General features: G+C 39.8%; 2 protein-coding genes across 9 annotated transcripts in view; both read left to right on the forward strand.

Annotated features, from left to right (window-relative positions):
- Positions 1–409, forward strand: part of LOC135245324 (sphingomyelin synthase-related protein 1-like) — a 15,965-nt gene extending 15,556 nt beyond the window's left edge. For all 8 annotated transcript variants that reach the window (XM_064318331.1, XM_064318328.1, XM_064318332.1 and 5 more), the window contains exon 6: positions 1–409. This exon is cut by the window's left edge and continues 1,026 nt beyond it. The gene's annotated coding sequence lies outside the window, so the exon portion shown is untranslated.
- A 20,606-nt stretch (positions 410–21,015) lies between these two features.
- Positions 21,016–37,213, forward strand: npy4r (neuropeptide Y receptor Y4). Its single transcript, XM_064318351.1, has 2 exons — positions 21,016–21,142; positions 30,579–37,213. Exon 2 carries the CDS (start codon positions 30,651–30,653, stop codon positions 31,740–31,742), a length of 1,092 nt encoding a protein of 363 aa, XP_064174421.1. The 5' UTR covers positions 21,016–21,142; positions 30,579–30,650; the 3' UTR covers positions 31,743–37,213.
- Positions 37,214–62,235: the final 25,022 nt, after the last annotated feature.

The raw sequence follows: 62,235 nt of genomic DNA on the forward strand, positions 1-62,235 counted from the left end.
AAATCTGTCATTTCGCACTGGCCTACTTCAGGGGTTGTGCTAATGTAGGAATGCTGATGTATAATAATTCAATTTAAAAAAAAGCTTTGAGCATATTTGATCTCTTGAATAACAAATATCCAAAACGTATATGGTATATGTGGACAAGCCTCCTTGGCTTACCTCAAACCAAAGATGCCTATTTGCATCATTTAAAATCACTGTTTCAATTTTCATAATTTATTATAATTTAACTTTGAAAATTGTATTTATTTTTTCCTGTTTTATCATTTTTATAATGATTTTTAAAATTTTGTTGTGACTAATTTAAATATGAATTGCTGACTGTTATGTTATATAATGGTTGGGTAATGCTATGACCTACTGTACTGGAACAGAAATAAAAGATTACCGCGGTGCCCTGCAAAAAGTGATTATTTATCAATTATTAATCTCATTCAGTCCGATAATGACAAAAAATCAGATGGAAAGAGAGAACATTTTAGCTATAGTTTCAAAAAAGATTTAAAAATAAAACATCTACCCAATTGCGCCCTGTAGGTTATGTGTATAGTGGACATACAGAGTATACAAGGGAATGCATGCTAAACCACACACATGTATCAGGACTGCCAGAGGCAGCCATACTGCCGAAGGCAAGCTACAGTAACTGGTTGGCAGGCTGACTATCATAAAGCATAATGCTGGGGTGCACTAAATTACAGGTGTTTGAAGACTCGTGTCATAAGTGGGTGTGGATTAAGTAGTGATAGATTATGGGCATTACAAGTGCCACTCAATTTTTTTTATTTTTTTTTATTAAAAGAGCTGACTTTCACCTACTGCTGTCTCCATTTAATGCTGGAACTTAAAATGGCTGGAACTCCCATGACCTACTGGGGCATTCTCTTGAACTGATATAAACTAAAGGAGCCGATTATTGCGATTGTGGCGGTAACGTTTTCCCAAACGCTGCTGCTCCGGTAGAATGCCAGTTCCAACCACATGAAAATAAGCTAAGGAGGAATACATTTTTATGCAATAGAAGTTGATGCATTAATGAACAAATGCATCTTCAATACACACTAATGAACAAATGCCTCTTCAATATATAATATGTGACTCTTCAGTTTATAAGGAAACATTTATAGTTTCCTACCTGTACAATTTGTTCTCTGTTGAACAGAAAACAAAAAGAATTGTATTGTTAAGACAGTTTTTGAGCTTAAATTATTTTGTAGCAGCAACCATTTCAGTTCATATTAAGAATGTATCCTGCATTAGTGAACAGCCAACAATTTTTTAGTTATTTTCAGAATTAAATTTTCATTTGAGACTTTTTTCCAAGTGAAATTTTCTTTTGAGTGTAATTCTGGTAGCAGAGCTCAGGATCCTTATTCTAGGCCACATAAAATAAACCTGCAGATTGCTTCTCCACCGGCCCTCAGTGCTGTAAATGTTGCAAAGGTAATAGCTTGAGGTGAATACAGTTTGAATACAGCTGAAATAATAATTTTTTTTTTCTAGTTTTCTAGAATATGGTTGCTTTGAAGTTATAATTATGAGCAGAATCATAGTCAGGTTCGAAGTGGATGACTGGAATTATGACCCACGTGACTGTATGACAACCAGAGCTCAATGTAAATTTCCAACCCTGTCCTAGTCGATAATTTAACTACAATTATGATTTTACCTAATTCCAGCAGCTGTTTTCTAATAGACTAAATATTGAGAGTTCTCATAAAAACCCTTTGGCACCTGGAAGTGAAGAAACACTGAGCCCCTGCCCCCGTCACTTAGCTAATGTTAGTTAAGCACTACCATTTGCGTACAGGATGGAACAAGGCCCAGGAGGCATGGCTAGCATTAGCGAGCCGGTTGGTTCAGCAGCGAAGAAGGGCAAACAAGACTCCCAGTAGCGGGAGGTCTCCACAGTTGGTGAGATTATCGTCTTTTCAGAAAACCAGAAGACGCAGGTTCTAGTGGTAATTACTGCACTTCATGAGTCACCAACTGGTGCGCAGTAAAATCTCCAGTGTTCATTCAACTCTTAACAGAGTGCATATGAGTTCAACTGGTGACTGTGTGTACTCTGGAACAGTTGATTTAACACAGAATTTATCTATGTTGGAAGCAGGTGATCTTGGTGGTTTTTGGTGATCTTTCTCTGGCTCTATTTCCCTTCTGTTGTACTGCAACTTACCTATGTGTCTATTCTATTTTCTGTGTGACACAAAAACTGTGTTACTTGTTCATATAATTATGGGACTTATCCACCATGGTCCACTTCAAGACTAGGAACTCTAGGTTGTGAGCTGGGTACGTTCTTCTTCATCTGTGACAAGCTTCTGCTTGCATGAGACTGGCTGAGTTTGAATCACTCCTGTCAGCACCCCTCTCATTTCTTCAATGGTAGCCTTTAGAGAGGACTGAGAGGAGCTGGTTTGCCGCTTACCTGCAGTGGCACCTGATGCTGCCTGATCTGGAGGCTAATGGGGAGGTGGACAGCATCTGTCGAGATGAAGTCAGTTATCACCCGGAACTATTTGAAATCAAAATCTCTCTGATTTTCGTGGGTCCTTGCACAGTATCTCAGCTGGATCTAAATCGTCATGAGCTCGAATTACAATCATGGCGATACAATCATATTTTCTGCTGCATCAGCCATTCCACTGCGATGTCTGAATTAGGCATAGGCTGGTTGCCAGTGTATACCATGGTCTTAAGATTTTATTGGACTAAAAACACTATAATTTCTCAAAAATAATAATAATGCAATAAATTGTAATGCATTACAATAGGGGTACATTAGCATTGGGTAATGCAGCAGTGATAATGTACCACTGGTGTGCATGTTAACTAAGGTATTTGGAAGGTATTCCTTAAGTAACATCATGTAATATTTTTATAAACAATTTAATATTATACATAACCTAGTTAACATTCACACCATTTGTAAATGATTACTCAACATTAATTGATAGTTTTTTAATCCTGCTTACTGCATTAAGTCATGCTACTTATACATCCTTATTGTAAAGTGACTCGTATTGGTAAAGACAGAACTATTTAGACAGTGACTATTTAATATTCCTACCCAAACTGCAATATACCCTAATAGCTAACAGGTGGTTACTGCTACTTATGTTTACCCCCAGCACTAATGCCAACAGCTATTTACTCAAATATTGCCGAGCTCTCATTTTGTGCACGAGGCCCCTCATAAAGACAAGATGTCTCAAACAAAGAAATGACCATAAGCAATTAATATCCCTGGGGGATGCTGTTAAATTTCTTCACAACCCTTTCTTCCTCCGAGTTTATATCTTGCCTTCAGGCACTTACATACCTTAAAATTCTCCAGGTAACACATTTGCCCCCCTTTGTACTCTGAATGCCAGCACATGTCGTAGTACTTACAGTGCTGAGCTGACCCTGCTCCTTCTGTATTACTATTAGCACCTGCCAGTGAAATCTTCAGGGTTTAACCAGAAGGTTTTCTTAGAACACCTCACAGGCTAGGTAACTTGGGCGTTGACCAGAGTTCAGTAATCACCTGAGATGCTTTACCCATTTAGACACGTGTAACATTCTGGCAAGATTACTAACACAACAATGCACCTGATGCTGTGAAAGTCTCCCAATATTACATTACATTACATTACATTACAGGTATTTAGCAGACGCTCTTATCCAGAGCGACTTACACAATTTTTACACAGCATTTCACATTGTATCCATTTATACAACTGGATATATACTGAAGCAATTCCGGTTAAGTACCTTGCTCAAGGGTACAACGGCGGTGTCCTTACCCGGGAACCGAACCTGCGACCTTTCGGTTACAAGCCCAGTTCCTTACCCACTGTGCTACCCTCCGTCCCATTATGTTTCTTTCACAATTTGTGTGTGTCGCCAGTGTCACCTATCTGCTTGACCTGTTAAATTTGAAGAATTGTCATTGACCATCTGATTAATTCATTGCATTGTTTGGTCAAACTAAAACATCTCGTTAGATTCCGCTATCAGGTGTAGAGGCCTGAAAGTGCCCTCCCCTGTGTATTCTTATTTATTAGGAGTAAAGAAGACACAATATAGGAAATCAGGAAGAGTATCAACATTAACATTAGCCATGTCCTGAATGTCATACTCCCCACCCCAAACTCCTGTCAATCTGGGATGCACTCAGTGGCAATGGCAGGAATAGTGCTAAGAGTTTATTTTTTATTGTAAAAACATAAATGGTAAGATTTACACTTTAGTGCTATGCAGTTTTGTGACCACCCCCCCCCCCCCTCCCCACCCCTTAGTGCTGCCATACTGCTTTTTCAGGGGTCCCCACAAACGCTCATCATTAGTCACCTCCCTCCTAGCCCTTATGGCATTGAAATATACTGAAATATATTTAAATAAAATGTATCATCAAAAAAAAAAAAGAACATAATTCAGTGCTTCTTCACAGTCTATGGAAAAATATACCAATTATATATTATATGTATCATCATTTTTGTATCTTGTGTATTATTATATTTATATTGTGTATTTATTACATAAAGTGCTGTACAATTTGTTTATCACTATATTGTGCATAGTTAACAGCAATGTTAACAGCAGTTTAAGTTGAGCTGGGTAGCCGGGAGCTATACTCATACGGCCGGAATCATTACTAGCTTGTTTGAACTCATAAACTGGCCTATATATCTGTCTGTCTGCTGATTTTCTAGGCCAACACCTTGGAGTCTCTCTGCAATAAACACACGTACATTCATTACAAACTGAGGCAAAAATCTAATATTTACTTTCACTAAATTCACCAAAAAGCCGGTTGTTACGCCTCAGTCCCAGACCCGGACGTGTGTGCGTTCATATAAACCCTGCTGGGCTCGCTAGCTCATCACACGTTTTCCTGCTACCACGCAGTCGAACAGTCGCTCGTCGAGATGGTAAGTGTGACAACTTTTCTTGTTTCTTCAATTCCATTTTATCAGCAAGAGAGGTCAGGCTGGGGGTTGTATTGCTGGAATATATTGAGCTGGATTCTTTACATTTGATTCAAATAATTTCAATTGCTGAGGAATGGTAATTACCAATACAAAAAAGGAATATAAATATATTGTCATTATAAAATATATAATAAATATATTAGGAATATATGAAAGTGCCTAAAATGTTGTGCAAAACAAAGAAAACTAGAATTATAAGAAACTCTATGGTTTGGCTAAAATATTGTATTACTATTTTTCTACCACTGCAGTATTATTCTACATTAACACTTAATTACCATTCATACCTGCAGAATAAAGTTATCAATGTCAAATCTGTAACACTACAGTACTTCAAGTATTGTAGTTAGCTAGCTAGATACCTAGCAAGATAACTAGATTTTAGGGCTTAGACTACAACTAGCTACTTATAAATAATAGGGACCACACTGAAAACAAGCCCCAACACCAAAACAGCTAAAACGGCGGTCTTCGTGCTCAGGAAAACAGTGGAATCTTAAATTTGGCTGTTTTTATTTACTGGTGTGCCACTTCTTACTCTCTTGCTTTGGACCCATTGCAAATGGTGTGAACAGAAGTGATAATACACTAAGATGCCTAGAATGCCATCTGTCTCTGGGGTTGGGGGGTCAGGGCTCTGCTCTCTACAGCGCCTGCTCAGCCCCCCCTCGCCCCCACTGGTCCGCAATTTCGCCTGGGGCGGCAGAAAGGCTTATGGGTAATGCTGTAGCCTACTTGGGACTGTTAATACTGCCATTTTGCAACACAACGTTTTCAATGACACCAGCTAGCTACTGTAATATGTAGCCACAATTAACATTAGCTTGTGCATGCTAAGCTGCCAGTCCATTTGGCACCTTCAGCAAGCAAACTAATATTAAGCAAAGACTCTAGAACAGAAGTAGTTTGTGCCTTTAGCAAGCAAACTGATAATAACTAGATAAAGTGTGCCAGAATTGTTTGCTTGCTGAAGGCTCAAGTGGTATATTTCAAATAATACTGTATAGTAATTCTTCCAGCAAATATAATATATACTTGAGTTGTTGAACTGAAAGTGTTTTTTTGTAGCTGTAGTAGTCCTAGAAGCAATAGAGGGTAACAGAAATATTCAAAACTGTAAACTGTATTAATATCTGACAGGCCAAAAACCACTAAGGAATGTTTTTTGTTTTTTTGTTTTTGACTGTCTGACTGTGAAATCTGTCTATGCTTCTGTTTAACTTGCTACCATAGCAACTGAGGGATCTGGACAGGATCTGGACAGTGCATACATGTTGACAACAAACATTAACTCCATGAAGTCAAAGTATCAGTTTACACCCTTTTACATTTCGTTGGAAATCTGAAACACTGTGTCATGGGACAAAACTGAAATATTTGCATGTACAGTGAGTGCCATATTTGTGACTTCTGAGCTCATAATTCTTATTAATGTTCCAAACAATTGATTTTGGTTAGCCTGGGGTTTGGCCTATTTCTCTCACTGTTTTCTTCTTATTTCTCAGCCCCATAGTGCCTTCCTTGACTTTCACTGGCACAATTCTGGTCCTCGTGTTGACACGTGCCATTAACAGACAATCAAAAGGCTGGAATTAAAACTAGATACTGAAAGCTCTCTTATACCTGTACTAAGGAAGCAAATGAACACACCTGACTAATCAGAAACACCTGTGACACCATTTGTTACAAACATTCTGACGGCCGGAAATGGGGGGACTATTTATGAAAATAGCTGTATTTTCTATATGGTGAAACCAAAATGTATTACAGTGCCCTTACATAGAAGATGATAATGCCGTGAACTGTGAATTGTCTGATTACATGTCTAAAATTACGGAGTACAGAGAAAAATCAATAATAATAATTTTAAAAAGCCTTCGTCCCAAACATTATGGTTCTCACTGTACATGCATATTGTATGTTTTTGTCTCTCAGCGTCCCCTGCTTTGCGGTGCAGTTGCTCTGCTGGCCTTTGCCACGGTCTGCAATGCTGGCTGCTACTTGAAGCCGTTGCTCCTCACGGACTTCATGCACCCTCCAAAAGGTGAGTCCGGGACCATCCGCTGGCCTTCCATTCTCGCGCCTTCTTTTACTAATACCATCTGGGCACCTGCCCTGCGTCAGTTGGAACAAGATCGGGGGGGGGGGGGTTTGTGGTTTGCTGACCTAATATGAAATGTTGCTTGTTTGCATGGGCATGTACAAACATTTTGTCTGCTCTTGAATCCATAAATCTAAGGGTGTGGCAATAAAAACCTGGTCAAACACCGAGATAGATTACCCTTAAATAAACACAATGCTTGCTTTCCAGGGAAGTTTTAATATTTGCGAGGTCTTTTCTTGAGAATATAACCGAAGATTATAGTGAGTAGATCCGCATTGCATTCTGGGGCTAGAGCCAGACGTGCGTTAAAAAGCAGGGGCTGCCGGGTGGCTCATCCTGCTAAAACACCGTTCTAATGCATGGATATGGGCCCCGTGGTCCGGGATGGAATCCATGCTGTGCCGGTGCCGATCGAGATCAGCAGTACCGCAGGGTGATACACCATTGCCCTTCTTACAGAGGCGCTGTCACAGACGCCTTACAGAGGAAGCCGAGGGGAAAACTGGGCAAACATCAGGGCCTGAATTCTCTAAAAGCAAGCTACTGCGACTTTCCTGTGGGAAGAAAAACACTCACACAGTGTCGAGGAAAAATTCCCCAATGGGAAGAAATCTTGGGGGAAAGGCCATGGCTAAGAGTGTACTCGGCTATGGGGGGGGAGCCCATCCTCCGCTGGACTCAGCAGCGTCCCCTGCTGGTTGATTGGCCCCCACAAGTCTGCCTGTTGGGCTGTGCACAATGGGCCTGATTTACTGAGACCCAGAGCACATGCAAAACTAATAAAACAGCCAATGAATGGTGCAAAACGAATACCAGGACCAATCATTGGTCATGTTATTGATTTTTTTTTTACTGGTCTCGGTAAATCAGGCCCAAAGTGTCCAAGCCCAATTTGCAAACTGTAAGGTAACAGGAAGTATCTGCTGACATCACATCCCTCAGAGAAGAGCCACGCGAATCTGGAGTATTTCGGAGATTTATTTATTTATTTATTGATGTTTTACAGTATTCCTCTAACGGAGAGGCATGGATATTTAACCCATATTTATTGTATTTGACCCATATTTGAATTTAACAGGAAAAATGTAAGTCATTGAATTTTTGGGTAAGATATGAGTGAAGTCGAAAATTGAAACACGTTTAAAAGTTTCATTTTAGAGTACCTTTAAAGGATTTGTTCGTGTGCGTGTGTGCGTGTGTCTGTCCGTGCAGGTTGCCAGGATGAGGATGGTGAACTGCATGACTTTATGGCGGAGTGGAATAAGCACTGCTATGAGTGCGTCTGCTTCCACCACGGAGCAATCTTCTTTACACCTGTTGATAAACCAGTTCATATCACATTCCATTATAATACACACCATGTCATTTCCATACACAGCCTTACTCATAAACCATGCACCATGTTCATCACTTCCATAACACCATGCCCCATGTTCATCACTTCCATAAAACCATGCCCCATGTTCATCACTTCCATAACTATCCATACACATCATGCACCTCATAACTAAAGCATCATTCCATAACACATGCCCATTTACCTAATCAGCTTCCATAACACATGCATGAATCATTCATACATGATGCCATAAGCAAAATGTGTACCATATTTGTCACCGCCATACTTCTTACAAGTAGCAGAAAGTAAACAGCAGTGTAAAATTTTCATTACTTTTATTTATTTAATGGGTTTTGTGAGCAGAATTCATACATTTACATCCCAGTAAATTATTAATAATTAATAAAGTGCATATTGTAATTTATTTTATTATTAACAAATTTTATCTTTTTTTTTTATTTTTTAACTAGGATAAAGAATGCTGGGGCTCATTCCCCGGAGTGTGAGGTGGTTGTTGACAGACAGGCCTGCACATCCAAAGTTGTCCTGAAGTCTGACAAAACTAAGGAATGTGTTTAAATGTAAGCTCTCTAAATTCATCACTGGACACTATTGTACTGCGTAAATGCGCTGACACAGCTTAGCTTTGCCCTTGATAACAACCATTAGAGAATGGGCAATAAGTCAACACCCAGAAAATGCATTCAAGTCATCTGGTTTTTTTTTTTCCTCTTCCTCTTCCTCTTTCTCTTTCTCTCTCTTTTTCAATCAGCTGCTTCTTTGTAAACTTTTATATTTATTTCAGTTCTGGCCTGAAAAGGGCATAGACATTTGAGTGGGTTCCATTTAAAATCAAATCATTCCATAAAAAGCTAAAAAAAAAAAAAAACTAATAATTTATGGGGAATTCTGCAGTCTTAAATACTGTGAAGAACACTATTCTGTGTGTTTTTATTGACAGTTTAGTTTTTTCTTTTTTTTGCGGTTCCTTGGTATGGTAACTTTGCTGCTGAGCTAGGGAATGCAAAATGGAAAGAGGTGAAAACTGACCAAACCAAAACGTTCTGACCGGACACATCTGGGCCATTCAACACGGGGACATTTCATTTAAGAACCGAAATGTGATTATTCAGGTCTTAGTATTTTGGCTACTTCACACAACCCAATGCCAAAAAGGACTGTTCACATGAACTGCAGCAGGAGAAGAAAGGCCGGTTATTGTTTTTGTGAAAAATTATATGTGGAAGGAAATTAACGGAATACATACAGGTGTATCTTCATTGCAGTAGCAGGATCATTGCTGAGTGGGTTTTACAAAACTGTTAGAATAATTATGATAGTGAGCTTTGTATAACTGCCTGAATTAAATTACTATCAAACTGCACACTTAACTCCCTTCCAGTTGTTTTTCTGTGTGTGATTTTATTAATGACATGGCTTTTTATTGAAGCAATGGGTCATGAAAACACGGCACAACATGGGTAGTTTGGTCAACATCAACGCTCTGCACTTGTGTCCCCGCAAAGGGTACATAATAAGACGGTTCACACTCTCTAACTGAGTAATTACACAATCCTCACCTTTCATTCATTCCCTAGTCACTTTCTGAAGGTACAAAGTGGGGCCCGGTATGAGGTGTTGGCACCTAGTGGCTTTGCCTGTGGCCTTACCTGTGGACCTGCAGAGTCTCCCTTCACAACAACAAGTTACCCCTTCCTCACCCAAGAGGCGACTCAAGTCCTTGTACAAGGCCTTGTAATCTCTCATCTGGGCTGCTGTAGCACCTTGCTGGCCAAAAAAATTCTGCCGCTCACCTGGTCGTCCACCTGCCAAAAATACACACGTGCCACATCACTTCTGAGAACGCTTCATTGGCTTTCATCGGCTGGCTCCGACCAATTCGAACCACCAACACTGACACGCCAAGCTGAAAATGACAATGCCACAGGTCTTGAAGGCAAGTTCTTTAACGGTAGCTCTTGTGTGATTGTTACAGTAATGTAATCTCTAGTTCTTATGGTGCTTGCTTATCATGCAAAATGCACTTCTGGAAGCTGCTTTGGTCAAAAGGTATCTGCTGTATGGCTGCTGCTTCCCTACTTGACCAGCAGATGGCATCAGCCCATAGTCCACCAGTCACTCAACACCCCTCTAAATACATGCCTAGATGTGCCTCACCACATACACAGAATCAGGTACACAGAAATCCAAGATCAGATCAGTATGCAATTTTTTCAGTTAGCAATTGTGTAATATAAAACTAATGCTTTGTAATGGGGTGTCATTGAACATTTAACACAAATAACCATGTAGGCCCAGAGGGTGCTTCTCTGGAATTCAGTCATGCGTTGCTTTGCTCAAACTGTGCTGTACTTTTGAGTACTTTGTTCTCGGAGTTCAAAAGTTATGACTCTGTTGTCTTACATTCTATTTATTCAGGGAGTGTCCCGTTAACTCCCTGAAATTATAAAATTATTTAACATGTCAGTATCAAAGTTTACAACCAGTTTAGGACTTGGAAACAAAGTGTGTGGACACTTGAGGCGATCAATGACTTAAGGCTTAAGGATTTGCGTTTCAGATCCCTGTAGCAAAACAGCTCATTTGAACCGTCGTTCCCATAAGCACCTCTGCGGAACAATATGTATAATTGCACCTAATCCAACATTGATACTCAACATTGAAGTCATCGAATTCAAAATGAATTTTTTTCTTCAGTGGTCATGCTATTCATATATTATATATATATATATATATAACGTTTATTTGGCAGACGGTTTCATCCAAAGTGACGTACAATCAGTGCATACCGAAAGTCATAGGAACAGCTACAAAACACAGGTCCGATAAGGTACAATACTCATTATGTAACAGTTATTCATAGCCAAGAACACATTATGGACAGTTCACACAGCACAGGTTCTTTGTTTTCTTTATGGCCATGGTGAGAAACTCCTCCCATGGGGGGTTTCTGGCTTTGAGAACAGAACATTATTATTATTAATAATAATAATAACAATAATAATAATAATAAGAAGAAGAAGAAGACAAAGAAGAAGAAGAAGAATAACAACAATGACACCAATAATAATAATGATAACAACAATAATGATAATGAGGCTCAAAATGATCTACAACAGTTAGGAGGCAGATATCTCTTCCTAGACATCCATTTTTTCCAAAACAAGAATGATACATGGCTTTTCTTTTTGGATTCTGTTTAATTGTATTTTCTGATATCATTATATCTCTATGCTTGTGGAAGGCAGATAAGGGATTCATTTGGGCTTACGAAAGAAAGGAAATGACTTATTGATCAGTTTAAATCAATTTGTGAGCACCACATATACCACAATACATAGTGGGGCAACTGTAACTAAAATACGTCTATTTGTTTATTCGATTGTTTGGGGTGGGGGTGGGAGAATGAGATTGCCAGCACACCACATTATCTCTGTTAATATGCTACATGAAAATGTTCTCTTGTATAAGGACATAGATCTCCGAATAGGAAATTTTATAATCATGAAATTTTTTTTTGGGGGGGTAGGGTTAGAGGGAAGTAGTGGTGGTGGGGTCATTAGTAGTACCACCCAGTGCAATGTGATACATTAGGAAGGGGGGGGGGGGGGGTTTTGATGGTTTCCCAAAGTGCCCCCCCTGTCCCCACAGGATCTATGTACAGACTAAAATTTGCAGAGAAGCTTTTCCCACCTGGTTAAAAGCTGACTTCGTTTAGGGAAAGGTATGCTCCACACTCTCCTGTCTTTCAAAGAAAATTACCCCACCTCACGTTCTGGGCTCGTTTAGCTCCAGTTCATTAATTAACAATCTCGATTTATTCTGGTGAAATTATTCTTTTTTAAAAGGAAAGCAAACAGTCTGTCTTCATTTCATTTTTTACATTTTTATTTGAAAGCCAGGCAAGAATGTGCAGATCACTGGCACTGAATAGATACAAATCCTAATATTTATTTTTCCAACCCACCCAAAAGCTAACGATCCAATGCAAATACACCGCACCTTATATTTATCAGCAGGAAGTGTATGGGTTGATATAAAGCGTTTGCATCGGTACTGTTTGCAGTTAATGCATCTTGGTTTCTCGTAGTCACACACTCACTCTCATCAACATGGTAAGTGGAAAACTATCCACATTTCTTTTATTCCATTTTTCCGTAAAGAAGAACTTAGATGGGAGTTAAATTGCGGGAATATATTTAGTAGGTTTGAAAATGTGTGGTAAATGCATGCAAAACATTTGCAATACAGCACACAAAATAATACAATATGCAATACATTTTTGTTGTAAGTGCATTATATCACTTCATGCAACCGACTATTCCAGGTGCTGTAGCTAAGCAGTAGATATGTTCGTAAACAGACTGTAGTGAGCGGTAGGTAATATTTATTGTTTCAGTTGTAATTTGTCTGCATTGTTCATTTTAAAATGGATTGTACAGCCTGCAAATAAATGTGTGCCTCTTTGATATGAGTATTATTGTGTCTATAGATAAATTCCCAATTAGACAAGTATGAAGCAAAGGACCGTCAGTGCTCTCCCGGAGTGGTCATAGCATGTGTGAAGCTTTTAAAGAAAAAAGAAAATGCGATAAATGTTTTTTTTAATACTGTGTAGCACAGAGAAGGTCCCAGTTGAGCTCACTGCTGAGTAATATAAACTCATGAACATTATTTGTCTGTAACTCTGGACAGTTAAATTCAAATTGGCATCTTTTCTTCACAAACACAGACGAGTGCGAGTTCTGCAGTCACTAAAACTAAATTTCCAACTTTGAGAAGAAAGTGTAAAGCTTGTGATTACTTGAGAATCAATGCAAAGGAGAAACATGGATTGAATACAGGCTATGGTTTCTTTTTTTCTATTTAGAAATATTTCATAAGTAAAAAGTTTGACATCCACTGGAGTGACATATTTATAGGCACAGGATTTTTTGGCTTTATTTGGGAATCTAACCCAGTCTCCTTATTATTACAGCAGCAGAAGGTTGTGCTCTGTGGTGGGGGGTAGAGCGGGAGGGTCCAGTCAAAATGCCACTAAAGGGACTCTATACAGTTTGGATTTTTGATTGATAGAAATAGTGTGTCCATACTACTTGCTAGCACAGCAAATGAGGAATATGGCATGTGTGTTATACAACTATCCAATCCATCAGGTCAAAGTACCAATATAGCAAAATATAGTTTTCACTTCGACATGTGAAATAATATCCCATGAGAGGAATCTGAAAAAATGTGTGTGTGTGTGTGTCTGTCTGTCTGTCTGTGTGTGTGCGTATGTGTGTGTGTGTGTTGTGCGTGTTTGCTGTGTGTGTGCTCATTGGGTATATGTATCCATGTACATGTTCTGTGTGTATGTGTGTGTGTGTGTGTGTGTGTGCCTCTCTCTCTCTCTCTCTCTCTCTCAGCGTCCCCTGCTTTGCAGTGCACTTGCCCTACTGGCCATTGCCACGGTCTGTAATGCTGCCTGCTACTTCAAGGAAGTGGCCCACACAGACAGTAATCCTCCCAAAGGTGAGTCTGGAACCTTCCACTGGCCTTCCATTCTCACGCCTTCTTTAACTAACACCACCTGGGCACCTGCCCTGTGTCAGTTTGAACAAGATTAGGCGGACTTGCAGATATTCTGAGGTAATGCAAAATATTATTTGTCTTAACGGGCAGGCACAGATACTGTACTTATCTGCTCATGAAACTGTAGATCTGAGGGTGTGGTGATAAAAAACCAGCAGGCAAACACCGAGACGTGCAACCCCTTAAGCAAAGGCATGGCTCATTTGCTGGGAAGATTTCTACTTCATATGTTGGCACAAAGCTGTATTTTCACAGCTGTAGGGGCAATCGTGTCCATGCTACTGTCATAAAACTCATATCCAGGTACGGAGAGACAATGTCACCTGAACCAGGAGTCACCATTTTCACTCTTAATCCCATTATCAGTATTATTATCAAACTAATCACATTTTGTGTTTGGCATTATTGATAATATACATTTGGGAGTGTGGAAGTGAAAAATATCATATATACTGTATATGTACATACTGTATCACTTAAATAGATTGTGTATGTACTCCAAACCTGGGTCATAAAAAATATATTTTATTTATTGTTATTCGAAATACCCTTTGTGACAGTGGATTGAGTACATACGACTGTTTTTTTTTTTTTTTTTTGCAAACATACTTTGTTGAAAATCCTCAGGTATCTTTTCAAAATTTGCTGGGATTTAAACAGTTTAAGACCACACAATGAATATTTTGTCCAGGTCTGATGTTCTCAGACATAGACAGTTATATCCCAAATATTCATACAACATTTTTTGTGAGAATAAACTATGATTCAGACATATTCACAATACATTCAACAAGAGGAAAATCAGACTATGGAAGGAATAACGAAACGGTCAGTAATCAAGTCACCCTGCTGACTTTTAATATCGACAGTTTGTATTATTTCATTTTATTGATGATCTTGGAATTTGGGAAAAAAACAGTTATTTTGTATGTGTGTGTGTGTGCCTGTCCAGGTTGCCAGGATGAGGATGGAAAAATGCATGAGTTTGGATCCTCGTGGGTAAAGAACTGCATGGACTGTTCCTGTTCCAAGGAAGTCATAACCTGCTGCGATAAGTGAGAAACCCTGTTCATCACATCCATAACATCCTGAACCATATCAATCACATCTATAACATCCTTAACCATATTCATCACATCCATAACATCCTGAACCATATCAATCACATCTATAACATCCTTAACCATATTCATCACATCCATAACATCCTGAACCATATCAATCACATCTATAACATCCTTAACCATATTCATCACATCCATAACATCCTGAACCATATCAATCACATCTATAACATCCTTAACCATATTCATCACATCCATAACATCCTGAACCATATCAATCACATCTATAACATCCTTAACCATATTCATCACATCCATAACATCCTGAACCATATCAATCACATCTATAACATCCTTAACCATATTTATCACATCTATAACACCCTGCACCGTCACCGATTAATACCCTACATCACATCACCTCCATAACAATCTCTGCTTGAGGAGAATGAAGCAATATACAGTACATTTACATCCCAATGAATTATAAAGCACTCTGATAATATCAGTGTTTTTAAAAAAAATCATACCTAACATCTATTTTTTTGTTTGTATGTTTGTTTTTTCTTCTATTTTTTACTTAACATAGGATTCCTTCCACTGTGGATCTTCCCCCAGAGTGTGAGATGATTGTTGATAAAGAGAAGTGCACGGCCAAAATTGTGTTAAAGGCAGACAAAACCAAGGAATGTGTTCCAGTGTAAATGCACACTTCAGTTCCAACTGTAAACACTGAATGACATATCAGACATTTAATATGCTGGTACAATTTTTCTTTGTCCTTATTGAAAAACAATTGAGAATGGGCCATTAATAAACTTAATGCATGATATCCAGTTAATCTTTGGTCTTTATCATTTTTAAATCAACTGAGTTGCAGTTCTGATATGAAAAAAAGTCATGCACATTCCAGTGGGCTAAAACTAAACTAGCTTTATTTTTTTGTTTCATGGATTACAGTAAAACAAAGCACTGAATTTGAACACAGCCTTGAACAATGTGAGGAACATTATCGTATAAGTTTTAATGGCCAGTTCTTGTGCAGTCCCGAAATTACTATGACCACATTAGCTGCTATGGATAAAAAGTCGTGTAGCCGTTGGTTGATGGTATGTGCAGCACAGGAGCTGACTCCAATGTCGTTTTAAAAATTTAAAATTTCATTTCCAGTTCATTTTTTTCTGATGATGATTTATCCTGGAACAACTGGTCACGAAAACAAGGGAAGAAACGCAGGTAGTTGGGTCAGAATCGAAGTCTGCTTATCTATTTTCAGAGCGGATACATATTTAAATAGAGATTACTGAAGACAAATTTGGTCGTTCTCCCGCAAACAAAAATATATTTTTATTTAAGGGGAGAAAAAACGATGATGGTCCTGCAAATTATATCTTCAAGAATACTACATGTCTCTTTCCAACCACAGAGAGGCAGTAGAGCCCAAAAATGCCTGCAACGATGTGCAGTCTGTAAGTACTTGGGGTAGCCCAACAAATCGTTTTGTGAGCCCAATAAAGCCACTCGCTTCATAGAGATGAGCCGCGCTACTGTCGGCAGAGGGAGAGAGCTAGCACATCTAGTTTAGGATCTGTTCCGCAGAATACACTAACCTGGGGAAGTACTCGAGCTCTACAGTTATGGGATGAGAGTCTACGAGCTGAGAACAGGCAAGTCAGGTTTGACTCCACGACGAAATATCTAACGATTGGGCTATGTGATGTGCATCAGTTTAAGAGTTTCACGAGTTTGGCAATTAAGCACATGCATGCACTGCACATGTTTACATTTCAGTGCATTTCGTGTGTTTAAATAAGTCATTCTCAAATTTCGCGGATTCTTTAAAATTTTTTATTTATTTATTTTTGTCATGATCGAAGTAGCTGTTAGGTTTTTAAAACATCAATCAGACCAATGCACGCGTTCAGATTTTCCTTAGTGCTATCATTAATTCACAGAAGAAATGTGTAGCCTTTATGAAAGTATAGGAAATTATATTCCATTTAGGAATTCATAAATATAAAATTATACCACGCCAAAATAGTTACATTTTTTCTCCGGTACAGTAATTACAGAACGAGTATGTGCCTGCAGATATTTGACTTTGTTGCTGTATATTGCTAAACTGAAAAAACCTGAACACATTAACCTTTTTTTATTTGGAATTCTCCCACATATTGCAAACTGAACCAGGGTTTGATAATAATACGACGAATATAAATTTGTTCTGTAATATATTTTTCAAAGTCCCGGTATTTCTTCAAAGCTGCAAAACACTGAAAATGCAAAAATAATTTGCGCGTGCGCTTTAGCACGAAACATAACCGTTAACATTACATTAACAACGACAGTAAATTATTTCAGCGTTACTGTAAGGAGGTAGCACTTTGGTTCAACGTTACAGAGGTAGTGTAAAGAAGATTGACTGTCACAGAGAACGCAGTCGTGGACCGCTGGTGCGGTGAAATTCGTCTCACGTGAACAGACAACTCGGGAGACGTGATGTCCTGCAAACAAGCTGGACTGTCATGTTTCTGGAGCAGAATATTCCGTTGCGGTCAGTGAGAGACAGGACGTGTTGAACTCAGAGATAACTTGCTGACATCGTTGCTGCGGATGATGCCGCTCATTTTTTGTTTCGTGGCTAATGAAATGTTAACTGTATGTTCTCAGGGGGGGCCCAGAACGCCCTGTGAGGTGTCATATTAAAATAGCCGTCGTGGTGGATATCACATCGTGTAAGAATAATAATGCAGTTTTAAGAATCTGAGTCTACAGGGTTGGAGAATAAGTGCGTTTATTGGGGGGGAATCAACATTGTACCCGGGAGTGCTTTGCTTTGTTGGGGAAAATAATTTGTTGGAAAAATATGCCAACGTGTTGTGCAAGGGCATTAAGAAACAACTGGGGCTCATTTGTAGATTCCTGTCACATTTAGTGAGTTTCTGATTGTTCTTGGTCTCCTGCCAATGTCCAGTGGACATCCACATGATCTAGACGGTGCATCTGCCGATCTTGACCGAGAGGCCGCAGCTGAAATTCAAAATATTGCTAAATGTCAAACAATGTGTTCTAACTCACCCTAAAGCACAATTAAGTGTGAGGAGTACAGACGGTAAGATGGTGATCTCCGGATGAACTTTCATTCTGGTTACTCGGGGGACGTCCCGCAGAAAACAGGGCTGCCACATTCCACAGATGTTGATTGGATGTGATTTTGCTCAGTGGCTAGGGAAAGAACATTTTTACAAAAAAATGTGTTTTTGCTTTGAGCGAGGGTCATCTGTGGTGCTGACCCCCCTAGCCTTAGCATCCTGTCAGGCTTGCGTAGATGAAGTGACTGAGTGAGTGAATGAATGAATGATTGATTGACATGGCTGGTTATTTGTTTGATTTATTGATGAATGGCATAGTGCCTATGCTTTATTACCCATGCTGGAACCAGGGGGGCATCTGACCTGTGTCCAGCTCTAATGGTACATTAGTTGCTGTAATGAAAACCACATTACGGGGGGGTGAGGGTGGGGGTGGGGGTGGTGCATTGTCGCCCCCCAATGACTTGCTAAGGTGTGATCATTCTGGCAGTAGTAAACAAGGGAGTTGGGAAACTTTGCTCCTTTAATGATCAGACTGAGGGAGGGGGGAACCGGACGCTAGTTGGCGGGTCTATGTGTACAGAAATCCCTGGTGGCGGGAGCAGCCTCGTCCAGCTCACCGATTGGCCGTCTTTGAGAGCCGCGGCTCAGCGCTGTGATGGCGTAAAACCCGCGGTCGGTCTGCGGCGGCCTCTCCATTGTTGCCGTCCCTCTCCGCTGCGGATCCACTCCTCGGATGCCGAAGGGGTTTTAATCAGCATTCTCTACTGTCTGTGCGTTTAAATACCCATCTCCGTCTAATTATACTCGCGGCTGAAAGTTAATCTGGCCGGATTCCAAAAATACGTTTTAATCAGTAGTCCATGTGATTGAGTTTGGGGGGGGGGGGGGGATTTTCAACCCTTTTAACAGCTCTTTTTAAATTTAAATTCAAATATCCCCCAATGAAGTAAGAGGGTTGGTGGGTGTGAGATTAAAACATTGAGTACCCAGTTCTGAAATGAATGGCTTTTGGCACAAATACTTTCCGAATGACTGATGATGTTTGGTTTCTGAATAGGTATGCAATGCATTAAAACAGAAGCGCCAACCATCCCACCAACCAGCAAACTGTGTACCACTTTTTAAATTAAATGTCAACACCTGAGACAAGGTGGGTAAGGAAACACTTTCTTCCTCACATTATATCTGCTACTGTAACCCTCGGGATGGGATTGAAGCATCTGCAGGCCAGTTACTCTGGTGGGTTGCTAAGGTAGAAAAACATGGTCCTGGACAGTTGTGTTATCTCCTTTTTCTTCTTTTTGTTTTTTCCCAAACGTGAGTTACCAAATTATAATCAAACATGTGGCTTCTAGTTACAGCCAGCACCAGTGTGGTTCTTATGATGCTCCAGTTATAGTCAGCACCAGTGGGTTATGGTTTTCCTTGCATGAGTGCACTGTTTTAGCTCAGCCAGTCAGCACCAGTGTGGTTCTTATGATGCTCCAGTTATTGTCAGCACCAGTGTGGTTCTTATGATGCTCCAGTTATTGTCAGCACCAGTGTGGTTCTTATGATGCTCCAGTTATAGTCAGCACCAGTATGGTTTTAATGTGTCTTCTAGTCGTAGTTGGCATGAGTGCACTGTTTATGAGGCTTCAAGTCACAGTCAGCACCAGCATGGTTCTTATGAGGCTTCTTGTCACAGTCAGCACCAGTGTGGTTCTTATGAGGCTTCTTGTCACAGTCAGCACCAGCATGGTTCTTATGAGGCTTCTTGTCACAGTCAGCACCAGCATGGTTCTTATGATGCTTCTTGTCACAGTCAGCACCAGTGTGGTTCTTATGAGGCTTCTAGTCACAGTTGGCATGAGTGTGGTTCTTATGAGACATTGGGCTCAGGAGTGGGCTTCAGTGTGTGTGCATATTATTTGTCTAACATACCATCAAAATGACAGTTTATATCATAAAATATATTAAAATGTAACTTAAGAAGGACAAAACTAACAGTAGCCTTCATGCTCTAAATGACAAGATAATTTCCATAGTGTATGTTTTTGGAACCTACATAAATTACCTGAAATCGATGAACTGGGTTTTTTTTTTTTTTTTTTCTCTACTACAGAAAAGCATCCATTACCACTTCTGGATTTAAACCAGTGTAATTTTCAAACCAGCTGTGAGTGGATCTATTTAAAGCCGAACGTGTTGGACTGGAAGAAATAACAGTTATTAGACACATCTTTTTGCTATTCATGCTGCTGATATTTTTTCATTGCTCATTATTGCTGACACATTTTCAGGCTTGAAAGAAAACCACACTGAAAGTGACGCCCTCTTTTTTCCCCTCCTTCAGCTGAGAGACAAAACAGAGATCTTCACTAATGAACAGCAAGATGCACGTATGTGCTTCCAACCCAATGTCCTCAAATATAAGATACAAGAGGACATTGTAATACAAAACACTCTTATGCAGGCACTCTTACCCAGAGCAAAGTACAGAAGGGAAAAAAATCTGCCTTAGTCTCAGGAACACAAAAGTCTCAGGAACACAAAAGCGGTCTATTTTCAAGAAGGCACAGAAGGCCCATTTCTAATCAATAAGTAATTTTAACCGAGAAAACAATTTTGTGTTGTAACCAAAAAAAAAAAAAAGTACCACTATAAAGGTCCACAAAGGTGGTTTGGAGGGTCTCATGACCTTTTTGAAGAGGTAACTGAGCTGTCTCTTTAGCTGCCCAATAGGCTCGCACCATGGTTTGGAATGTTATGAGAGTCAATAGAGGCAGCATGTGGAGGGAGGAGGGGAGAAGGGGAGTGACATGGCTGAGTCCGGGGGAGGCCGTAGGTCAGACGAGCAGCGGCGTTTTGGATGAGCTGTGGTGGTCTGATGGTGGAGGCAGCAAGTCCAGCAAGGAGGGATTTGCAGTCGTTCAGAAGGAGACCAGCCCCTGGACTAAGAGCGCTGGCTTGAGCAGGTGGTTGTGCGTGTTTATTTTTATGAGCAGGTTGCAAAAAAACAATGTGTTTTGCTTTTTCAGTACCTTTCAAAGTTAAATAAGTATTTGATGTATTTTCTAAATTTAAAGTTTATTGAGTGCTGAGGGAATTTGAATAGATTTCGACAACGAGACAACACTTAGCTTCATGCTTTGTACACAGACGTCAGTGCCTTAAATGGTTTGACTGAATTGGTTCAGTTGAGAAAACTGTTAATAAAATAGGGCTGGTTTGAGACCCAAAAGCCTTTTACATCAACAAATAGACAATGAGAATAGATGCATGTAGAATGTTTATTTCTGCTCAAGATTGTGTTTATTTTTAAATAAAAAAAGATATTACAATTAAAAAGATAATTATATATTATATATTTCTATATGATATAAATATATAATTCTAGCCAGAGTTTCATTCAGATTGGATAAGATCACATTAGAGACACTAGCACCTTCACTCAACCACGATGAGCGGTGGAACAGAACACACACACACAGCTTATCTGGTTCTTCCTGACTTGTCATTGGATACTTCATCCGTCCCTCACATTCTATTCCCTGGGAGGGAAGGCTTTATTTTTTGCTGCTGTTTTGTAAGTTCGGATTTTTGCCAAAATGTTCGTTCACGTACCCCTTAAATAAAATAGAAAGGCTCCTCAAATGCTCTGGGCGCTGTGGAAGCATTCCTTCATGGTTTCGGATGCCCCTCTTCTGACTCTGGTTTCAGATCTTCATGCGTAAGTACTCTTCATTTCCTGGCATCAGCAGCTTAGGCAGTACAGTAAGGCCACTCTCCGGCTGATAAAATTATCTTCTTGAGTGCGGGCGGCACCCAGCGAACAGAGCTGGGGGGGTCTGTTCACAGTGAAAGGGGGAAGTGCCTGGGAATTTCACTTGACATTTTGTCTTAGAAGGTGTTTGAGATACAGGTTCAGCGTGTCCACATGAGGAGTCAGCTACAGTTCAGGACTTCCTGTGAAGGAAGGGGGTGAGAGGTGGCTTGAGAACTCCTGTTTGGGAGGGGACAGCGAGTAATTTGTGCCCTGGGTTAGGCCACATGCCATTTGGCAGTGTCTGCGGTGTCACTGTTTGTCTAGCAACAGTCACTACTTGAAGCGGTCCTGTCCTGGGATGTCCCGCTACACCGGCAGTGCGGCAGTGTAGTATAATGGGTAAGGAGCTGGTCTTGTAACCTAAAATTTGATTCTTGTAGCCTAAAGTCACAGGTTCGATTCCCAGGTAGGACACTGCCATTGTACCCTTGAGCAAGGTACTTAACCTGCATTTCTTCAGTATATATCCAGCTGTATAAATGGATGTAATGCAAATGCTATGTAAAAGGCTGTGTAAGTTGCTCTGGATAAGGGCATCTGCTATATGCCTGTAATGTAATGCAATGTAATAACACTTGAGATGTCCCCTAACTGTCCAGGTCTACACCCTTCCTAAGTCTCATTCTTTAAACTGTGGCACTGTGGCAACTCTGGAACCTGGAACACGGCGAAACACTGTGTGACTGCTTGAGTGTAAACAACACGATTCAAAGGCAAGGATTTCACCGCTTGATTGATGGCATGGAAACAGTTTTATTTCAGTAATCAAACATGCTGCGTCAGATCAGATTTCCTTCTAAAAAGCAACATTTTTGCTTCAGATCTCAGGAGGCCTCTTTAAAAACACATTCAAAGGCAAGGATTTCATCATAAATTGTGCATATGCCAAAATCTATGTGAATGTGATTTATAAACCTTGGAACATGAGACAAACAAGTGCTATTGGATGTGCATAAAGTGTGTGCTATCGGAACAGTGTAAATATGTCAGTCATGCATACATAATTGAGGCAAAACGAAAAACAAACAAACAAAAAAGCCAACATTGCCTACCTGCCATTAATGTGGGGGTATGGACACATAGCACAATAGTGAAAAGCTCATTACTGAAACATTGGCTTCCGTTCATATTCAGTATTGATTGAACAAAAATGTGTTTATTTAAAACAGAATGGCTGGTGCCTTTGTATATTAAGGCTGGGATTCAGTTTTCTTTTTTTCCTTGACTTAGCCTGGATTTAATCAATGTTAACTTGCAATGCAAATGCATTCAAATTGCATCATTTTTAAAAGTCGTTGTTAAGGACAAACTGTGATTGAATCCAGAACCAAGCGGGGATCAATTTTTGAAAATGAATACTAGTCTAATTAGTGAGTGCTGATGAAAATCATATTTGGATAAACAGTGCAGGCACGTCTGAGGACAATGGCGGTGCTAAAAGGCTGAGAGCCTTTCTGTGGAGTCTCCAAAGGGAACCCTGCATATTTTTGTTTGATATTCTTTATTTATTTTAACCCTTTGAAGAATATGTTTTATGGAAATCTTTTTCAAAATTCTAAGTTGGTGTTCTAGAACTTTGTTGCTTTTGAAGGGTCGTGGTTGAAAAGTTTAACTACACAAGGCGTTACGTATGCAATTATTTTAAAAAGTCATACTGACCCTATCCTGGGCAGGGTCGCAAGGGGTGCTGGAGCCTATCCCAGCTTGCATTGAGCGAGAAGCAGGAATACACCCTGTACAGGTGGCCAATCTATCACAGGGCACACACACCATTCACTCACACACTCATACCTACGGGCAATTTACATTCTCCAATTAGCCTACCTGCATGTCTTTGGACTGTGGGAGGAAACCCACACAAACACAGGGTTACCATATGATAATTTGATAAATATAATTCAATAAGCATTCAATGTCTAGCGTGTTGTACACTATTTATCCCCATACAATTTATCTGTTGTAAGCAAGAGACAGACCATGACTACCCTAACCCTAACCCTAACCCTTACCCCCTGCCCACACAGAAAAGAGTGCCATGGCCAGAAACGTGCCCAACTAATTTTAGAATAAGAAATATGAATTTGACATACGTGCATAAAGACAAGAGATTGCCAGTGCATCATGGATATGCCTCAGCATGCTTATTTTATAATGTTTTCAAGGTAAAAACCCTGCATAGTGTGCCTTTATAGAGAGTTAAATATTCCTCCTTCCAGGGTGTCTGTTTGCAATCTGTCTTTCATTCCCTGTCCCTAGGTAGATTTGTGGCTTTAAAGCTAATGGAAACCACTTCAATACCCCCCTCAGTATTCCCCATGGCAGCCCCCTGTACTGTTCGTCATAGCAACTGAAATTCCTTTTATCAACGAGAGTGCTTCATTTTTAAAAATTTATTTTCTGCTGGACTGGCTCGGGATGAGAACCCTATAAGATGGTTTTCCCCATTAATTGTATTCCCAAAGAAATATTAGCCCTGATTTGAAAAGTCATTAAATTAATGTGTTTATGTCTGTCTTCGCATTGTACAACATCACTTCTGTATAAAAACGAAACAGAGAGGATTTGCACATATAGCTCTGCAAGAACTTAGGAATTTTTTTGTAGGCTGCAATTGACTGACCCCACCAATGGAAACTGTGTACAAACAGTCCCCCGGAGCAGGGGCCTCATAGAGTTTGTGTGGACTTCTTACTTGAACAAATGACCAATTCCTATTTTAGTATAATATACTCATAGTTTTGAGTTATGTTTTGGGGTAGAGGAGAAACGTTTTTCTTCTTTTGTTTTGTGGTCCTTAGTTGTGAGTATGTTGCATTGTTGCTTTTTCCTGGTATGCTTTTGCTCTGGTGGCACTGAAGTTGCAAGAGTAACTCTCTAGAAAGGTCCGCAATACTGGTCTCTCGCTCTCTCGATTCAATTTTCAATTTCAAGGTGCTTTCTTGGCATGCAAGTGTTACAAAGAACAACAGTAATTACAAAAAAAAATCAACGCTACAACCTGTAACTAAAATACACATACAGTATTTTGGACACACAACACAAACAACAACATTGACATACTGTACTGCCGTATTTGTGTCATATAATATACAGTATGTAAATAACAATTAACTGCAGATGCTGACTGTATCTTCTGTATCGATGACAGGTTGCTGCATTCAGTGCAGCTAATGGGACTGTATGTCCTTCACCCAGTATGTTGGGTCATATTTTTTATCAAATGGTAAATGGACTGCATTTATATAGCGCTTTTATCCAAAGCGCTTTACAATTGATGCCTCTCATTCGCCAGAGCAGTTAGGAGTTAGGGGTTAGGTGTCTTGCTCAAGGACACTTCGACATGCCCAGGGCGGGGTTTGAGCCGGCAACCCTCCGACTGCCAGACAATCGGTCTTACCTCCTGAGCTATGTTGCCCCTTATCAGGAAGTGTGGCAAAATTTGGTAGTATTATTTTTAATTTTTTTTTCCAAGAACACCATTTCTGTATATTTATTGCAGTGTAGAAGGAAGTGTATTTCTGTCTCAATTTCTTCTGTCTCACATATCCACATATGTGAGATCACATATCCTCTCTGGTTTGGGGTGTCAGGTTTGTTTGTGTCTTGAAAATAAGTTTTTCCTTTATATCCTGGTATTTTGGGCATTCTGTCAGGAAATGCAGCTCTGTCTCCACTGTCCCCTGATCACAGTGGGAGCACAGCCTGTCCTCTCTGGGCAGGCAGGTCTGTCTTTGATGTCCGGGTTCTATGGCCAGGCTGTGCTCACTGAGTCTGTACATTGTCAATGCTTTTCTCAATTTGTTATCAGTCACCATGGTCTAATATTCCGCTGTGGTGTACTGTGTTTTTAGGGCAAAATAGCATTGAAGCATTGCCTCTCCCTCCTCCTCCTCCCTCCTCTTCTTCCTCCCTCCCATTTTCTTCCTCCTTCCCTCTCTGTCTCCCTCCATTTCTCTCTATGCTTTCTCTCCCTCAGTCTCTCCCCCTCTCTCACGCCCTCTCTGTCTCCCTCCCTCTCCCTCTCTCCCCCTAAATAGTTAAATGTAAGTTGACTCTACATCTATAAGTGAGAGTATGATTTATATTCTTCATTTCTATTTGACTTATCTTGTCTGTACATTTGATTCAAACATATTTGATCTGAAATCCAATATAGAGCTGAGTTTGAATAATTAATACCTGTGTTCAGGACAATGATGGTGATTTCATGGCTGGCTGGTCTTTGGCTGGGAGCTTCGGGTGGTTTACAGTATGCGATGCACAGCTGATGGATCTATGGGCCCATCTGCCTCGCATTGAAGCTCGCCAGTCACACGGCTATTTCAGCTAATCGGCATCTCTGCCATACTGAGGATCAAGGCTAGATACTGTAAACAAATCTTCCACATCACACACTATGGGACTTTCCAGTATCCAGTGTGCAGCCGGGTATGTGAACCTTATTAAATTAGATGTAGCACACCAATACACTGGGGTTTAAAATATGTTTCAGAAGTAATTTTTGATTTTTATTTTTATTTTTGCTTTTTATCCTTCAACTCCTTCTCCTAATTTGGAATGCCCAGTCGTGCGTCAGCGCTCATACTCATACCTGGACCCTCGGCTACGAATTTTGGGTGAAACGCACCCTCCTCCGAATCATGAGACGTGGAGGTGCGGCTTCGCCTCTTATCACACCCGCTGTCCGCACGTCTGGCGCCCAGCGGAAACCGGTGGAAACCGGTGGAAACCAGCGGAGGCTGCTGGAGGGTAATGAGAGTTCACCCCGGGGCGACCTCCAATTACACGTCACCCTGAGTGGCTGCCGGCTTGCAGTCAGGACTGGCGTGGTCTGGGTTTGTTCCGGGGCAGTGGGGCTCATCCACGCACTTCAACGAGAATGGTGGTGCTGCTTTTAACTTTTAAAAAAAAATGAGTACAGTATGCGGAATGTATTAGTCTAAGATGGAAGTTGTGTAAGAATTTATATGAGCTGTGCAGAGCCAATGAAATCACAATTTATTTAAATAGCGCCTTTCGTGCAAGATTGCAATGCAAAGTGAAGATAAAAAGATCCTTAAAAGAGCTGCAGCAGCACTGAAATCAGTAAAAAGACAAAATAAAAATAATGAAACCATCAATAATAACTCTAGCAATAAAAAAACTATCGTAGTAATAAAAACAAGTACAATAAAGCAGAGGTAATATGTGTAAAATTAGGTAAACAAAAGAAATACAGTAAAGTAAAATAAAAATAAATAAAATAAAAGGCAATGACAGTGAAATAGCAAAAGTGGAATATCCATCCATCCATCCATCCATCCATTATCTATACCCACATATCCTGGGCAAGGTTGTGGGGGGTGCTGGGATGTCTTAAGATGTTGTTTCTAGAAGTGAAGATGGATGAGCTATAGTCGCACCTATAGTACCATAGAAATCAGTGGCCAAGTGTTTCTGAAGTCATTCAACATGACTTGAGAAACATGTAGTTATTTATCTCTGCATGTTTTTCTCCCAATGCTGGAGCCCTCGGTTTGTACTAGCAGGCCCATCTGCAGCAGCTTACACCATTAGTGCACTTTGCAGCGCAGATTGGCACACGCGTGTGCTCTGTCACGCGTGCACTCTGTCACGCGTGTGTGCTCCGTCACACGTGTGCTTTGTCACGTGTGTGTGCTCCGTCACGCGTGTGCTTTGTCATGTGTGTGCTCTGTCACGCGTGTGTGCTCCGTCACGCGTGTGCTTTGTCACGCGTGTGCTTTGTCATGTGTGTGCTCTGTCACGCGTGTGTGCTCCGTCACGCGTGTGCTTTGTCATGTGTGTGCTCTGTCACGCGTGTGTGCTCCGTCACGCGTGTGCTTTGTCACGCGTGTGCTTTGTCACGTGTGCGCTCTGTCACGCGTGTGTGCTTTGTCACACGTGTAGCCGACAGTGTCTTGATTTCACTCTGCAGCCTCCACTCCTCTGTGACGGCTGCATTAATCACATGCGGTGGTACAGGCATTTTCGCACCGCCTGAACTTGATTACATGCGAAGGAGTAATCTTTTATGAAATCTCTACCCTTATGCTCAACGGGGGAAATAATTTCTTGGGAAATGAGCACATTTCCCCTCTGGCTGCACCTTTTCTCCTTGCTCCTTAATGCTGGCACAGAAATATACCAGCCTTTTTCCAAGGTAGCCGAACCCTTGAGTTTTTACCCTGTGACATTTATATTCTCCTGCCGAATTTGAGAACAGCACTTTTCTCTTTGCGCTTTTCAGACTTATTTGCACTTTATTTAGGAAAATACTGTTATAGCTGACTTTGGGGAGGGGGGGGATTTTTTTAGCGTGAGTTCATGAGCAGGGGCAAGCAAGACTGAAAGCCTTTCCACATGCTTTAACGGGAACCAGAATTTCTGCACACGTTTGGAGAAGCTGTGGCAGCTGTTGCCAAATTATGATCACAGTGGATAAGGACACTGTTGCTAGGTGGACTGGTGCCCGGTGATGCAGGTTGTTGCTAAGGACAATCTGAGGCGCTCGCTACGGGAACAGAAAAAGGCGGGAAAAGTGCTCCTGTGCAGCATGGCTAGAACAGACGGGTGTTCGAATTTAAGCAATGGAGTCCCCTTGGTGACGCCTTAAACTTAAAATTCAAAATAAATGAAATCATAACCTGTATGAAAATGAGATCATGCGACACAAACTGTTGTTGTGTTTCAGTGAACTTCCCATGTGCCCTGTGCGATTACATTAAACTTTTACTGTCTTTTGTGTGTTTGTTGTATAGTGAGTCACTCAGGTCTGTTACTGTATCCACACTGTAACTGCGTGTGTTGTGCTGCTGTCTTGAGAAGTCTATGAAAGAGATTTTATATCTCAGTAGGATCTTCTGGTTAACTAGTTATAAAGGAAAACTTTCTTTTTTTAATTTCACATTTTATGTTCAATTGTGTAATACGATTATACAATTTAATACAATCATGTAACACAGACGTACAATAAATATCAGAAAAATAGTAGTGTAGAAAATAGTGAAAGATCAATTGGACAAAAAAAGAAAAAGAAATGGATGTAAGTCACAATCAAACTGTAGCCTTCACAATTTTGGTACTCCAGAGAAAAAATGTAACTCTGACTCAACCGTTTAAAAAAGAAAATATCTTTGCAATACTGCTGAGCTGCTTTCAGAATCTTTTTTTTCTTTCTTTTTTCTGTGCTCCTAGGACCCATAATGCAGCAGGCTTTTAAAATCCATTCACACATTCTGGGCCCCGGTGGTAATTTAGTCTGGTGTGTTGTTTCCTGGTTATAATGGAAGGTTGCAGACAGTGACAGGCCAGGATTGAGTAGCCAAGGCGTATTGTATTTCAGCCAGACAAATATTGAATTTATTTATTTGAGAAAAGGAAAATTTTCAATTGTTCAATTGTGTTGGTTTGTTAACGGGTGTGTGTGTATGTGCAGGTTTGTCTAGGTTTGTAACGAGTGTGTGTGTCTGTGCAGGTCTGTGTAGGTTTGTTAATGGGTGTGTGTGTGTGTGTCTGTGCACGTCTGTCTGGGTTTGTTAACAGGTGTGTGTGTCTGTGTAGGTCTGTGTAGGTTTATTAACGGGTGTGTGTGTCAGTCCAAGTCAAGGTTCATTAACGGGTGTATGTGTCTGTGCAGGTCTGTCCGGGTTTGTTAACGGGTGTGTGTGTGTGTCTGCAGGTCTGTCTAGGTTTGTTAACGGGTGTGTGTGTGTCTGCAGGTCTGTCTAGGTTCGTTAACGGGTGTGTGTGTGTGTGTGTGTGTCTGTGCAGGTCTGTCTGGGTTTGTTAACGGGTGTGTGTGTGTGTGTCTGTGCAGGTCTGTCTGGGTTTGTTAAGGTGTGTGTGTGTCTGTGCAGGTCGTCTGGGTTGTATGGTGTGTGTGTGTGTGTGTCTGTGCAGGTCTGTCTGGGTTTGTTAACGGTGTGTGTGTGTGTGTGTGTCTGTGCAGGTCTGTCTGGTTTCGTTAACGGGTGTGTGTGTGTGTGTGTGTGTCTGTGCAGGTCTGTCTGGTTTGTTAACGGGGTGTGTGTGTGTGTGTGTGTCTGTGCAGGTCTGTCTGGGTTTGTTAACGGGTGTGTGTGTGTGTGTGTGTCTGTGCAGGTCTGTCTGGGTTTGTTAACGGGTGTGTGTGTGTGTGTGTGTGTCTGTGCAGGTCTGTCTGGGTTTGTTAACGGGTGTGTGTGTGTGTGTGTGTCTGTGCAGGTCTGTCTGGGTTTGTTAACGGGTGTGTGTGTGTGTGTGTGTGTCTGTGCAGGTCTGTCTGGGTTTGTTAACGGGTGTGTGTGTGTGTGTGTGTCTGTGCAGGTCTGTCTGGGTTTGTTAACGGGTGTGTGTGTGTGTGTGTCTGTGCAGGTCTGTCTGGTTTGTTAACGGTGTGTGTTGTGTGTGCAGGTCTGTCTGGGTTTGTTAACGGGTGTGTGTGTGTGTGTGTCTGTGCAGGTCTGTCTGGGTTTGTTAACGGGTGTGTGTGTGTGTGTGTCTGTGCAGGTCTGTCTGGGTTTGATAACGGGTGTGTGTGTGTGTGTGTCTGTGCAGGTCTGTCTGGGTTTGTTAACGGGTGTGTGTGTGTGTGTGTGTCTGTGCAAGTCCAGCTCTGCGGCAGGCTTTTGTTCCGGGTTCGAGGCCGTGCCACTGAGCCGCGGGCGGAAGCCCCGCTGGGCAGCATGAACAGGACGCAGCGCCCGAGCCTCGAGTCCTGCCTGCTGGAGGACTGCCTGATGTCGCCGGGCCTGACGGTGTTCCTGGCCGTCTCCTACGGCGCGGTCATGCTGCTGGGGCTTCTGGGAAACGCCTGCCTGATCTGCGTCATCGCCCGGCAGAAGGAGAAGGCCAACGTCACCAGCATCCTCATCGCCAACCTGTCGGTGTCGGACGTGCTGGTGTGCGTGTTCTGCCTGCCCGTCACCGTGGCGTACACGCTGATGGACCACTGGGCCTTCGGCGGCACGCTGTGCCGGCTCATGCCCTTCGTACAGTGCGCCTCGGTCACCGTCTCCGTGCTGTCGCTGGTGCTGATCGCGCTGGAGCGCCACCAGCTGATCCTCAACCCCGGCGGCTGGAAGCCCAGCGCGCCGCAGGCCTACCTGGCGGTGGTGCTGATCTGGACGCTGGCCTGCTTCACCTCGCTGCCCTTCCTGGCCTTCCACACGCTGACGGACGAGCCGTACCGCAGCCTGCCGCCGCCGCTGCGCGACCGGGAGGCGTGCACGGAGAGCTGGCCGTCGCGCGCGCACAAGCTGGCCTACACCACCTGGCTGCTGCTCTTCCAGTACTGCGCGCCGCTGCTCCTCGTGCTGGTCTGCTACCTGCGCATCTTCGCCCGCCTGCGCCGCCGGCGGAACATGCTGGATCGCGGCGGCGGCGGCGGCAGCGGAGGCGGAGCCGCCGAGAACCGCCGCGCCACCCGCAGCCGCCGCGTCAACGTCATGCTCGCCGCCCTGGTGGCCAGCTTCGCCGTCTGCTGGCTGCCGCTCAACGCCTTCAACGCGGTGGCCGACTGGCACCACGAGGCGCTGCTCGACCACCACGACCTGGTCTTCTCGCTCTGCCACCTGCTGGCCATGGCCTCCACCTGCGTCAACCCCGTCATCTACGGCTTCCTCAACAGCAACTTCAAGAAGGAGGTGAAGGAGGCCCTGCTGCACTGCTGCCGGCGCCCCCTGGAGGACAAGTACGAGCACTTCCCGCTCTCCACCATGAACACCGAGCTCTCCAAGACCTCGCTGCGGATAAACTGCCGCAACAACTCCGTCTGAAGGCCCGGCCGCACCTGCGGATGGTTCCGGAAAGCGCTGGGGACGCACTTGCCCGGACTGGTCTGAGACTGAAGTTCAAGCCGAATACTTTCTAGCAGTTCCAATCGAGGTTGTTAGGAATTAGCTTTTGAGTGGATATCCTAAGTGACGGGACTATACCTCTTTGGGAAGTGTGAGTTTGTTTTGAAGACGGGCCACGCATTATGCATAAAGAAGGCATCGGTTTTGTGGTTGTGACGATACTCAAGAGCATCAGCGTTTAAACACAAGTCTGTAAATGAATGCACCTCGGCCAGCTTCACTGGGTGGGTACACTTCCTGATAAAGTACACTGAGAACAATTTATATAAAGTACAGCCTATTTATGGTGCAATTACAGTATAAATGAATCAACAGATAGCTACTTGTGCAGTATTGGTGTTATACTGTATGTGTACTGTGAAGTTACAGTGTTACAGTTGTCCCCATACGTGTATTCTGAAAGTCTGTGTGTTAAAACAGTTAATGAAGGGGATAAAGTATCTTTAAAAAAAGGTTCTTTGCTTAGAAGAAAAATATAATTGGTTGAATGTATGCATTTTACTTTTCAAAAATGAATGTACTATTTACTAATATGTAAAATGCACTAGAACCAAAAGTAGATGCTACAATCTGCAGTTAAATCACATACTGATAGTACATACCTTTGTAAATATATATTTTAAAGAAGTAATATTTCAAGGAACTTTAAATTATTTGGCTTTGTTTTTTTTTTCTTAAAATATTTCCTGTTATTTTATTTCAACAGAAACATTTGCTAAAATGGTAGGATATACAGGATTTTGTAGAATATGCTTTGCATGTCACTTTCAAAGTTGCTTTCATAATATCAGAAATGCAAAGGGAAATGGTTTCAGAACTAATGGTTTCAGAATTGCACCATTTCTTTCCCACCCAGAATTCTTTTATGAAACTTTACACATAAGAACACAGTATTGTATACACAGCAATTAAATTATTCCACACAAGAAAAGCATGTTTTGTTTGATTAATGCTTTTTGAAGAGTAGATTTTTTTGGAATGCTTTAAACAAAAAAAAATTTCTAAGCCAGTGTTCTAGAGCTACTTTTCTTTCTGTTACCAGTAGTGATTGTTACATCAACATTAGAATGCTCAGTTAAGAACATTCTAATCACGTATTCGTCATCTTACACCTTGAAGGGTTAATGTATTTTCAGAACAACATGCCCTGTAGGCATGAGCTACATAGACTACTGTAAAATATGGTGTAACTATTTCATGCTAGTAACCGTGCATCAAACTTACATGCTGTGACGGCTGAATAAACCAAAAAGGAAAACAACTCAAAACACAAAACATGTCCGTGATTTATCTGGATTTAATTAAAGTCTGGATTAAACCAGCTTTGTTTTTCTCCGCTGGTCTGGATTTAAGAGAGCTTGATTGCTATCCTACATGACTGTCCGTGGCCTGGCACTGAGATTACGTTTGATGTTGAAACGAAAGCCTTCTGTGGATCAAATCTGTCCTGGAGAAATATGGGTCTTTTCCCCTGTGCTAATTTGGTTTTGATAGATCACCGTTGTCACATATCTGATATTGCCCGGAACAATATTTAATGAAGAGAAATAGTACATGTTTTTCTGTAATGATAAATAAATGTAAACCGGTCATTTTCACTAATGTGACTGGTCATATGGGCTTCTTTAATGCATCAGTTATTTAAATATTGTTTTCTCATGATCAAATATCTGAATGTTTCAAGACAGTAATCTTTCCATTATTGCAAATGCCTCCAATACCCTAATTAAAAATAAAACTAAAAGTAAAAAACAGTCATGCACAGCATATCGACTTGAATTAACGCTCTCCACTAGCAAATTATTCATATCCGTAATCAATATATCTGTTCAACAGGAGAACTTACAGTATATAATTTTATAGTGCTTCATGAAGTTACACTAATAAACTGGCACACTTTATGAACCAGCAAATGCTATGTGACCTTTAATGTTACATCTATCATGTGAGGAATACTGCCTTTAACAGACTCTTCTCATACATTTCTGACTCACCTGACATTTGGTATACATGACCTTTGACCTCTGTCCTCTTCTCTGTGTAGTTTCTTCATTTGAAGAAAAAAAAACCCCATATGATGGCCACTGACCTATGAAATTTAATTTCTAAATAGTGTACGATATCAAAAAATTCTAAGGTCAACAGTTTGACCTTTTGTGTAGAATGTGTTTGACCCATGTTGTCACATACAATTCCCTGGTACATGTTTTTATGTTCCGGACTGTTATTTTACTCTCTCAGCCCCCCCCCACACCCCCCCAATTACATGCTGCTAGTCTGTATTTTAAAAAAAAAAATAGTATTTGTACCAGCATAAGCTGCAGGCAACAACCTTTGCTATTAGCTTGTTCCACTGAGCAGTGCTTCTTCTGAATGTGACACAGGTGTTCTATCAAAACAGTTATGAACAGATGTGTTATTTTTGTATATGCTTAACATGTCTGCAGCTGCTCTTTGTTCATTGTTTGGAATTAGCAAAGTCTTCACAGAAATACAGCTTCATGATTGATTGATATGTATTTAAGATGTCTGATTAGTATTGAAAAATACCTGCATTCAGTTTGGAGAATGGGCCTTGGGATTCAAAACAAACAAACAAAAAATATCACTCTTGTGCATGCTAATGTATGTCATCACTAGGATGTATTGCAGCGAAGACAGGCATATTCATTGTATATCAATGTATTGGTATTTCAATGACTGTCGAACAACTCACTAGTAAGTAACACACACACACGCACACAGAAAGCTCCCTTGGGCAGCCAGAGGGAATATAATATAGGTCTACCATATAAAATAAATTACAATGACATTCCAAATATGTCCCACCGTAGTGTTTTTCAAAGCCTGAATTAGCTTCAGCTGCTAGGTCGGCTGCTTATTGGACTGCCAGCTGGTTTTGGCTGCAAAAATTAATTCACCTGTCATTTGCAAGCTGCTGTTTGTTAGCTTGTTAGCTTAGAGGAATGTTAATTGTTTGAATATTGTTAGGTGCTCCAACTGAAAAATGTTAACTTACTCCAACACAAAGGGAGTCAACTCCATATGTGTATGTACTGGGGAACCTATCCAGCGTAAGTTCTCAACAAGCTGAACGGAAGTGTTCTTTGCAACTTTTAAAAGAAAACACACAAGAGTATCTTTGGGTTTTTTTTTTTTTGGGGGGGAGGGTGGGGGGCAGAATATTTCATATTCTGCCACAGCTCAGTTTTGATTAGTTTCACTGTTGCTGTACTTACTGTCACACTGGTGTTGCTTTACAGCTTATTGTACTTTAGCCATTTTGCAGTGTAGAATTTTAATAATTAAACTCTCAGTTAGCCAACGTCTGTATACACTGGCATGGATGTGTCAAGACATCTTCCTAGCCAAGGCCTGTGTATGACATAGTTTTAATGGTTGCATGCATTTTCAGCTGGAAGCCAAGTCTTACATACAGGAGAAGAGCACTCAGTGTTTCACTCAGTCAGTATGGTATTGGTGATGTTTATTGTGGTAGTAGTTATCAAACGAATATATTGCTTGATTAGTTACAATATGTATAATTTTTAAATTCTGTTGTGCGCCACCAGACCAGTCTTCTGATTTGGCACTGTAATACGATTCCCAGCAAGCATTTTGGCAGAACATTATATACATCATTGACAAATGGTTTGCAATGAACTATGGGATCTTGAGGCAGGAGATACACCTACATGCCTGTACACATTTTAAAGATAAACAATGTGAACATCATATTGATATGTGAGAAGCTTGATTGACAGAGGACACATACCTGCACTTGTTTGTGTTAGTGTTAATCAGTTTAACCTACAGAGTCTTAGTTAAACTATGTGGTTGTTCCCTGCACTTGGAACCGTACTTCTCTCTAAGGTTTTCAACACACTTGTTCCTGGTTATGGTCATACACTTTGTTGTACGTCGCTCTGGATAAGAACGTCTGCCAAATGCCTGTAATGTAATGTAATGTAACTTGTACAGACAATTGACTTTGAAATTGTATATACATTTATTAGAAGCCAAGTGCATGAATGAAATTGTACATCTACTACTGCTCATATTAATCAGGGATGGAGTTGCTTTTTCATTTTTTAGGTGAATTTTTTATTTAAATCTGCTTTCTTCTGTTTATTTGTTTTGTACTTGTGTGCATTACGCTGTATGGCTATGTCAAATACTTTGAGTCGGAAAAATACAAAATGCAATAGAAAAAAAGTGCTTTGCGGAAAAAACTTCTTCTCCTTCTTCTTCTTATTATTTATGAGTGAGTGCTTCACTGTGCTGACAAACATTTTGCCAGAGGTCATTTAGAACCACATTTAGTGTCCCAGGAAACTGGACAGATTATGCATGAGATCAAATGAGAAAGCCAATTATACTGAAAGAACTTGCACAGTAATAAGAGCGTGTTGCAGGTCGACTTTTTAAAGCATAATTGACTTGATAAGAGAAATAGTACTTCAGAAAAATAAGGATTTTAAGGCTTTTTCTAGAAATTTTGAGAGGACATGTTTATTGGCAAGTGTACAACAAAAATGAAGAGTTACATTATATGTTACCTCTCCTGATTTCAATTTGCTCTTACAGAGATGGGATGTGAAGAGGCATGTTTTAGAACTACACAGAATGGGACCTGCACTGGCCCTGAATGGTCTATGAATATAGATGAGATTTTTCCATTGTACTAAAAAAATATCATATTACACTGCTTTAATGTAGCAACTGCTCTTGCTTTTTGAACTATGGTCATTGGTTTTTATGAATTACATCCGTGACAAAGGTGTTTCATCAATCGAGGCCAAACCAGGACCCTTTGATGGAGGATACTGAAAAGTGTTCTGCCAAGAATACAACATATCGACATTTAGCTCTGTGTTTTGGTGTAATGTGGTTTTAAAATGTATTCAGTTTAAAAATGTGAATGTGCGCTGCATTAAACATGGAGCTCAGTGTACACGCTACACTGTAGTATACTGACAGAAGATTTTGATTGGTAAATGCAAAAGGTTTTGATGAATTTGCCTAAGATAAATGTTGAATGCACCAATTTCTTGGCCTCAATTAAACAAAAGCTCGGAACTGACAGTCCAATTTTCTGTTTTGGGAGAAATCGCATAAAAAATGTACCTTGTATGTTTTATAGTGTGGTCATTAAAGATCCCATGACACTATTCGCAAAGAGTAGGGGGTTACCCGGTGTTCTGACTAAAATCCCAGAACTGGCTCTTGCAAAAAACTTGCCACCTAATCATCCCCTGATTTAATTGGCTAAAAAAATGTTCTCTGCCTCCAGTGGAGCTGGTTTTGTTGGCTGATCCCTACAGTACATTTAGACAAAGCCGTCAGCTTGCTTTGCATAACAATAAATGTTAGATTTCTTAAGAGAAAACTTGCAACAACAAAAAAAGGAAAAAAAGTGTAATAAAAGTGCATGGTATGGCATGAGGTTCTTTAATGCTCGCTCTGTGGCATGCGGTATCCTGTACATTTCTCCACATCTGCATTTCTTTGTAATACTGTGGTATGTTTTTCTGAGGCTGCTGAAATATACCGTAATTTTTTCCACTCTCCTTGCTTCATGTGTGCTTCAATGCTCTGCAAAATGTGCCACTTGGGTAATTGAGGCACCCCTCGGGTAATGTCTGTAATGGTACAATCCACACGGTTATTTATAAGGCACCTGTGCTACAGTTGCGTGTTGTGGAAATTTAGCTCATCATGACCATCTAATCACTCCATACAGTTACATCACATAACATAACATAACATGTAATGACAAGAACTGGCCATTCAGCCCAACAATGCTTGCCATTTTCCTAGCTAAATTGTACCTAATGCTCTGATTACCTATAGACCAGTATCTAGCACCCGGATCAAGCCTGGTCATGGAAATCATAGTTTCTGCCTCTACTACATGACCTGTTGTTTGTTGCAATGCAAATCTATTCCTTGGGTGAAGAATAAGCCCATTGCTTTTGTCTGTTTAATAAAACTGTCACAGTTCCCATACACTTGACAACTCCTGACCGTTGCATTTCCAACATCAGCACGGACTAGCAGATGTTCAAAAGTAATTGCTCTGTTTTGGTAGGGCCATTCTTGTATTTAAGAAGTTTCTGAAGAACCTGCCTGTTTAAAGAAGGATAAATAAATACATTTTTGTGCTAAATTTCCTAATGCCAATGAGACCGAGGGAATTTTCTTTTGAACCTTATTCACATATTATGTTCAAATGCTGTATATTTGTTGGCTGGTGATCATTTTGCTTCATTATGTAAATAATCTGGCACTTGGGTACTTATGTATTTTCCAATTTTCCACAGAAACACATTATTACTCTTAAAATTCTTCCAAAACATTTTTATTCATTTAATTCGCCTGGGTTGAAATACAAACAATTTCCTTTCCATCCATATACAAAAAATAGCATTTTTAATTTTTGGACAATTTTAGAAGATAAGGCTATAGGCCTTTTTCATATTTTCGTATTTTCATATTTTCCACAGAAACACATTATTACTCTTAAAATTGTTCCAAAAACATTTTTATTCATTTATTTCACCAGGGTTGTAATACAAACATAATTCCCGATCCATCCATATAAAAAATAGCATTTGAAAATTTCTTGACAATTTTTGAACATAAGGCTATAGGCTTATGTATTTTCATATTTTCCAGAAAAACACATTATTCCTCTTAAAATTGTTCCAAAAACATTTTTATTCATTTATTTCACCAGGGTTGTAATACAAACATAATTCCCTATCCATTCATATTAACAATAGCATTTTCAATTTTTGGACAATCTTTAAACATAAGGCTATAGGCTTATGTATTTTCATATTTTCCAGAAAAAACACATTATTCCTCTTAAAATTGTTCCAAAAACATTTTTATTCATTTATTTCACCAGGGTTGTAATACAAACATAATTCCCTATCCATCCATATTAAAAATAGCATTTTCAATTTTTGGACAATTTTAGAACATAAGGCTATAGGCTTATGTATTTTCATATTCTCCAGAAAAAACACATTATTCCTCTTACAATTCTTCCAAAACATTTATTTTTCATTTATTTCAGCAGGGCAGTAATACAAATGTAATTTCCTATCCATCCACATCAGAAAATAGCATTTGAAAATTTATTGACAATTTTTGAACATAAGGCTATAGGCTTATGTATTTTCATATTTTCCAGAAAAAACACATTATTCCTCTTAAAATTCTTCCAAAACATTTTTTCCCCATTTATTTCACCAGGGTTGTAATACAAACATAATTCCCTATCCATCCATATTAAAAATAGCATTTTCAATTTTTGGACAATCTTTGAACATAAGGCTATAGGCTTATGTATTTTCATATTTTCCAGAAAAAACACATTATTCCTCTTAAAATTGTTCCAAAAACATTTTTATTCATTTATTTCACCAGGGTTGTAATACAAACATAATTCCCCATCCATCCATATAAAAAATAGCATTTGAAAATTTCTTGACAATTTTTGAACATAAGGCTATAGGCTTATGTATTTTCATATTTTCCAGAAAAACACATTATTCTTCTTAAAATTGTTCCAAAAACATTTTTATTCATTTATTTCACCAGGGTTGTAATACAAACATAATTCCCAATCCATCCATATAAAAAATAGCATTTGAAAATTTCTTGACAATTTTTGAACATAAGGCTATAGGCTTATGTATTTTCATATTTTCCACAGAAACACATTATTACTCTTAAAATTCTTCCAAAACATTTTTTCCCCATTTATTTCACGAGGGTTGTAATACAAACATAATTCCCTATCCATCCATATTAAAAATAGCATTTGAAAATTTCTTGACAATTTTTGAACATAAGGCTATAGGCTTATGTATTTTCATATTTTCCAGAAAAAACACATTATTCCTCTTAAAATTGTTCCAAAAACATTTTTATTCATTTATTTCACCAGGGTTGTAATACAAACATAATTCCCTATCAATCCATATTAACAATAGCATTTTCAATTTTTGGACAATCTTTGAACATAAGGCTATAGGCTTATGTATTTTCATATTTTCCACAGAAACACATTATTACTCTTAAAATTCGTCCAAAACATTTTTCCCCCATTTATTTCACCTGGGTTGTAATACAAACATAATTCCCGATCCATCCATATAAAAAATAGCATTTGAAAATTTCTTGACAATTTTTGAACATAAGGCTATAGGCTTATGTATTTTCATATTTTCCAGAAAAAACACATTATTCCTCTTAAAATTCTTCCAAAACATTTTTTCCCCATTTATTTCACCAGGGTTGTAATACAAACATAATTCCCCATCCATCCATATAAAAAATAGCATTTGAAAATTTCTTGACAATTTTTGAACATAAGGCTATAGGCTTATGTATTGACATAATTTAGCTATGTATTTCATATTTTCCAAAAACAATTATCCTTTAATTTTCAAACATTTTATCATTATTCACCATATATAAAACATAATTCCATCTCCATTTAAAAATACATTGCAATTTTTGACATTTTTGAAATAAGCTAAGCTTATTATTTTCATATTTTCCAAAAACATTTTCTTATTTCCAACATTTTTCACTATTTATCACCAGTTATACAAACAATTCCCTATCTCCATATAAAAATAGCATTTTAATTTTGACAATTTTGACATAAGCTAAGCTTATTATTTTCATATTTTCCAAAAACAATTGTCTTAAAATTTCCAAACATTTTTACCATTATTTCACGTTGAACAAACGAAATACCTATCCATATTAAAAATAGCATTTGAAATTCTTGACAATTTTGAACAAAGCTATAGCTATTTTTCATATTTTCAACAAAACAATATTCCTTAAAATTTCCAAAACATTTTCATTATTTCACGGTGTAATACAAATTTCCATTCCATCCATATAAAAATAGCTTTAAATTTTTGACAATTTTGAACATAAGGCATAGGCTTGATTTTCATTCCACAAACCATATTAAATTTTCAAAAATTTTCAATTTTTACAGGTTGTAAGATATTCATATCCAAAAAAATATTTAAATTTTGACAATTTTAATTATACTTTTATTTCAAGTTCAAAAAAAACAATTACCTCAAATTCAAAAACATTTATCATTTTTCACAGTTTATAAATAATCTACTCTATAATAGTTTAATTTCTGACAATTTTAAATGCTAACTTTTTTTTCATATTTTAAAAAACACATTATTTCTTAAATTTTCAAATTTTTGAATTTATTTCACAGGTTTGTATAACATTCTTCCACAAAAAAAATTTTCAATTTTTGACATTTTTACATACTTATGTTGTAATATTTTCCAAAAAAAACATTAAATTTCTTAAATTTTAAAAGTTATTATTATTTCCAGTTTAACAAAAAACCATATCTTAAAATGTTCAAATTTTTACATTTTACAGTTGTATACAATTTTCCCAAAACACATATAAAATCTTAAAATTTTCCATATTTACTTGAACAAATAATTTTCATCAAAAAAATATTTTAATTTTCAATTTTTTCTATTTTATTTAAAAAACATATTCCTAATTTTCAAAAATTTTAAATTTTTACCATTAAAAAGTAATCTATCATCATATTATCAACAATTTTACTTAAACATTTTATTTATTCCAGAAACAACATATTCCTCATCCAAAAAAATTTTCATTTTCGTTAATAAATAACCACCATAATAATTTTAAAATTCTTGAATTTAACAAACATTTCATTTATATTCCGAAACAACATTATTATCTTATTACAAACTTTTATTTATTCATTGAAACACATTTCCTAATTTCAAAAACATTATTTCAATTTTTCAATTTAACAAATATCTATATCATATTCAAAAAACAATTTCTTAAATTTTAACATACTATTACGTGTATTCAATTCCCAACACCAATTAAAATTTTCAAATTTCTTTTTCATTTTACAAATATACTATTGTATTTTTATCAAAACATACTTTATTTCAAAACCATTATTCTTAAGTGTAAAAAATAATTATCACCAAAAAAAATAATTAATCGACAATTTTTGAAAATAGCTATGCTTATGATTTATATTTTCCAAAAACACAATTTTCCTTTAAATTTCCAAAACATTTTTTCTTTATTTCACAGGGTGTAATACAAACTAATTCCCTATCATCCATATAAAAATAGCATTTTAAATTTTTGACAATTTTTGAATAAGGTATTTATGTATTTTCATATTTTCCAGAAAAAATTTCCCTTAAAATTTTTCAAAACATTTTTCCCATTTATTTACAGGGTTTTAATAAAAATAAGCATCACTATAAAAATCAATTTAAATTTGCAATTTAACATAAGCTTGGCTATTATTTCATATTTTCAAAAAACACATTATTCCTCTTAAATTTTCCAAAAACATTTTTTATCATATTTACAGGGTTGTAATACACATAATTCCCAACCGGTTATACGCTTATGTATTTTCATGGGGGGTGACATAGCTCAGGAGGTAAGACCGATTGTCTGGCAGTCGGAGGGTTGCCGGTTCAAACCCCGCCCTGGGTGTGTCGAAGTGTCCTTGAGCAAGACACCTAACCCCTAACTGCTCTGGCGAATGAGAGGCATCAATTGTAAAGCGCTTTGGATAAAAGCGCTATATAAATGCAGTCCATTTACCATTTACCATTTACCATATTTTCCACAGAAACACATTATTACTCTTAAAATTCTTCCTAAACATTTTTTCCCCCATTTATTTCACCTGGGTTGTAATACAAACATAATTCCCTATCCATCCATATTAAAAATAGCATTTTCAATTTCTTGACAATTTTGGAACATAAGGCTTATGTATTTTCCAATTTTCCACAGAAATACATTATTACTTTTACAATTTGGCTATATACTCTAACATCTCACAAATGAATAAATTTAGATCATCCAAAATCCATGACTAACCCTTGCCCTAACCCTTTTCTAAACTGAGGCAGGTTCAGCTGCTGTTCCACCAGCCCTGTAGTAAAACCAAACGTCAGATGTACCAAGCCATTGCCTCTTGTTCTCATTCAAGTGCACTGCCAATTTTACAGAGATTCAATAAATCCAGAATTCCCTAAATGAGAGCATATGCATCATCAAATAAGTTTTGGACAGCTTGCTCTCTGCAGAGTGGGTAGCTTTACAGCTGTCTTTTTTTCATTTTTTTTTTTTAGCTCTTTACTGTGCCACAACTTTGATAAGTTGTGAAGAGTAAAACATACGGTGTGTAAAAACCACTGATCCTTTCGACTTAATAATGTTTATTTACCGCCCCCTGGGACTCCTCTCCAGCAGAAGGGTCATGAATAACGGAACCTTTATTTTTATAAAATAAGTGGCTCATTTCAATTCTTGGAATATTCGAGTGCTTTGGAACCTGGCCTTGGAACCCGTTTTTTTCAGCTTTGCGATCACACACCCTTTTCGGGCCTTTAAAATATCATTCTGCAGGTGGAAAACGATGCGAGGGAGGGCATATTAAATGCACAATGCCCCCCAGTTTATCGCCAATAAAAACAAGTCGTGAATTTCGATCATCATAATTTAATTGAACGCTATTGCCTGAATGTGTTGTTTTGTTTCCCTCCCTCTGTGATACCTCTCAGTAAAATGTCTTTACAGTTGTGAAAGACAGAGATGCATGATTAAAGGATATCAATTAATTTAAACGGCAAATAATTCAGTTCACAGTCCTGTAATGAATTGTGTGCCGCATTGAGACTCGGTAGGAAGAAGGACCAGGCGTGTTGCGGCACGTCTGATTTCTGATGGATTGTGTCTCCCCTCCCTCAGTTTGGATGTAACACAGTCGGTTTTAATGTGCCGCATCTTAAGCATATGGAGCAGCTGGAACCCAGTCTGCCAGACATCTTTATATATCCCACATTTCTCTAAAAATGAGTTTCAGCTACGCAGTGCGGGGGGTGGTGGGGGGTGGGGGGGTGGGAGAACCAGTTCTGTCGTCAAGTGGTGTCTGAGATCCCAGTGCTATTGTGGCTGTGGACGGTCCATATGGCAGTATGTGGTCTGTATAAGAGGAGAGAACTGTGATGCAAATGCATACACCACAATGATTTAATATTCCTCTTCTCCCTTATACTGCAGTTGTGCATCTATCTGGACATATCTTTTAAGTATAAATCTTTAATGTCCCAATTTAAATTTCTCTGCATTTTTTAATTATTAAATTTGATGCTTAACAAATGCTTAAATTGATATTTTAAAAATTATTTTTAAAAATGTTTTGTAGATTTTATGTAGTCATTGTCTGATGAAGCTGTATGTGTTGCTTTCCTTGGCCAGGTCACTCATGCAAAAAAGTTTTTAAATCTCACTTTTGAAATCAATCAGCCCCATGGTATGGTATTTAATCTGGACCGTGCCAATCAGAGGTGGAAAATCCAGGTACAGGAAGCAAAAACCCCGCCCGGTATTTTGTTCCAATCACCTGGATTAACTAATTAGCACACTTCTTCAGCCAGGAGGTTGAAAAACCATTTAAAATGGATGGAAAACAAGGTAAATATCATGAATACTATAATTTAAATGCAAAATCATATGTATGAGGTCATTTAAAAAAGAAAAATGTTCTCCCTAAGAAAAACATGCATGTATTAGACATTTTGTATGGTCATGGGTACACATGCTACTAGACATTTTTTTTACTTCATTCAAAATCAATAAAACTCATGACCCAACCTTTCTTCAAGCTGCTGAACACAACCGTAAACTTGCCTCAACCCTCAGACTTACCGTTTTCCTAACCCTAACCCTAGCTGAACCCTAATTTGAGCCCTTAACTCTAATTTGAAGCCATTGGTACCATTGAAAACCCATTTAAAATGGATAGAAAACAAGGTAAATACCATGAATACTATAATTTAAAAGCAAATTCATATGTATGAGGTCATTTAAAAAAGAAAAATGTTCTCCCTAAGAAAAACATGCATGTATTAGACATTTTGTATGGTCATGGGTACACATGCTACTAGACATTTTTTTTGCTTCATTCAAAATCAATAAAACTCATGACCCAACCTTTCTTCAAGCTGCTGAACACAACCGTAAACTTGCCTCAACCCTCAGACTTACCGTTTTCCTAACCCTAACCCTAGCTGAACCCTAATTTGAGCCCTTAACTCTAATTTGAAGCCATTGGTACCATTGAAAACACCTGAAAACCCATTTAAAATGGATGGAAAACAAGGTAAATATCATGAATACTATAATTTAAATGCAAAATCATATGTATGAGGTCATTTAAAAAAGAAAAATGTTCTCCCTAAGATAAACATGCATGTATTAGACATTTTGTATGGTCATGGGTACACATGCTACTAGACATTTTTTTTGCTTCATTCAAAATCAATAAAACTCATGACCCAACCTTTCTTCAAGCTGCTGAACACAACCGTAAACTTGCCTCAACCCTCAGACTTACCGTTTTCCTAACCCTAACCCTAGCTGAACCCTAATTTGAGCCCTTAACTCTAATTTGAAGCCATTGGTACCATTGAAAACACCTGAAAACCCATTTAAAATGGATGGAAAACAAGGTAAATATCATGAATACTATAATTTAAATGCAAAATCATATGTAGGTGGTCATTTAAAAAACAAAAATGTTCTCCCTAAGAAAAACATGCACGTATTAGACATTTTGTATTGCTTCTTCAACCAGGAGATTCAACTAATCAGTGAAATCAGCTGGCACACCTCATTCAACAACTAGAGATTTTGTTGAGCTGCTAGTCAGTAGAATCAGATGTGTCAAATCAGGGTTGAACTGAAAACCTGCTACATAGTAGATCTCCAGGATCAGGAGCTGGTTACCACTGGTGTAGACAGTCTTCCACAGTTCAGCAGGCTTCCTAATTGGACTCTGCGGTTCAAATATAAGCAATATAAACACTGTGGACAGCAGCGAGCAGCATACCATTCAACTGCCATCTTTTAAAAAATTCTGGAAAGGGATTGCCCCCAGCGACAGCACTTGGCTACCGTGGCATGTCGAAATTCATTGCTGCGTTTGTATTATGTTCCTTGCCAGTTCCTAACAACATGCTTCGCAGAGTGTTCCAAAGAGTGGAGAAAAACACTGCAGAAAGTCATTACAAAATCAGTAAACAAAAGAAGGATAGGCAAACTAAATTACTTTTTTTTTTTAATGCATTGGGCCAATTTACAGTAGGTCTATGCACTTTTGCCCCAGAGTTTATCTGGGATCCAATATTTCCCGTTATTTTTCATTTGAATATGATGATGTAACTGCACGTATAATATGTATTAAATCAGTTTATTTTTTTGGCTGTATAATTACATTGTTTGCAGATCAAGGTTCACACGTGGTTCTCCACTGAAAGGATCAAACCAGCTTAAACGCACCATTGTTTCCCCATTGTGTCTTAACTTAACTCTGCACCAGGTTTACCACATCAAAGAGCCTCACACTGCAGCTCAATTTGCCATTGCTTTCCCCTTTCATCTCACCGAAAATACATTTCTATAACATCTTCTTCCAGACGAACAGCATATACTCAGATCTGCCCTGAATATGTCACTTTCCGCCAGTGGTGACTGGCAGGTGGTTGATGTTGTTATGGAAACTTTCAAGATTTCAATATTCTATCATTTCAGAACACTACTGAGGAGGAGAAGAAGGAAGAAGAGAATGTTTATTTATGAGGCCTTTGAGTGAATGTTACAGTGAATGAGTTTTAATTTGGGACTGGCTCCCTGCCCTGGATTACTGTTCGAGAGCTTAGTCCTCTCAGCTGGATGGTTGGGAGCACATCTGGATTTCTGAATCACATTACAACAGCCGAGTATCATAAAGCACAAAATAAAAAGGCCAACAGGTATCTATTAGACTAAATATGCAATATGTAATAATACTTCATAGTGGTGTGACAGGTACGGGATTACACTGAATTAAATGTGTATAGCAACGCACATTAGATTGATAGGATTTTAATGTTAAGAGAACACAAACTCTTGGGTAATATAACCATAAAATCTGGAAGTGGTACTCTTGGATCGTCATTGGGTCATGATCCTCATAATGGTCTTCCTCAACATCTGAATCCTGACATAACAGTCATCCTGAGGTAACCCAATCTATGGCTGTAAAGACAGACACTTCTTACAGACGCTATTCACAGTGCTTATGACTGCAGTGATTTTCTTTTTATTTTTTATGATTATCCCCAATTTCCCCTTACCTCTAAATCTCAACAATTATTTTTGATTTTGATTTTTGAAGCACACAGTTTGTGTTGGTGCTGGATTCTGATTGGCTAGTGGAGCCTCTTCACGTGATGCTGCTACACTGCTGACTGGCATTCACCTTGGGTGATTCATTATCCAATCATTTGCCACCCTGTTGGACTGATGGCCACACACAGCATAAGGACTGCATGAAATATTGAGCTGGAGGATTCTATCAATCTACCTGCATGACTCTCAACCAGATTGGAATTCAGCATCTCTCTGAACCTTCACCAGCTTCTCAGCGGAATGATTTGCTTAATGTTTGTAGTTCATTACAATAGTCCAGTTTAATTACAATGGACAAGGACAAGGTCTTTGAGCTAATAGTAGACATTGACAGTCCTAATGCGCTATTAATCAACAGAAACCCTGGGGAAAGCTCAGAAGAGCAAAATCAATCAAGCTAATGTCTATATTAGACCACAAAGCATGCGATTACAGTCCTAAAACAATTATATAAGAAAACAAAGTTCCAGGGGTGGACAAAGGAAGTACAAACAGAAAAAAAAAAATCCCAAGCAATTTCTCAGTTTTATTCGGTTTAGCAAAACTCTGTGACCTCTACTGATACTGTCACCGGGTGCTGTTCAGCTAGAAAATGTAGTTGAGCCAAACAGAGCAAAGCAATCAGGAAGTGCTGCGGCAGTGCACAGAGGTCTTCGTGAAAGGTCCGGATTCACACGGCGTAATATGAGAGAAAGAGGAAACAAGGAAGCGCCTGCATCAGCGGACCCTCCGCCGCCGACAGCCGCGGGTGAACGCACCTGTACTCTTGAGCTGTCAATCCGCACCGCTGGAGCCGATGCTGCAGTCACGTGTTCGGCGTGGGGGGGGGGGGGGGGTGCGAGACAGAATTAGCCGGAGATCGAGGGGTGCGCCTGCGGTACCAAACGAACAAAACAAACATGAAGACTGTGGGGCCCGAAATAGACCCACGCCAGAACCACTCAGAACTAAGGTCTGTGATACGGGGAATGCATCCAGCTCCAGGCAGGGCCTTTTGGGGGGCAGGGGATACCAGGCAGGGCCATGCAGAGACCTGTATGGGGGGCAGGTGATTAAAAGTGAGGAAAGGGCATACCAACCTGGAGTAACTGTAACTTTGTAATCAAATAAAAGGGGCTCATCAGGCACTTGGGGGAACAGGGGCAAGTGCACAGGCAGCTGGAGATCGGCGATTCCCTGCGTGTGGTGATCCTTTTGCTTAGCAGTAAAATGTGTTGTTTGGACCCTGTGGGAAACAGGTCGGGAACATCTTGTTATTAACACTTCACACTCTGTAACCGTGCATTTAGGCATGTAGTCTGGGGCTCCAGGAGGCAATTGTTTGGAGTCTAAATCCATCTGCTGCTTTCCCTGTGAGACGGCCACTCTGAGGCACTGGTGATTCTAGCTGAAAAATGCAAGGCTACACAATTAAAAGGGTGCGGTATAATGGGTAAGGAACAGGGCTTGTAACCTAAAGGTTGCAGGTTCCACTCTCAGGTACAGTAAGACATTACGGTTTCACCCTTGTATAAGGTAATTAACCGGAACTGTTTCAGGAAATATCCAGCTGGATAAGTATGTCCAAAACTGCAAAACGTTGTGTGTAAGTTGCTCTGGATAGGAGTGCCGGAACATATATAGACCATTTAGATGAGCATACTTTGGAGAATCACTTAATTTGGCATCTATCTCACAGTCATAAAGTGGTCAGAATGCCAAGTATTGGAGAAGAAAACCTCTGGAATAGAGATAGTATGTCAAGATGTCAGTTCCATTATAAAAGAACATTATAAAAGAATAAAGGATAAATTATTATTCAGTGTCTGATATATGAATAATAATTTATAATAAGATATCTGATGTCTGATATCTCCAAAATTGAATGTAGTGACAGTGCATCAGTCACTATGAATTCTGGCTGAAAATAACAGAATAATTGCAAAGTAACTCAAGTCATGGATCATAAGTTATATTCTGTCTGCTTTCAAAGTGCAGCTCCAAAGTGCATGAAAATAAGATGGCAATGATTATCGACCCTCTCAGGGGAGAATTGTGTGTGTGTGCGGTTGTGTGCGTGTGCATGTGTGTGAGTGTGTGTGTGTGTGTGTTTGCGTGTGGATGTATGTGTGTGCGTGAGTTTGTGTGTGAAAATCTGTGGCTGCCCTGCACCCTGCTGAAATAACAGAGGCGTATTTTGGGAAATGCGTCCTTCATATTCTTCAGGCACTGTATGTGTGTCTGTGTGTACGCATGGGCTGGAGGTTTGCTCCACCACTCCTTGTTAACCACAAAGCCCCCTCAGGTTTCCTGGCACCACATCTCCCCCCTCTCCCCTTCCACCCCTCCCTTCATCCTGCTCCGCTATGTCAGGGTCTGATGGCCCCTCCCCTCTCCACGATCCATCAATCAGATGCCTCAAGGCTTTCATGACCCCCCCCCCCCCCAACCCCACCCCCAACAGAGCTCCTTTCTAAAATCCGGGGATAGATAGAAGGTCTTCCCACGCGATGTCCGTGCCGCAGCAGAGAGACGATCGCGACCCCGCAGCTTGCATTTCTTTTACCTCTGCATCCCAAACGCACAGCGGAGGAAAGGCCACCTCGGTCATTATAGCATTTCACTGGGTCTCCCTGGGCAGGTTGCTGTGGTTCCCGCCCACCGCCCCCACCCCCCCACCGCCCCCCCCAACCCCAGAACACAGCCCAGTCTGATTAACGAGGGCTCACTCTGGGGGTGATAGGCTCTATAAAAGACTCCGAGGCACAGGGTATGCGTTGGCAATGGCAGGAGTTTAAATACAGCCCTTTCATTAACCAGGGCTGCAGCTGAGTCCAGGCGCCATGCTGGGGTTTAGCAAAAACAAAAAAAAAAAACATGAGCCAGAAATATGGACTAATGTGATTATGGCCTTTTCCAGTGTGTGTGTGTGTGTGTGTGTGTGACAGCCCATTTGGTAAGTATGAAGAGATGGCTGTATTGACCCACAACATAATTATTCTGTGACATACACCTGAAATACAATAATAGTTGTAAAACATAATTATATTTCCAAAGCATATATTGACTGAGATTACTGTTCATCGCAGAGTAAGTGATGACCATTTGTTCAATGTTTAACTGCACTTTCAATTAAGAAATAAAATATGAGTGCATGTGTGCACGCATTTGTGTGTGTCTATGTTCATCCGTGTGTGTGTGTGTGCATGTGTGGTAGTAAGTGTGCATATTTGTGTGTGTGTGGTTTTGTGTCTGTGCATGCATGCATGTGTATGGGCGTGTGTGTGTGTGCTTGTGCATATGGGTTTGTATGTGTGTGTATGTGTGTGTGTGCTTGTGTGTATGGGTGTGTGTGTGATTGTGCATATGGGTGTGTGTGTGTGGGAGGATAAAGATCAGAGTGCACTTTTCCAGAAGAGTCCGGCAGCCCTGACCTAGCGCCGCTGGCTCTGTGGGCCCTTTGAGGCCCCGGTTACGCCTCTCCAGGCCCAGAAACGGGGAGCGCAGACCCCCGCTTTCATCTGCTCCCTGTCTCACAGGCAGCGGGAGCGGGAGTCTCAGCGCTAGCCGTGTCAGAGATCGCCGGCGGCCAGCGCCGCGCTGCTTCCACAGGCAACGCGTGCAACAAATCAACCGGGAAAGAAGAAGAAATCTGGCCTCTGAGCAGGCGGACACTCTCTACTCTTCTCTGCTCTGCGTGGAATAGTTTTTAGTTTTTTTTCGGGCCTTCTGAATTACTGGTCTTGTCCCGGCGGGACCCTTACTGCGCGGGCCACAGACAGAGAGAGAGCGCGGCTCGACTGCTCTCCTGCTCCACTTGCCGTTTTTAAATTTTTTTTGTGGGGTGCTCTTGGGGCCCTGAACAGGAGGCAGGTGGGCCAAGCAGGGAAGAGACAGCTCCATTCAAGGCGCACCTGAGTGCTCAGTGTTGAGCCCGGTTGAACTCTCTTTCTCCCGTTCTACTGCTTGTTTGTTTGCGTGCCCTCTCTCCCGCTATGTTGGTCCTTTTCAGTCGTTGCATTTGACAAAATTTTGTCGTGATACTTTTCACTTGATGCTTTCCCTGCACACGCATGCACAGCTGATAGCTGACAGACTTCCGCACCTCATGCTTGCCCTTTAATTTTTAATTTAAGTGCCTTTAGTGTTTTGATTTATTAAATGTAACCGAATTATTTTGTTTCCCTGTAATTTCCTCGTGTAGCCTACCTTTTTTTGTGATGGCCTTACGAGCCAGAGAGAGGTAGGAATGCTCTTAGGAACAAGCAGTGGAGGATACTGTTTTGGACTGTTTCATGAAGGATAGATAAGTGTCCAGTTTTGCGTCAGTGTTTGTGCATTTGAGGCAGTAAGAGTACATTGTATCAGTGTTTGTGCATTTGAGGCAGTAAGAGCACATTGTATCAGTGTTTGTGCATTTGAGGCAGTAAGAGCACATTGTATCAGTGTTTGTGCATTTGAGGCAGTAAGAGTACATTGTATCAGTGTTTGTGCATTTGAGGCAGTAAGAGTACATTGTATCAGTGTTTGTTCTTTCAGTGTTTGGTATTTGCGCATTTTTGATGGAGTCAATGCATTCTTATGTTCTGCATGTGACCGTCTCGTCTAGAAGGTCATCTGCATAAATGACTGCCGGTGTATTCATCTGCAAGAAAATAAGGTACACCAGAGATAATGTGAAAGTGCGCTCTGTGGTCACACAGTATTTAGGGGTGCCGTTCCTTTAAGAGTAGGCTTTTTGAGCATGTAGCAAACAGAAAAGTGGATGTTAATCAACGTTCTATCTGGGATACTATATTCTGAAAAATCACTATCAAGAGCTCTATTGGCCAGTGTTTTTTTGTTTTTCTTTTTGGTTTATTACAATGTAATAAAGCATTGTTCACAAAACCATAATACTGCAGGAGGTGAAAGCCACTGAACCACGAAATGAAAAAGGGTTTGCTTTCAAAGCGTCTCGGGGAGTGGGCAAGTTTTCGCTGCAATTCTTTTTGTCGTTGTTGTTGTTTTCATTTCAGTTTTGCAATGAAATTTTAATGTGCTTTCGTGGGAACATTTTCTCATTAATTTTAAAGAATTATTATTTTTTTGGTCGGGTTTCTGAAGATACAAGTATCACTGCGCTATTTTTTAATTCAAACACGTACGGTCTCATGCAGACGAGTAGAAAAGGGCTTTCTCTCAAAATCCACCCCCGTTATATCAACTGAGGGGCAAAGGGACGACCGTTTGGGCAGAACAAACAGAGCCCATATGCCAGAAACAAAAACAACAAGGTGTTGAAAACCCCCAAATGTAATCTAAACAGGCGGTTTTATCCCCCGAAATTCAGGTGGCCAGGTATTCTTCATAAAGCCTTAATTCCCCAACTGCAGTTCCTACCAACAAGCAAAAAGACAGTATGCAAAAGAGGAGAAGAATGGGAGCAGAAACCGGAATTAAATAATCATTAATGTGTAATTAATTCAAACCTGGAATTAATTACACACTAATGACTATTTCATTCCGGTTCATTCATGTGTAACATTTTCTAAAGAAATCAATTACACCACATTCACGCTTTCTTTTCTTTTTTGTTTGTCTCCATCCTGTAGTAAAAATATATTATTTGTCTTTTTTAAAAAGTAAATCTTGTGAATATAGTGTGTTCATTCCTAAATATTGCTTTGAATTTCTTATAGATGGTGGCCCGTATGGGGCAATTCATTTAAGAGGAGTCACTAAAATAAATAGGCTGGGTGCAATATTGGTTCCTTTGTGTAAGGCTTTAAAAAATGATCAATTCCTTTGTATTTTAAATACTATATTTGTGCAAATATTTCTCATAATCTTTCATTGATAATGTTCGTACCTTCTTTAACATGGAAGGGCAGGGAGAGGAGTCAGAAGCGGATCTAGAGCAGATTGGACCCCACATTTAACGTTCGCCCCCCATGGGAAGAGAACCAGCGGGAGAGATCTCCTCTTTATTCAGCCAATGGTAATAGTAGCTAGTATAGTAACTCCTGATTCCCAGATCAGTTTGCTTTTACCCACATTGTAAGTTTGTGTATATAGGTAAGGTAGTTAGTGCCATCTCTTAACTCAGTTGGTAAAATATTCCACTAGTGGGTGGCTCTGACTGAGAAAACTGTTTGCCCAAACTTACTGTGACAGTATTGTACTATTACAATCCCCTCTGTTAGCTGCCCTTGTTGTCCTGCTGCTACTGTCCTTCTGCCTTAGGAACTGGCTCAGTGGGGGAGGGGCAACCCCCATGCAATACCTTAAAAATAATGCAAGCATATGCAAAATGTTTAAAACGATCTAAATTTAATTACTTTTGTACCATTGCATAAAATGACAATGGTGGTAACTATTGGCCTTTCTGTCTAGTGTTTTTAGTGTCTGTTTGAAAAGGGGCACAGTTGATTTTATGGTAGTCGTACTTGCTTGTGACCAACTCGTAAAGCAGTACGCCATGTGGGGGGGGGGGGATCATTACATGCATAAAGTGCTTGGTTGCCTCCCTGGTCAGGTATGTTTTTATATGCCTAAAGTTCGCCAGATTTAATTTGATTGTATTGGCCACCTTTTAAGGCATGCTTTTTTTTTTTAAATAAAGAAAAAAAAGACAAATTAGAATCTAAAACGATACCAAGGTAAGACTGCACTGTGCAGGATGCAACGTATTTTGCAAACAGATGGACAGCTTGATAGATGAATCCAGACCTGCAAGCTACAACACCTTGTAATCTTCCAGACTTGGGACTAAAAAAAAAACGTGGAACAATCTATTTTTTCGCCGTGCTCTAGCTTGTTCGGAGCTCTGTCTCATGTTTCTCCCGTTTCTAACATTAATCAACAAGTTCAGAAGAAGACTCTGACAGCCCCCTTCAAAGATGAAGGCCTTCAACAGGCATTTGGAAGGTTCATTAATTCTGTCTCTGTTCCACAAAGATTACATTAGCACTTAGAGACCAGGCACCATTTTCTCCACGAAACTGTCAAATACAGATTTCAACAAATTTTGGGGCGTCGTTTATTTTTGCCTGAATCTCCGAAAAGCTCAAATTAAGTGCTGTGAAGATCCAATCATAATTGTGCTTTGACACACATTGCCGCTTCGGGGGGTTGTAAGGAGTTTCTCCACAGCGCAATCATTTCAAGACTGGAGCGTTTTGTAGATGCAATCATCTCCTCGGCCTTGTAGGAAATCGTCATCTTTTCCATTTCGTGTTTTTCTGTTTTGCATTGCCAGCTGTTCCATTGCTTTTGTTGCAGTTTTCCAATTCAATTGGAAATGTATAATTACTTGTATTAGCAAAGCTATGGAAAAGGCTGGTCAATGACTGCTAATATTTTAATGCATACGTTATTTAATACAATTTAGGCAACTGAAAAATGCGTGCCATCATAATATTTGTGGATTCTCAGTTAATAATTTCTTGTGTCGCATTGTTTCGTGCGCTGACACAGCGTCAATTCAAACCTGCAAATTTAAAGATGAAACAATCCTGTATGTGTCTAAAGAATCAGAGAAAAAATAAATAGCACTCATTTGGAATTGATTTTTGAGACCTGTCCGCACTTGGATAATGTTAATATCACCGCTATTTGCAGGTGCAGCACTAGATAGATGAATGCGGAGCTGGCCGGAGGACTGGAGCTGCTGTTTCATAACCAAGTTCAGCTCACCTCATTTTACCTCCTATCCCAGGAAGCCCTGTGTGCGACCTCACTCTTCTTCTTTGGTGGTTTTGGCTTATTTCAGATGCAAATCAGAATGGCTGAATTAGAGCCAGCTCCTTGGTCCAGATGGTCACGGGCATGTTGGCTGCCAGCAAGCAGGAGTGCTGTAGGTGCATCACACCTGTGCTGCAGGTATGTAGGTGTGGTTCCTGGTTCATTAGATGTCAGTGTAATGCCTGCTCCAGCAGAAATTAAGGCTAGCTCAGGTGAGCCACTGTCTATGGGCGCTACAGCGCTTCTGGATTCTTCCAAACCATATGAGGTTCCTGCTCTGGCCAGGACGACAGGGACGGAGCCTATTCCAATAATTAAATTCCAATTAAATTTCTTATCTTCTTCTTTAATTATTTAAGTTCAATTCAGTTTATCCCAATCAAAAACTGAGATAAATTCAATAAACTCATTTCCAATTCAATATTCCTCACACTGAAATTCCTTCAGTGTTCGAAAGAAATAAAACCTAGAATCAAAACCATAGACCAGTAAACACATTTTTGTACTTTTTTTTGTGTATGTTCTCTTTGATCCATGTGCCCAGAGTAAATCAATCAGAAACACATGCCACACCACAGATATCAGTAAAGTTAATATTTACATTAAATAGTAATGGTTCATAATAACAAATCAAGTCAAGTGTACAGGAAGTTATTCAAATACTGGGGGTTATTCTAAACAAGGGAAGATAGGCGCTTTACCCTTGTACTCTGCCCGTACGTGTTTCTGCCACGCTTCTCTGGCCAAAAGATGCAAGAAACAAGCAGTAAATGGCATGAACAATATGTTTTTTTTCCAGATTAGTAGTATGTGACTCCAAGTCACAAACTATTCTGTCCAGAGTCAAAGAAAAGACATTCAGAAATACACACCATACCACAGATGACAGCAAAGTTAATGTTGACATAAAATAACATTTGTTAAAGACAAATGGAATCATGTGCAGGAAGGTAATAAACCATGTTTCTTATGAACATGATTACCATGTGCACTCAAGCAATAACTTTGTGGGGCTGTCAGAGTTTGTGTTTTTTTTTTTTTTTTTTCCTGACTGCAGTCTTCTAAAGAATTCGGCTTTGGATCTCAAGCACTCCTCAGGACAGGGTACAACAAGCACGCAAAGGTCAGCGGTACAGTTGTCACAATACGGCATGTCATAATAGACCCCCGCTCCACGAGAACGGCTTTTCCCCAGCTCGGATGAAGAGGCTGAAAAGGACATTTTCGGCGAGTTCAAAAGAGACGCTTCCATGTACAAAGCGTCCCCCGCTGTCCTTATAAGGCTGCACAGTATGACAGGCGGCATTTACTGATGTCATAAGGAGATCATATGGAAGAGGAGGTCATAAATGTACAGTGCCCTCAGGAACCGTTGGTTCCCTCGGTAAAGATGAGCAAAACAGGCTGTGATGAAATGTCATTTATCACCTTGATCTTGCACATGAGAGAAATCTAACCTTTAATTGAGGTCAAATAGTTTTTTTAAAAATCTTCATCAAGAAATAATTATTCTTTTTTTATTTCAAAAAATGTGTGTCAGAATTATTGGAACCCCTAGAGCAGTTTTCCATGTTAGGAACTCTTAAGTGACCATCCATGGCATCCTGGGGTATAAATATAAGGTGACACCAAACTCCCTTAGTCATCTCTGTACATGAAGATCAGGTCAGAAAACACACAAATAAATTGAGACAAAAGGTTGTTGACCTTCATAAATCTGGCAACAACTATAAAAAATAGCTAAGTGCCTAAAAATATCCATCTCCGCTATCAGGGCAATAATTAAGACAACGGGAGCTGTCATGAATCTGTTATGAACTGTGCACTGTGAAAAAAGGTTCAACTGCCAAATATTCTTCAAGTAATGCAGCTGGAAAATTGCAGAAGTCTGTTGCATCTTTGGGGGTCATCAAGTCTCCAAAACTGCACTTAGATGGCACCTCCATCAAGTAGTAGGAGGTTTTAGGCCAAAACCTGGCTTCCTCCACCAGGAGGTAAAAACTGGGTCATGGTTGGATCTTCCTACAGGGTCAATGATCCAAAGCATTCCTTAAAATCCACAGAAATGGCTAACTGGCCATAGAGAGAAGCTTTTGCAATGGCCATCCCAGTTCCCTGCCCTAAACCCCATTGAGCACCTGCAGGGTGAGCTGAAGACGAGAATCCATAAGCAAAGACCACGGTCGGCAAATGAAGATTCTTCATGGAGGAATGTATGTATCCCCTCCCCCACAGGCTTATTGAAGCGATCATAGAGAACATTGTGGACACCAGCAGGATGAATGAAACTGCACTGGTATTTTCAAACCGACATCCAACAGTCCCCCTGCTGAGGAAAAACAGGATCGGTCCCTGATTGATTAACTGCTGCTCCTCCAGATTTACTCAGGAACTTGTGCGACGGTCAGTCCAGCTAAGCCGAGCCAGAGAAAAGAGGCTGTGTCATTCATTCACTTCTGATCCAGAATCACCCAATCAATAAAAAAATCTGTTTTCACTTTAAAAAAAAAAAAAAAAAACTCATTCAGGTGTCTGATCCAGCAAGGCCTGTGTCACAATGGAATCTTGTTAATCCCCTCTCATAAATCCAAACCTTCAACAACAAAAAAAAAGTCTGAACTGCTTGATGTGAGCAGAGGATTTTGCCATTGGGAAGAAGTGATAATGGAATTTATCCCATTCTCAATTCCCACACACGCAAACACACACACTCACGCACACACACACATGGGTAGTGGGGCATGGCTTTAATGTCCTGCCACGTTCTGAAACTGAGACAATGTTGCAAGAACACTGTTGTTGCAGTGTTCTGTTTTAAAAAAAAAAAATTTTTATTTTTTTTTTAAGAAGAGCAGACAGTTTGCATTTTTTAATTTGAGTTTTAAATAAGGAACCCCAGTGGTCAGTTTTCAAAAGAATCATAATGTCCATAATGCAGCTATGGATACAGCTCTTTCTTTTTGTTAAATTGGCCAAGTTGCCTTCAAACCAGGAGAACAGCTGCAGTGCAGTAGTGTCCCAGCACCACTGACAGAAAATAAAAAACAAACAAATAGACAGAGCTGCTGTGTTCCACTCACAACGCCTGTCATTACTGTATTGACCCCCCCCCCCCCCCGGCCCTCCCAGAGTTAGAAGGAACTTCCCACAGAGATCAAGACTGCAGAATCACTGGCAGCCTTTCTGATGAAGACTGAAGACCCCTCTCTTCAAACCTGACTCCCCAGCCAATGGCCAGCCCCTACAAAGTAAACTAGTGTCAATTCAACACTCACTGTGTTCATGAGCCCACAATGGATAACAATGTTCTCTGTGTGAAATGTACTCCATCAGAGCTGATTTAAAACTAAATGTTTTGGAGAACTTTCACCCTTTCATGCATGAATTATTACAAAACAGAGCAATATTTTTTTAATTATTATAATTTTTTTTACTTCTAAGGATATGTGAAAGGATGTTGAAAATGTGAAAACACAGGCCACACTTACAGATTACAACTCTTAAGGCATGATGTTCATGAGAGTGGACAGAAGGTTTTTCATACACAGTAAGAACTAAAGTCATTTTTTGTTTAAAACATAACTTATTGTGCTCCTTGCATCTTACCTAGCAATAATTTTTTTTTAACCTGATCCTTTCTCAGTTTTCACAGTTATACCAGAGGTACTTTAAACATTTCCACCTACGCCCACCACTTTGACCTTCAATGTATCAAAACTAGAAAAGCCAATCAAACATAACAATATGGATCATATCAAAATTCAGGCAAAGGGCCAAGGAATCAGATAACAAGCAGTCTGGAGATCAGAAATGTTTTTGACAAGGTAAAAAATAGCCCTGTCCACTGAGGTGGACACCATGCATGAAAGCATTAATGTAATTCATGCATGTTTCTATGGTATCAGATGCATCTGTGTGCATTCACAAGCTGGGCTGCTGAGCGGACTGTGGAGCATAGAAAAATTGATTGATGGGTAGAGTGAAGGTCCATGTAGTACTGATGTAGTGTGTGGGTGTGCGTGTGTATGTGCGTGTGTGTGTGTGTGCGTGTGTATGTATGTGTGCGTGCGTGTGGGTGTGTGTGTGTGTGTGCGTGTTATTCGTGTGTGTGTGTGTGCGTGTGTATGTATGTGTGCGTGCGTGTGGGTGTGTGTGTGTGTGTGCGTGTTCATGCGTGTGGGTGTGCGTGTGTATGTGTGTGTGCGTGCGTGTGGGTGTGCGTGTGTATGTGTGTGTGTATGTGTGCGTGTGTGTTCATGCGTGTGTGTGTGCCTGTGTATGTGTGTATGCGTGCGTGTGGGTGTGCGTGTATGTGCGTGTGTGTGTGTGTGCGTGTGTGTTCATGCGTGTGTGTGTGCCTGTGTATGTGTGTGTGCGTGCGTGTGGGTGTGCGTGTGTATGTGTGTGTGCGTGCGTGTGGGTGGGCAGGTGGGGAGGAATGGGTGAGGAGCGGGTCACAAGTTCAAGCCCAATGTGAGTCTGTGAAGAGAACTAAGACCCTTGATAGGCCAAGTGCCGAGAAGAGCTTTCAGCAGGTCCCACAGGCCAGTTACTCTTGTCTTGATTCAATCTCTCGAAAATCTTCTCATTTCTTTTGCTCATACGTCATAATACAGCAAGACAAATTATTTTCATTCATTAATATTCAATGTATTTTTAGGTTTGGGAGTAGGAATTTCAATTTGCCAACAAGCAAACAGAACTAGAACAATTTAATTGGTCTTCTATGTGTATTAGATAATTTTATCCAGAGGACTCTACCGACAATTTCTATTTGTTTACTGTATATATAAAAATAGACTGGAATGAGCATCTATTGAAACTACTGGACCACATCATCTTTCAAGCTGAAAACACGTGAACAACACAAATACTGTATATCAGGTACATTTAAAGAAAAAATGTGGAACTGTCTACAGTTCAATTGAGTAAATTCAAGGGTTTTTTTCAGCGTGCGTGTATACAACTGGCTAACACAGAATTACCCTGATTCAAGTTAATTAACATGAACTGCATTACACTGACTACATATCCTACCAAATCCCAAAGCGGAGAACCTTTCCAATTCATGAATTATTGAGCTCAACCTCTTTAAAGAACATGCATGCCTTGGCTGCACAGTTGAGTTATTTATTTTGTTAGAATTATACCGCTGATTTCCTGTTTCAAGGAAATGATCCAGAGTTCCTCTTTGGACAGAAACAGTAGTCATATTAGCATATAATATTATTATATAAGTCCTCTATTAACATCTATATTTTATGAACAGTGTCAAGTGATTATAAATGCATAAATAAATAAATAAATAAATAAATAAATAAATAAATAAATAAATAAATAAATAAATAAATAAAAAGTAATATATAAGGGGCATAGTCGGAGGTGGAACTTGTCTGGCAGTCGAAGGTTGCCTGGTTCAAACCTCCACTGGCTTCGAGTGTCATGAGCAAGACACCTAACCCCTAACTGCTCTGGTGAATGAGAGGCAACAATTGTAAAGCGCTATATAAATGCAGTCCATTTACCATTTACCAAATGCATTATAAGCAGTTAATTTTTATTATAGATGTTTTGTAAGCAGTCTTAAAATGTTGCAGATATTATTAAAGCTGAGTTATTAACAGTCCTCTTGCTGGAAAGGGTAATGTAAACAGCATAGCAGGCAGCCTGGGTAGCCATAAGGGAGAGAATATGGAGGTAGCTTAACTGCTAAATATTGAAAAAGTTTCACATTACTTGACATGTCCTTATCATTGCCATATTATGGAACCACCCTGGAGTCATTTTTTACACATATGAAATTTTATCAGCCTATTACAGGCTACTTCCTGTTTGGAGGGACAGGAAGTCTTAACGCCCAGAAAGATCTAGCCACAAGCCAGAAAAAAATGCTCCTACTATATCAAAGTGTCAACTGTTTGCCAATATTACAGATGACATGCAGAAAATCAGAGGAAAAAAATAAGAAAATTGTATTTCAAAAAAGGCCAACGTACTGCTGTCTCATCTTCATATCTGTTCAAAGTAGTTTGCCGAAAATGTACCTTGCTTATTTAAATGGTCGATATGATTTGCTGCTGGGATGTCTGCCGTCCTTCAGCTCTTTGTCATTATCTTCCTTCTTGCAAAATATGTAAACAATGCCAAGGAATCAGACTATGCTGCGTTTCACTGACACATTTTAACAACTGTGGAATCTGGGGATTTGTGCTTGCAGGATTCTCTTTATCCTTTTGGGGAAGTTGCTTTGTCCGCTGTTTAACATTTTTTCTGCATTTTTTCTGATACCGATGCCATTTTGTATAACTGCCGCTGGAAATAGGGTATCAGAGCATGACCAAGTAATAATATTACCTTCCTGTGAACTCAAGTGGAAGTTATCTAATACAATGCATTATGATATTCAGAAACTGGGTTAGTTGTATTTTACCATATTAGTTAATTGGGCAGAATTACTCAGACTGAGAATATTATATATGATATTTATGAACAGCATAATGTTTCTAGTCATAAAGCTGTGTTCCAGGTTAGCACATACACACCTGGATTATATCATAATTTGTCCTCAATGTTGATTAACAAATAAATGCAAGCGTGCAATTTTTTTCCTTTGCAAATACATGCGCTAGAATTTGCAAAACTGTTATTACAAAGAAAATGTTTAACATGTAATGCTGATGTTAAGCCTGCAGTACATTATCCTACAACACAGACTGAATATGCTGTTTTAATGCTAACCGATTCTGCACTAAATTCATCCTCATGTATAAAGACGAAAATCTATGAGCACATGTGTAGAGGAATACATATTTATGCAGTGGATTATCGGCTGGTCGTTGTGTCAGCATATTCATTCTTGAGAGAATTTCAAGTGACAGAATCTTAGCTGAGTGCTATTTGCCAGGCATCAGATTAAAAGCGCTTGTTCACTGAGCTGACGGTTTGACAAAACTCAGCCCGTCGGAGATCCCAGTGCATCCCTAAAGATGTTAATGCATCAACCAATCAAAAAAGTGCGTGGGAACCCTTATCGATATCACACTTTTTTGTTAAAATCAGACATTGCGCATAACTGAAATGACTGACTTTTTTTCCACTCTGAATACAGCCCTATTTAATCTTGCTTGAGTGTAACAAATAGGCACGGCTCTATATGTTCTGCTGCTCCAGGCAAGACTGTGGGGGGCTTGGGGATGTGGATAAGCAGGAGATAGTGACTGTGGACAAGTTTTCCAACCCATATCAAACCCACCCATACCCACCACCCACCCCCCTGCCCTGACGGACTGGTGCCGTAGGTCAGCCCTGGTTCTGAAGTATCAGCGTTTGCAACCTCGGCTGTATTCCCATAGTTATAACAGTGCATGAGCACAGACACATCGTTTCA

This window comes from Anguilla rostrata, chromosome 18 (genome assembly GCF_018555375.3).
Source record: "Anguilla rostrata isolate EN2019 chromosome 18, ASM1855537v3, whole genome shotgun sequence".
Lineage (NCBI taxonomy): Eukaryota > Metazoa > Chordata > Actinopteri > Anguilliformes > Anguillidae > Anguilla > Anguilla rostrata.

Excerpts from the sequence above, each read along its gene's own strand:
- npy4r (XM_064318351.1), top strand. The coding sequence starts at position 30,651 with ATGAACAGGACGCAGCGCCCGAGCCTCGAGTCCTGCCTGCTGGAGGAC.